At 36.6% G+C, this 72,089-nt stretch overlaps 2 protein-coding genes across 5 annotated transcripts; both read right to left on the bottom strand.

The window, feature by feature from the left end:
• Positions 1-22,532: 22,532 nt before the first annotated feature.
• LOC139686161 (high mobility group protein C-like) lies at positions 22,533-38,273 on the bottom strand. 2 transcript variants are annotated; one of them, XM_071583344.1, is made up of 5 exons: positions 37,967-38,261; positions 37,707-37,876; positions 37,421-37,626; positions 25,054-25,149; positions 22,533-22,997 (listed from the first exon to the last, which is right to left on the bottom strand). In XM_071583344.1, exons 1-5 carry the CDS (start codon positions 38,035-38,037, stop codon positions 22,764-22,766), a joined length of 777 nt encoding a protein of 258 aa, XP_071439445.1. In that variant the 5' UTR covers positions 38,038-38,261; the 3' UTR covers positions 22,533-22,763. The 2 variants fall into 2 exon arrangements, with proteins under 2 accessions (XP_071439445.1, XP_071439446.1); XM_071583345.1 differs by lacking the exon at positions 22,533-22,997 and adding an exon at positions 29,688-29,764 and having other exon boundaries at positions 37,967-38,273.
• Positions 38,274-42,430: 4,157 nt separating this feature from the next.
• Positions 42,431-69,583, bottom strand: LOC139686092 (venom carboxylesterase-6-like). Of its 3 annotated transcripts, XM_071583253.1 has the most exons (12): positions 60,688-60,928; positions 59,914-60,430; positions 57,386-57,595; positions 54,964-55,113; positions 50,772-50,922; positions 48,412-48,597; positions 48,154-48,347; positions 45,631-45,802; positions 44,106-44,290; positions 43,599-43,743; positions 42,894-43,017; positions 42,431-42,811 (listed from the first exon to the last, which is right to left on the bottom strand). In XM_071583253.1, the coding sequence occupies exons 2-12, from the start codon at positions 60,100-60,102 to the stop codon at positions 42,622-42,624; spliced, it is 1,896 nt and encodes a 631-aa protein (XP_071439354.1). In that variant the 5' UTR covers positions 60,103-60,430; positions 60,688-60,928; the 3' UTR covers positions 42,431-42,621. The 3 variants fall into 3 exon arrangements, with proteins under 3 accessions (XP_071439354.1, XP_071439356.1, XP_071439355.1); XM_071583255.1 differs by lacking the exons at positions 59,914-60,430; positions 60,688-60,928 and adding an exon at positions 69,410-69,583; XM_071583254.1 differs by lacking the exon at positions 59,914-60,430 and having other exon boundaries at positions 60,688-60,927.
• Positions 69,584-72,089: the final 2,506 nt, after the last annotated feature.

Raw genomic sequence — 72,089 nt, 5'->3', positions numbered from 1 at the left:
ACTCGTTCTTTTCGGGGTCGTCTGGAAACAGATTTTTTTACTCTCAGAATATTGAAGAACCCGCAGGAGTGGAATCATTACTGTGTCTGTAAACTTTATTTTTAAATATATCATTCTCTATTTTTTGAAATGGTTAATCGCGAGTGCAATCATCAATAAAGGTATAGAACTAAACAGGAAGGAAGACCATCGCCCATGAGCTTCTTGATAATTCACTCCTTCACTTGGTGCTCACTCGGAAAACTAATACATATCGGAGGGAATGATTTCTCTACTTCCTGGAAGAGAAGTCTGTTTACAGGTTCTAAATAAATGCAAGCTACACCAAGCGTATCATCGCTGCACTGCATGATACGCATTATATGCCGTCACACACACACACACATGTATCTGCATTGGGTCTTGTCAGAATACGTATATTTAATAATATTTTCATTCCCGTATTGCACGAAGGCGAAGACATATTCTCAATGAAAACGAATTAGGAAATGGATGGGTAACATACAAAGAATATATGTATATGCATATGCAGGTATATTTATTCATTTATGTAAAAACATTTTGCGGAAAATGTGTATGTGAGGGTGTGTGTACATCAGTGCATACCCTATTTTGAGGAATTCAATGCATTCATACACCGCATATTTTAGGGCAGACAATAACGGGAAATATTAATTCTTTATAATAAAATCTAAGGCTATATTATTTATACATAGAATAATAATTCTATTCCATAGTCAACTCATGGTGGAGAGTATTAATAAGCTAATTGCAAGAATATACATAACGTTTAATGGCCTTGTCAGCCATTACATATATTATAATATCCGCTTTGTGGCAAACTACCCTTTTGTGAAATTTTTAATGCGTTAATATATTAATATTTTACCAAATCCCATATCCTGAACGATTAAATTCCTAGCGATTCCGATAAACGGGGAGTAGGAAACTTCATTTGAAGCCCTCCTTCAGGATCACAACCCACTGCCTCTTCTCCGCCATCTACTGTGAAAAGTTGAAATTAAATTGATATAAAGACAGCTGAGCACCTATATCTTGAAATCATCGTTATTTGAACTTTGCTAGCAGAAATGGTATGGTTGCGGTAACAGCATAGACCTATAATTCATAGAGACAGAGGGTGACGTCACTCTTTAGAGGCAAACATGAGAAACGGGGTGGTCACGTGATATTGGGAGAACTGCGGGTACTACCATGGTTATCGTGCACTTAAGGACAAAAAGAAATATTTTTTAAGGTTAGTGCTTTATCCTTTCACAGGTTAGTTATGACATCATGTAGGCATTAAAATAATACTTCAGCGATCGTTGATAACTCAGGTAATGCAATGCGCAACGATATGGTAAAGTGAATGTGAACAGGCTCCTGCATATGCCTTGCATTTACTGCAATATATAATGGCTCTAATTAAAATTTTCTGCCATATTTCGCACCATATTAAGATTAATAGCTTTAATTTAAATAAAGAAGAGAACGAAAAGGGATACACGCGATGATAAGGAATTCTTTCGCGTCAACATCGTATTCAAAACTTTGTTAGAAGTATATTTTTCATAGGGAGAAGTTCATGGCAGTTGGCTATGGTCAGACGATGTTCCGTCAAATTTCCCACGTTCGTTGCCTGCCGGCCGTTACAGTGAGCGAATTGCTGTTAGCCTGGACCCCTGTCCGAAGGCCGCGTCACGAATCACGATTCTACGTTCCATACACAAACGATACGCAATACAATTTTATTTAAGCTCGGAATATCGGGTTCGGAGAAAATGCCTGTGGTAAATGATGCTTACAGAGATGAAGAAATGTTCCAAGGAATAGTTTTCCGCTGGCAAAAGATGTTCCGAGGGGGTAGAGAGGACGTTGATCATGAGGTTCGTCCATCAACAACACAGTGCGCCGAAAATGTGCGAAAAAAGAGAGACATCCTTATTTCAGATTGACGCCTTAGTGTCAGATTTGTCAGAGTGCAATATTCCGTAAACCACAGTGAACGCATTCTTAAGGAAGATTTAGCATTGAGAAAGGTGTGTGCCAAGATGGTCTTTAAGGTGCTGTCGGAAGAAAAGGGGTCTGCTCTTGTGACAATCTCGCGTTATCTCTTGGATCGCGGAGATGGTGGCCCGCATAGCATGGTAACGGGTGACATTTGCGCCTAAGATTAATAAGAAGCTTAAAAGACAACCATTCTGGAACGCTAAATAATGTCAAAGAGGCCGTGACGAGGTACCTGAAGGAGGTTCCCGTTGATACCTTTCAGGAAGCGTACCGCGACTGGCAGAAATAATGGCATCGGTGTGTCGAAGCACATTAGTACTATTTTGAAGAATTTTAGTAATTTGTACTTAGATAGTAATAATTTTTTCTCCGTATTTATTCCACTTTTTTATCGACATACTCATTACACGAAAATCCACGCAGAATATGTACTATAATTAACGCAAATAGAAAATGTAAAGGAAATAGAATTAATGATTAAAAACTATGATGGCATACTGATTCGTGGTTAATGTGTTAAGTACCGTCTTAGAAAAAAAAATATATAGAAAATTATAAAATATAAAATTGAAAAATTGAAAATATAAAATAGAAGTAGTATAGTACTTTAAATAAACCAAGGAGAAAAATTTATAAGAAAGCGTTGCAAAATCAAAAATAACTCCGAAAAAAGAAGAATAAAATGCTGTTCCTCGAAACAAGAGTGGCCAATAGGAAAAGTAGAAATAAATATTTTGACTAAATATTGTAGAAAAATAGTACTATGATCGGGTTATTGACAAATAGACTAAAAGTTACGCACGGAAAGCTCAATTTGCTAGTTTCCGGTAATAAAATAACAAAATAATAAATAGTAATAAAAAAGTGTTCATTGATGACCAAAAGATAGAAAATGACTCGCAGTTTGTGGATGAAATGAAAAAATGTATAATAGAGAGCGTGGAAGACATTTGGAAGAGCACATTAACTAAGGAGAATTATTATGATTTTGGCTAATATAAACTTTCTATTGAAAATAAAATCCAATTTCGTGATTTTATGCCATGAAAGGAAATGTTTTAAGAAAAGTGGACTTTTAATTTAATAATAACAAGGCTTACCCAGATAACATAAAAGCCAAATATTTTTAAAGAAACATTTGTAGAATACTGCAATTTATTGGTCGAAATCATAAATGGCGCAGCAGTCATCAGGTTCATTCCAAGTAAATTTACTAAAGATAACGCCGAAACTAGGTGGTACAAAGCGAATGATGTAAAATCATTACGACGCCAAAGGCTACGTCACGCCAAGATGAAAATTATGAGGAATGATACTTCTAGCGACAAAAGTAATGAATCACTTATACAAGGCGCATTCCGAAAGTAATGCAATCATTTTTCAAAAGTAATTTATTGAGCAGATTTGCACAAACACTTAAAATTCTTCAAAGTACTGTCCTTGGGCCTCTTACAGATTTTTCCAGCGACTCTGCCATGACCGGTATGCGCCCTGGAAGGCGTCTTTGAGGACCTCTCGCAAGGTCTTCGTCATGGCTGATTGGATCTCTTCCATGGACTAAAAACGGGCTCCTTTCAGGGCTGTCTTAATACGAGGGAACAAAAAGAAGTCTGCTGGGGCGACATCAGGACTTAAGGGGGGTGGGGGCAGCCTTGGCACCTGGTGTTTGTCCAGGAACTCGCGGACTCGTAGTGCGTTGTCGTGATGGAGTTTCCGGGTAGCGGAGATTAAAATCTTTCCTTTTTGGCTATGCTCCGAGTTCTTAAATTTCCCCGATAGAGGGTGATTCAGTCACTGTCAAAATCCTGTATTTTTACCAGCAGCATGTTCTCTACTTTTCATCATAATAATTACTTAAAAAATGACGGAAACTCGCATGACAACTAAGTTTTTAAAAACTAATGCGCATTCTGAACGCAGAAACCTACCATTTCTGAATGGTTACCATGATGAGTTTACCTAAGTTGATCGATACAATTGATACAATTGATGAGGTTGTTTTTACTTCTACAGAAGTAGGAGACGACATACAACAATTTGAACCTTGCGGACCTAAAATTATGCCAAATTTAATAATGTTTAAGCACTTTGGAAATATTCCCTCCAGATGTCTCTGAATCGGCATCCATCCTGTAAAGTATTGCTTTTCTTATTTTTTAATGCATTCATTCCTTTGCCCTTTCCACAAATTTTCATATCATCTTCCTATTTCCTACGGAATAATTATGCATTCTACAGCGTCCTGCTGTGCCGGCACATTGAAGGAATTAATAATTGTGCTGCACGTCCAATGATATGCAAGGCATATTCCTTTCAGAAGAGGTACTATGAGTAGATCGCTAATGATACTGAAAACGAGTCAGGTGTATTACCGGGCTTTGGTTTTGCTTGAGGTATGAGTGCACATCCATATTATCTATGTTTATTCATGACTAGTGGCATGCTGGCGAAAATGCGCCAAAGCCAACCGGTAGAGTGCGATGCGATGTCACTGGCGATAATGTTGAAAATGCATCTTTGGCACCATCGTACGTATCATGGCAGGAGAAATCAAAAAAAATTAGAGAAATCAATAATAGCACCGAGGGGTGAAAGATGTCGTTTTTTCTGCGAAAGATAAGGCACCAGAATAATTAGAAACAACCGTTTATTTTAGTAAAGTTAGCAAGTAATTATTTTTTTTAATTATAAGTAGCCTATTATGTTGTCATCATTTTATATTTCTGTACTTTAACTGTTATTTGTGGTAATCGCAACTCTTCACCCATGCGTAGAGAAGTATTTTACACCCAGATGCCTGATTATATGTATTTGTATTCAGCATTAATTGCATCATTTGTAATATGTAACATATTCATACGTAACTAACAATTAAGTAAAACTTAACTCTGATGCTGCATGCCCGATGTGTAATCACATCTTGCCACAAACCCTAGTGGTGGTACCCACATGGTACCGTGCATGAGTAGAAAAATTGGAGGCTAAGCACTCTTGCCGGAAACATGGAATGCCTACCTTGGCGCAAAGCTGGTAACTTCATTTTTTCTGGTAACAACAATAGAAAATACCAGATTTATAAATACATATTCAGCTGAATAAATATATATTCTTCCTACGAAAAATAGGCGAAGCATGTCAAGGCAGGACAGAACTCAAAAAGCAGTACACTCGTATACATAAGCCTTTCTGAAGGCAACAGGATTGATCCCCGGTTATGGGATTAGGAAATAATAACTTGATTTACAAGTGTTTTCGAAAGCAAAAAAAATGAAAAGAACACCGAATCAGTTATAACCGCTAGTCGGGGGTCTTGATAAAATCTGCTAATACCGGAAATAGTAATATCACTGGTCAATAGGAATGAGATACCATTAAAATAAATGCTGTAAAAATCACTATGTTTGTTCAGGCATAACATATTTTCAATTTTTAAAAGTCGTCTAAAAAAAGAATATCTCTAGCGGTCCGTATTTAAAAAAAGCCAGCGATGGTCGTTTTTCTTCTTTGCTTAGGCAATTCTCATGTAGAATCATTTTTCAACCACATAGACATAAGCGTCCAATGACTCGTATAGTCTTGCGTTTTACAAAGCCGTGACTCTTCACGATAAAATTTGGGCGCCTAATTTCGTCGTCCATTTCGAACACAACTTTAATTTACGTCATCTCTGTCGCCCATTAATATTCGGATAAATGCTGCGTTAAGGAAAGTACGGTGAGTGAGGATCTCATTTGACATGGTGTGCGTTTTTAAAATCAGAAAAGTCACTCCTCCACGTTTTGATCACTTCCAGTTAATAAAACATGGCGTTGAATTATTTAATTATTTTTTCTAACATTAAGTTTGCCAAGTGCGGCGCAAAAGGTATAAGGAATCAAGTAAATAAAATACATCTATTCATTACATCAGTATTGATTATTCATTTTTCTCAGCTATTCAGTGCTACCTATGTTGACTGAGAGTGTTTCTTTTAATTTAAATATTTCTTCAACCCGAAAATGATCTCCCTTTCATAGCACAGAAGAATACAATCAATGCAAGGGATTTCCCTAGAAAAATGGTATGTTGTCATCGCCAATGGACAGATCCTTGTCACACAAAGAAACAGTAGTTTTGCTGCATAATCTTTTGCCCTTACACATGGTTGGTAAACCATTTCCTAGTGTTAAAACATTATTTCGTTTTATGAGGAAGATTTGGATCAATATACACAGGATAGAAAAGGAATGGGAACTGTGAAAGTCTGAAAAAATTAGAACTGCGTCATAAATATCAGCGTTAGCAATCTGTGACAAAAATTTCGTCCCTAGCATTCACAAGCAAATAACTATTTCACTTACATTTACTTCAGCACCATGGAGGGCATTTTCAACTTCAATAAAACTGTGAGGGCCTAATTGAAAGCATAACCTTTGCTTTAATGTCCAAGCGACATAGAAGTAAGTAATGATAGTAACTGACCGATTCATAAACTTTAACTAAATCTAAAAAGTTTATCATTAAATTTCGAATGCGATTGCCAATTATTGTTTATTTCAACTGATGAAGATACAATTAAGCAACTATTAAAAATATAAGCCACGCAAGTATACAAAACGCGTAAATTATAACGCGTATTTTGTACGATAAATCCATATAATTTGTAAAACTGAAATAATATTAAAATAGTGTTTGAGGTACACAAATTTATCTATTCCTCTAATATAAGAATAGGAATATAAGCATTTAAGTACGAATGAATGACAGCCATTTTTTTATTTTCTTTATGTGCATGTATTCATTCCTAATTTATTTAATAACTTTCAGATACACAATTTTCGTTTCCATAGCTAACAGTTTTGCATTAAGAAATACAGCAAATCTCATTGATACATTCACACTTTTCCAATCTGCATAATAGATTTTTTTACCAATTAAAATAATACAAGTTAATTGGTGACAATATTTTTGAGACTGAATATCTGAATTTGGTTACTAGGGAAATGTTATATGTATACTTATTTATTTGCAAATTATTGTGTATATGATATACGGATTTTTTATGCATAGAATAAAGTAAGCCTATTTGCAATGAGTCTCTTTGCAATTTGCGATTTTCAATAGCTAAGATTTTGGCAGTAAAGTTTAGGTAATCTCGCATTTGAAGTTAAAAATGGCTTGATTACGTTTGTTTTGCTTGAAATCTTGGAAAACCGTTCCAGGGGCCCTCCTTGGGTACTCTTTTCTGAGACGTATTAATACCAAAATCCTAGTATGTGGAAGGGAGAAGGGGAATGTAGTAGTCACACTGAAAGGAAAAAAAAGTAGAGCAAGTGGATACCTTCACCTATATCGGAAGTACCATCACATGCGACGGAAGAAGTATTACAGACATGGCGCGAAGAATATCTCAAGCTAAGAAATTGAACGGACCTTTTCATTCACAAAGAAAAGACAACTGCTATGTTCAAAGAAGTTAGAACTACAGACAAGGAAACAATGCGTTAAAACATTTGTATGGAGGGTGGCACTCAATGGATCAGAAGTATGGACCATCGGAAAAGTAGACCAGAAAAGACTAGAAGCCTTCGAAACCTGGTGGTAGAGGAGGATACTTAAGATCAAGCGGACGGATAAAATGAGAAATGAAGAAGTATACAGAAGAATAGACGAAGAACGGACCTAATGGAAACCCAGAGAGAAAAGAAGAACCAGATGGATTGGCCACACCCTGAAGCACAATGAATTCGTGAAGAATATAATAGAAGAAAAAAAGGGAAAAGTCCCAAGAGGAAGACCAAGAGGTAAATAGATGGGACAAATAAAGACGAAAGTACATTGCACAAAAATACCAGGAAGAGCAATTAGCATTAAATAGGGTAGGATGGAGGGCTAAAATCAACCAATCTTAGGATTGAATGACCAATGATTCATTATATCAGGAAAAAGCCATTCTACCGACAAAATAAAATCTTGGAGACGCCCATGATCCACATTGACAAACCTAAAGGCAGGTTTGGTGGGTGAAGGCAGAGCTCACCCCGAGCTAAAGGGGTGCAAAATTCACCTTTCAGAGAAAATGAGCTAGTGCCTTTCCCTGTGTCACACTTCGGTCTCCCACGAGGTTCTAATCACCATAAAGTCATCAACTTGCATAAAAAACGTAAATTTTTGCACAAAAAATATAGCATTATTCAAAACTTTTGGTACAACTCAGGTATACAAACAAAATTAACAAAGGCGAGTAATGAGTATCTTGCATTCCATCATTTCACCAGCTGTACCATCGAGGCCTTCAGGTTTATCTTTCTTCAAAATTCTCACTACTATTGCAACCTCATATTTAGCTTTATTAACGACCATGTATTCAATTTAATGCATTTGTTTCACGTTCATAATCCAAATCAAAATTATTCCAATTCTAAAAATCCTTCATTTAATAGTATTTAACTTCGCTGTCATCGCACATTATTGCCACTCTTATTCTTTCATACACGCTGTTACATATGAATACAATACACAGCACTGTATTCATATGTAAATAACATCAGCGTTAAACTTATCCATTTGCCTTCTCCCTGCTTTGGCCTTTTTACCTTCTCACAAAATAGTTTCTTATTTTCTTCAAAATAATTCCGACGTGTTTGTGCTTTGGTCATTCGTACCGCCTGACTTTCTTTCGCGATCTTTTTATACGCATATTCTCTTCGTGAAGATCAGACAATATCTTCCGACATTCTTCTCCTAAGGCTAAAATAACCCTTGTAACATGTTACCTCTTTCATTGTATTCTATAAATGTCAACTATTAATTTCACCTTTAATTTTCTCAAACACACATTTTCCCCACGCATCTTCAGCGTATTCAGCATTCACAGATTAATAACACTCCTGAGAAACATTCACACTTCCATTTGCTATATGCGTGTATGTTTCTCATTCTGCCCGAATCTAGTTCAGATTACCTTTGAGCGTGCATCGCTATATTTTCGTCCTGTGGGTTATCGAGTTTAATTCTTAACGGATTTTGCCCTCTTAACCTTCCTTGTCACTAACTTTCTTCTCAGATTCATTCTTAAAATGCCGAATAGCGGTCTGTTTCGACTGCAGCGTATTTCATTACCCTCGTGCATTTCACTAACGAACCCCTTCTCTCATGATATACAACAAAATCAATAATGCTCCAGGAATCGCCCCTTTTGCATGCATAGAAATGAATACGATATATTTTTCCTTGAACCGTGTAATCAAGAAACATTAACCTGTTTCTATGCGTACACCGGACAAAATTTCACCATTATCGCTCGTGCCGAGGGCCCCAACCATTTTTTCTAAGGTATGCATTTAAGCATTAATCATTCGTTCAAGCATTAGAGAACATCTAGGTCTCCTCTTTCACTAGGATCACACCCATTCAAAAGCTCTCACAATTCACTTCAGAACTAATTCTTTTTGGGGATCGAGATGGTGCGGGGGCTAACGTACTGGCTTCCCACCCTGAGGGCGTGGGTTCAAATCCCGGCGGTGTTGAATATTTTTCAGAGGTATCTCGATCCCTACTTGAGGTGCTTTGTGGAGGGCACTTTGAGTGAGTACGCCGTCCGTCGGATGGGACGTTAAGCCGCGGACCCCTTGGCGCCTTTCGTAAAGAGTAGGCTAATGCCGACGCCGGGTTTCTCTCCACCCTTCATCCTTTCCTGTCCTTCCCCTATGGCGCAAATGACCTTAGCTGTCGGTCGCCTCCCATCAAAACTACTACTACTACTAATTCTTTACGCTTTTTATCTTGCCATCCATCCCTTGCCAAGCTACATTATAATACCAATTTTTATGCGCACTCAAGAGGAACCCAACCTAACTCAGGAGACGGTAACTCGCATTCCCTTACACGTATATTAGCCCTCTAGAATCAAGCCTACGCACAGACAACCATGTAAACACGCTATAAACTCCTGGAAAAAATGCCAAACTGTCGTAATCAATTCCAAGATAAACACACCCCTTTCCCTCGCTTCAAATAGACAGGGAGCAGCCGCAGCCATTCGTCTAACAAATATTCCGTCCGGCAACTCATTTTCCTTTCCACGCAGACCCTTCTTATTCCAATTGCCTAGCTGTAGACATGTCTGTTACTTGAAGGGCCTATTACGACCTATTCCATCGTTATTCCTCAATAGGCTATGATTAACCATATTGGTGTTTAAGAGTAAAACAAAAACCTGCATCACCATGCCGGTGTAAGGCATCACTTTTGGAGACTTTATATTTTTTACGTTCGCAACATTTAAATAGCTGTTCTATTTTATCTTTTGAATTTGCGTTTATGAAGCAACAGTTGTAGGGGTGTGACTTTGTACATTTTACCCATTTTGATTGGTGAAACACTTCGTAAATTGTCCAAACTTATTTGTAGAAGTATTTACCAGTTTCGACGTCTTCACATCGTTGTCAAAAGTACAATGCTAACATCCGGTGGTGCCCAACTTCTATACCCGTGAGATGAGAAGTGGGGAGTGTTGAAAAAAAGGGAAGATGAGTTAGAATACTATACTTGGATAAAGCATTGGGTTAAATGAAGGTCAACGTTTAGTAATCATCTAACGCCTCCCGCTAAATAATTGCTGTAGAGTAAGTTTGAGAGGGAAGATGGGTATGAAAATGTGATGATGGGTTTGACGAAACAATGCCAATAAATATTTGTTTTTAAAAATTAATTCGTGGCTAAAATAGTGAAAAATACAGTTATCAGTCCAGTTGCCTACGAATGCCACAAATATGCGACGTTTCAGGGATAAAATCAGAATTATGCATGTATTCCAGGAAATGTTTTGCACTTACAGATTTATTGCTGCATTATACATTATCGATTCATTCTTCCGTCAATTGCATCCCTGCTGACGCAATGATCACACGGCGAACGGGATTTCTTACCTCACGTTCCATAAGAATAATGGGCAATTCAATAACCTTTCGCACCCGTGAACTTAGGCCAAACAGCTGTGTCATTTTTCCATGAATTTTGGAAATTCGATAAATATGATTTAATGTACATCTTTTAACGTAATTTTTAGACAGAAAAATTAATTTATGCAAGTTATGCTGCAATTTTACCTTCCGCTCCGATGGGTCAAAATTATGTATAAATCTTTGAGGCGACTTGATTAAAATGACCCCAGAGACCAAAATGACCTCAGTGATTAAAATGACCTTGAGCATTGAAATGGCCGTATGTATATTTTCCAGCAAAAGCAATCATTAATGTATAAATATTAAATGTATATTTATTCAATAATAATAATAATAATACTTTGTAAGCTCAGAGTAATATATCAGCATGGCCATGCCAAGTCATAAGGCGTTTCAGTAGGTGCCAATATTAATTCAAATGTAAAACTTTGCATCGAGAAATCTCATATTTACAGTAATTAATTGTAACACTTCAACTATGCTCAAAAATATAATGTATGATTCTACATCAGTATAATGTTCCTTTGGAAATATTTTGCAAAATATCAGGAAAATCTGCCAAATTAATCCCTAAAAGTCACCGGCAGATCATTACTTCACATCTATATAAGTTTCAAGCTCATTAGCAACAAATTAGATAATATGGGCAATTCATGAACAGCAAAAGCTGAAATATTTTTATCGATTAAACGAAGTATGAACAAGTATACAGGGTTCGTCCGGAAAATAAGTGTACTGAGCTCAGGAAAAAAAATTTATTACACTTTTACATATCTTAAGCTAATATTCCTCAAAATAGGACCCTTGTGAGTCGATACACTTGTTCCAGCGGCGTTCCCATTCCTGGAACGCTCCCGCGGGAGCGTTCCAGGAATGGGAACGCCGGGAACCTCTCGAAGACACGACGTCACGGCCTCTTTGACGGCGTCCCAAGTCCCGTATCGCGTTCCTTTCAAACTCCTCTTTATCTTCGGGAACAGAAAGAAGTCCGGTGGTGCCAAGTCCGGGCTGTAGGGCGGGTGCGGCAGCGTTGCCACGCCGTGCTTGGCCAAGAAGTCCGACACGACAAGCGCGGTGTGAGACGGCGCATTGTCGTGATGCAGCCGCCAGATGTTTTTGATCGCTCGCCAGATGTTTTTAATCTCGTACACTATTGTTTTTGGCACATCACACTGCTCTGCTATCATCCGAACACTAAGACGACGATCAGAGTTCAGTACATCGCGAACTTTTCGCACATTTTCGTCGGTGAGTGTCGTTGATGGGCGTCCAGGCCGTGGTTCGTCGTCGACCTCTTCTCTGTCCTCCACGAACATCTTGTGCCACCGAAAGATCATGTTTCTTGACATGGCTGACTCCCCGTAAGCCTGGTTTATCATACCGACAGTTTCGGTAGACGATTTCCCAAGCTTTACCGCAAATTTGATGGAATAACGCTGCTCCAAAAACTTCGGCATCGCGTTCCGTGACGTGGGTCGAGCGTGGAGGTTCGCGTTAACAGAGCTCCTCACTACACCACAGCTCAGAGCCGACTGCCTTTTTCAGCGTCGCTTGCCAACATACCCCCCTCCAATCGCAGCCCGTCAGAGCGGTGCTGGGCGCGCCTGGAGCGGCGGGAAAAAATCAGTACACTTATTTTCCGGACGAACCCTGTATATAAAGTAGGAAAGCTCATAGGCAACCATGACATGCACCAAGTTTGAGCAATTGGCATATCAAAAGTTTTTTTATTAAATTGTTGTCTTTGTACAAGTTCTGAGGATTAATATAAATGTTCCATTGGTATTTTATGTGAATTTAGAATTACGCTCTAATGTTAACCCAGAATAACATGGCAATACCATCAAGATTTAGCGTACTATAGTTTATTATGTACAGTGATTAATTAAAGTGAGTGTGATGCCTCCCGCGCCCTATTTGGCGAGGATGCATGAAGCTTTTGCAAGATTTGAGTTATGCTCGTATGTTAGTGGGTGTAATTTGGAGGATGGGGGAAAGGAAAAAAACCGGGCGAATAGAGATAAGAGAATTATGTACTGGCCGTGGAGGGATTAACAGCGCAGCGTGAATTGAATTGAAACACATCGAACTATCTAGAAAATACTCGCATTTAAAATTGTGATGGTCGAGCTTAAGAGGCACTCGCTGAGTATGCCATGACTTGGCATCAAATCATTGAGCTTCTAGCCGATGATGCTCCGCCACGAAAAGGAATAAGGTAACCGTTTCGTAATACAGCAAATTTTCTGATTAATACAGAAAATGGAAATCCTTATTAGCGAAAGGATCAGTGCGTAGAAACACAACATTTTTACGAAACAAATCGTGGTTATTTCTGACTTTCATCTTGATGTGCTTTATATAAAAATTCTATTCAAGTTGATAGTATTTCTACTTAACCTATATCTCAAAATTGTTCTGCTTCAATGATTTTGTTTGTTTCATATACTATTCGAATGCTTAATTTTCATGTATCATACAAGAACATGCAACTTCTGCATTTACTGTAGAAGAAATATTTCTGAAAAGAAACCAAATAGCTATGAAATTTGACATTATTGATTTATATCAATACAAAAAATTCTTAAATTTTAATGAGTATCAATTTATTCGCCCAAGGAAAATTGAAATAGCCATTGTTCAAAGTTAAACCCTTCTTAAATAAAATTTCATTGTAAAAAAATGCGCAGTCAAAAAGGAAAATATTAATACAGTTGATAAGCTTAAAAATTCCTTCCGCCAAAGGAATTCCAATACTATTTAACGATGCGGGCTACCGCCTGAAATAGCTTCGCCTTGACTGCAGTGACTGGTGGGGGCTCAGCGGTCTTATTGGCAGAACTATTAATCTCAAAAGAGACATGAGTTCACATCGGCAATCCTCCTTTCGGGTAACTTAATATTGGAATAACTTCTGCCTAACGGTCTTTACATCGAAAATGTACAAATGAGATTTTAATAACATGTACACATTCTTTTTTCCCAAGAAAAAAAATAAGTTTGAGAAGTCAACATTTTGGAACGCTGGATAACGCGAGTCAAAGGCCATGACGAGGTACCTGCACGAGGTTTCTGCTGATACCTTTCAGGAAGCGTGCCGTGACTGGCAGAGATGGTGGCATCGACGTGTCGGTGCACATGAGTACTTTTTTGAAGAATTTTAGTAATTGTATTTTCTCCATACTTATTCTACTTATTTTTGGGAAAGACACTGTTCTCCATGATTTACCGTACTCGTATTACCATCTTGTGCATGAGAATTTTAACCATGCGTTGTCTTTTACTTGTTCGAGTTGAGTGAAACTCTTTTGTTTGATATGCATCATTTCTTTCTTCAGTTCTTCGCACCTTCTACCTGCCTTCATAGCGTCTAAAAATACTATTATCTTCTTTCTTTTTCGTTGACCATAGCTTCTTTATTCTATTTCGGCCTTCAGCGTCCCGCTATCTCTCAATATTTCCTTCGTTTCCGCTCTTTGGATTTCACCTAGGAAGTTCATTTTTCGTCCCACTGCACTTAGACCTTCGTTCTTAATCTCCCTCTCCGTCCAACTTACTTGATCTATTCTAATTCATACTACCATGTCGTCTCTAATATAGACTCATTCTCTAATCTCTAAGACTAGTTTTACAGCATATCTATAACCAATTTCATTCTTTTAAGTGATTTATTCGATAGCACATTCTTCTTCTATTTTCTCTACCACTGCTTTTGCCGTTTTTATCCAAAATTCTGCCTAAATACAAAATCTGCTCCTCGTACAAAATTTACTGTGTGATTAAGCTCACCAAGTACTCAAGAATATAATAACTTTCATTTTCTTGGGGTTGATCATGCCATTTTTATCGCGTTGATCCTGTAAAACACTCAACAATAACTACAACGAATCGTCTGTTTGACAAACTATGCGTGGTCATCTGCAAACCTGACGTAATCGCCTCGCAACCCACTTTTATACCCATCCTTAACCTTTCCCATAAAACCAGTAATATTCATCCAGCATATTTGTTAAAAAGCATGGCGATACTGGACAACCCTTTCTTACTATCCTACATATCACTGCCCATCTTGATTTTCCCTCTGCTACCTTTACCCGTGCTGTCTAATTCATGTACAAATTCAGATCAAATCGTCTAGCCCTCAGTCTACTCTAATATCCCGCAACACTTCCATCAAATTGATCTAGTCTACGTCCTCGGACGAACTCCTCCTCAAAGTCCACGAAATCTTCAAAGACATACTAATTACAATACATATTCATTTCTACACCGGTTCTCATTACCGCAATGCTACCAATTTGTTCATCTCCACCCTCTAAACACAAACCGAACCTCGCATAAATGGATGTTTGGACTATGACGTAGTCTACTGTCTATCTATGACACCTGGGTAGTTTTTGCGCTACGATTACTCGATCGCAAAACTGCTTTTACTGAATGTGAAATTTAACGTCCTGTTGTCCTCACGTACTGTTCATTTTGGAGATGGAAATCAAAATTGACATATTAAGTCTTACAGCCAACAGTACGGTGTAGCACAGAAACCTTTATAATATGGTAAATGCTGAAGATTACATAAACAGATAAAGTGAGGAATGAGGAATAAAGAAGAGCAAAAGAGGATAGGATCGTATGGAGAATTCTACGGTAAATGAGAAGTAGATGGCTAGGTGATCTTGAGGCACAATGGGTTAGCTATAAATGTAATAAAAGGAAACTTTGAAGGAAAGGTCCCACGGAGAAGGTCAAGAGACAAGCACATAAGGCAAATGAAGACGCGTGTAAAACAGTGAAGCTATCAGGGGGTGATGAAATACAGAAGAATGGAGGGCTGCTGTACATCAATCTTAGGACAGAAATACTGTGATGGATAGTCCAGAGCGAAAATAAGAAACAACGGGTTGACCGATAAATATAAAATTAATTAAGTTAATTATTACTTTAGAGCTTAATTATAACTTATTATAACTTGAGAGCAAACCGACTTTTGAGAAAACTGGACTTTCGTTTCAGGGTCAAAGCCCATGACTCATCTCCAGTTATGACCTTTTTTTAGAAAACCTCGCTCATTGTTTGTGGCTTGAGGCAAGCCTTCTGCAACTGCAGCACGGAATACTGGACGTTGGTGAGCTGAAGCAGATGACGACGAGACAGCTGATGACAATTCCGAAGAAGGACCTTGCCGATTGTTTTGAAAAGTGGAAGAGACGCTGGGATAAGTGTCTGAGGTCCTATGGGGAGAACTTCGAACGGGACTAAGGCCTCATTGCTGTAGGTAGGCTATTTTTCTCAAAATAGTGTATGGCTGGATCCTTTCCGGACAGATCTCTTTAATGCCCCCATCTTTCATCTGTTGTACCCGTCTCTCTCTCCTCACTGTTGTTTTTTTCTACTGCCGCCTGGTTGTCATTCTTTTTGGTTCATGTAAAAGCTTCTACATTCCATTTTCTCGTGCATCTTCTTTGTTTTATTTTTTTTAATCGGACGTTACATTTCATTATCAATAAATTACGATCAGAATAACCTCCCAGGAAAATGTGCGAATAAATCATCCCGTTCCTAAATGTACGCCCAACTATAACCATGTATGTACAGCTGATATCGGGGTCCCCAGAAATTTTCCTCGTAAATACACCTATAATGGTGTCGAAACCAAGCGTTAGCTAATTAAGGCAAAATACATATGCTTACCATTACGATGCCGAGGTAAAGTGCTATGAACTAAACAACCCTGAAGACATTAATACCAATTCAAGGAAACGTAAAAGAGTTCTAATCACACCATAAAAATGAATACCAAGTAGCATGCGTATTAATGTAATACTAGTGATGCCCTCATAGGTAAACCTAGTTGTATGTTTACTTTTATTTTCTCTATTTATATGCAATCATTACTAAGTTTTCTTTTTAATGTATGATTTTGAACTCAGGTGCCAATTGTTTTTTCTAAACAGAATGTCCTTAGTATTTAAGCCCTACCCCCTGCGGCACTTTATTGCTTTCTCTCCGAGGCCATTACCCTTCCCCAATCGCAGTCCGCTACCAGGCTACCATCTCTCCCTTCACCAATTGTCGCATTAAAATCCCCCATTATTATAATTTTTTCCTTCCAGGAACACCTGCAAGTATTTCTTCTAATTGATCGTATACCCTGTCTACAGTATTTCTTCCTCCCAGTGGTTAATCGTTGGCATGTAGACCTGAATAATAAAGTTCGTCGGTTCAGCTTTACTTCTAAAGATATCTTACACATTATTAAGCTACTCTATATTTACTAAGCCTATTCCAAGCTTTGTGTTCAATATTATTGCCACCACTCCCTGGCTATCTTCCCCTTCGGGATTCTTTTCTCGAACTCTCGCTTTATATTTTCTAAATTCCCTTAGCTCAGCATCGTTCAGACATTCCTATTCCCTATGCTAACGGGCACGGTCCTCTTCGAAGCTGCTGCTGTTGATTCCGCTTTTCAAGGATTTCGTTTGATGATGACAACGGAAGCCTCAGGGCTCAGTGTGCCTAGTCGCCAGGTCTAATATTTATAATTGTGCCCATAAAAGGTTAATATAAAAAGTATCATTAACAATTTTTTCCTGACGTTTGGGAGAAGTGCTAAATTCAGACCGTTAGTTAAGTGTACGCATTGATCGCAGATTTCATTGGCATTGATAAGATGACAGTGCACACCATTATCACTGAAAATTTGGCGATGCGAAAGATCTGCACTAAACTCGTCCCGAAGGGTTTGACGGACGACCAAGGGTAGATTCGAGTGCCTCCTTGCGAAGACCCGCAACGATATCGCGACGATTCCCCAACCCCCTTATAGTTCCGACTTGGCTCCAGCAGATTATATTCTATTCCATAAAGTGAAACCCTCAAAGGACGCCACCATGGGACCCTAAGTACCATCAAAGACGCTTGCACGCGTACCCTTAAGGACCTTCTAGAATTCGCCTACTAGGTAGCCTTTGAGTCGTGGAAAAACCGCTGGCAAAATGTATCGACGCTCAGGGGATGTGCTTTGAAGAATTTTGAGGCATTGAAACATTATCTGAAATAAATCTATTATTCCGAAACTTTTCCCGATACTTTTAATACAAACCATGAAAGCTCGTGGGATAAATATTTGAGGTCGTTTCCCTGTCTTACTCAAAAGTGTTTCAACATGACATCACCCAGTTGGCCGCCGCACATGGCTGACGCCTTCGCAGCTGCCTCACTAAGGAACAGACGCTGTGTGGACTCCCTTTCATCTGGGTCGTACCAATCGACCTTTCTGGTATGGGTGACCCTACCAGTTGCAATCACGTGCATTGCTCCCGCCAGCAGAGCTCTGGGTAATCCGAACTCACAAGCCCTTCCACCACGTCAAGACTGTAGTCAAAGGGAAAGGAGAGGACGATTTAAATAAATTAGTGGCGAGGCCGAAACTGTTTAACTTTGAAGGTTCTCTTTTCTAAATCTACATCCATAAAATACTCCGCAAGCCGTCGCCAAGTCGTATGGAAGCAATACTTCCACAAATACATGGCACCACGTGATCGTGAAAGGGGGCGACCCGACATCATTCATGCAACATATGTTACACACATATCAACTGTTATACTGTTAGTACACACTCCACTGGCTATACTAAGAACGTAAATAAGGAACCTCATTAAAAAGGGCGGGCTAATATACAACGCAGTAACTAAATATCGGGTAATATTCCACCCACACAGGACAGGCAATTCACAAATGAATCACATCTATAAATTTATTTATTTACACGGTATATGAATCCTGCTGGTGTACATTAGCATGTTTTTGTTTGTTTTTCACGTAGTCGCATTCTGTTTTATGATTGGTGTCCTTGAACCCCCATAACACGCCCTTGCGGGATATTGTGTAGGTGTACCACAATCTTGTAGATTTAATGTACCTGAGAATGTATGCAGTGAGTAAAATACACACATTTTTAAAACTACGAGAACGTTTGCCGCTAATATGCATTCATGGCCCATTATGAAAGCAATGTTCATGATTTTATTTAATTATCTGGGAAAAATAGAATTATTGATCGCACTTGTACAAATGATTAAAAATAAAACGTGTCTGCCACGCCTGGAAGGTACCCTGAAACTCTTCGACGGGAACGCCTCTCAGGAACGTTGTGACATGCATTTGGATGTTTTCCATGGTCTCCCAATGCTCTTCCTTTCAGCTCTCTCCTCAGTCGGGGAGGTAAAAACAGTCGTACGGAGCCAAGTCGGAACTGTAAAGGGGCCGGGGGACCATATATTGATATCATATGTCATTTAATCATGCAAAACTTATTTTTACCTACACTGAGGAAAATACATATCATCAGTATTTAAATCCTAGGATATGTTTACTGCCGCCCTCCATTCTACTCTATTCAATGTCAATTCCCTCAATCCTTGATACCTTCTCTGGTTTACGTCCTTTTTAACTTGTCCTATGTACATGTCTCTTGTTCTTACTCGTGGAATCTTCCCTTCAATTATATTCCTAATAAATCCATTGTGCCTCAATATGTGTCCAATCCATCTGGTTCTTCTTTGCCGTAGAGTTCTGCATATGGTCCTATCATCTTCTGCTCTTCTATATACTTCCTCGTTCCTTACTTTGTCTGTCAATTTAATCTGCAGCATTCTCTTCAAGCACCATGTTTCAAAGGCTTCTATTCTTCGCTGGTCCACTTTTCCAAGTCCCGGAACCATAGAGCGCCATTCTTCACACGAAAGTCTTGACGAATTGCTTCGTTGTTGTCAGCCTTAGGTTCTTTGAACATAGACATTGCCTCTTCTTCATGAATTCGTTCTTCGCTTGATGTCGGTCGAACTTCTTTCATCCCACGTTATGCTGTTGCCCAGGTAGATGAAGGCTTTCTCTAGTTTCACCCCTCGAATTGCGATATCTGCATTTAGCTTCTCTCTTCCACACACAAGGATTTTAGTTTTCTTCTTGTTGATGTTCATATTATATTCCCCCAGTACTTGGTCCATAGCAGTTAGAGTTGCTTGCAATCCTCTCGCGTTTCCCCCACTATTACTATGTCATCTGCAAACCGGAGCATGTTGATTTCTTCTCCATTTACCTTGACTTCTTTGATACCCAATTCTTGTTTCTTTTATTGCCTCTTCCAGATTTACGTTGAATATTAATGGTGAGAGTTTGCATCCTTGTCTTACTACTTTGTTTACTTTGGCTTCAATTTTTCGATTGCATTGTTGTAACCTAATTCTTGTAGAGGCTATGGATAATTCTTCTGCCGTTGTAGTTCAATCCAAGGACCTTCTAGTATCTTGAATATCTTGTTTCATTCGACGATGTCGAAGGCCTTCTCCAAGTCCACGAATGCCACGTACTGGCCTGTATAATGGCTTATTTACGTGTCTTATTTTTTTCGGCAGAACTCAGAATTGCCTCTCTTGCTCCTTGGTTTTTCCTGAACGCGAATTGGTTTGCCCTGAACATTGACCCTGGTGACTCCCTGAGTCACCAGGGTCAATGTTCGGTGTTCTTCACCTTTATCTGTTTTCGGTTTCTACGGTATTGCAATCAATATACTTTTCTCGAAATATTTTGTCAACTCCTGGTGCCTTGTTGCCTCCAAGGTCTACCACGGCTCTGTCGAATTCGCTTCTTAATATCTACGGACCCTGATCACATTTACCTACCATGTGTTCATCTTTAATTGAGCCATCATCTAAAGGTTTGGGAGTTTGATAGAGTACTTCAATGTATTTCTTCAATCTATTCCCAATGTCGTCATCATCTAGTAGTATTTTTCCATCAGCGGTTCGCATGCTTAGCGATTTTTTTCTTTCTCTGAATTGCCTCTTCACTAGTTTTAGCCATCTCGCTATTTCCCTTTTCCATGTTGACATTGATTTCCTCGCAGCAGCTTTCTATCCATTCTTCCTTTGCCTTCTTGCACTGTCGTAGTAGTAGTTTTAGAGGAGACGACCGACAGCTAAGGTGATTTGCGCCATTAGGAATGGATGGGAAAGGAAGGGTGGAGAGAAACCCGGCGTCGGCATTAGCCTGCTCTTTACGAAATGCGCCAAGGGGTTCGCAGTTTAACGTCCCATCCGGCGGACGTCGTACTCACTCAAAGTGCTCTCCACATAGCACCTCAAGTAGGGATCGGGATACCACTGAAAAAAAAATCTCCACCCTCCATCTCCACCCTCGGGTTTCGAACCCGAGCCCTCATACTAAGAAGCCTGTACGTTAAGCCACCGCACCATCCCGATCCCCTAGCACTCTCAAATGACTTCGTTTAGCCACTGTTTAGCGAGGTCTTCTTCACTTTCATTTCTGGGATTTTTGTATTTTCTTCTTTCACCTATGAGACGCCTTGTTTGAGCATTTTCCATGGCTTCTTAGAAATTTCCGCCTCACTCACAAGCAGTTCATCTGCAGCTTCGGTAATTATATTCTTTATTACTTTCCATCGACCCTCAGTGCTGGCATTTTTATTATTTCCTTCTAACAAGCCACTAATATACACAAGCATATACATTTACGAATGCACTAGATGTTTACTTAGCGTTTAATCTTGCTCTTTCTTTCAACAATATTGACCTCTATTTGTTACTACGTGTAGAATGATTTCTGATTGTTCGATAACGATATACTATACCTATACTGGACTCAATCACCTGTATCTTATATTTGTGGTCTATCCTGCCCAAATAATCTGGGGCCATAATAATATCCTTTGGTTCATAGTCAAACACGTATTCTTTGAACCTTGCTAAAAATCGAGGTCTCGCTTGTTCCCCTAGTGTTTCAAGCGGCTCCCAGCCTAATTCCTCTAGAAGACCTGTCACATTTGTCTTTTTATCGTAATATTTTTGTTGAATATCACGGATTATAATTGAAATTTATCTAATTCTTTTATCAATTATTTCTTTTGATTGCAGATCCGGTGTGAGAGGTATGGGATGAGAATTAATCATAAGAAAAAAAGGCAATGAGATTCTACAGAAATGGAAAGGCTAAGATAAACAAATTTGGGAGACAAACTAATACGAGGCAGAACAGCCTATTTGGGAAGTGTATTGAATTCTGGCTGGCAGAGTGGTGGACACATTAAAACAAGAATTAAAATAAAATAAAAAGTCCAGGGCTTGTGTGCTTTGTGGATTACATCACATCAGCTTGCCACCCCAAACCTATCACCCTGGCTACGCCAATGATTTAGCATTAGCCAGTGTTGTATGCAATATAGATAATACAATAAAATTATTAATTGATTTGAAAAATATGGGATTTCCCTGAGAGTTTCTTACCTTAAAATGTAAAGTTTGTGTACTCATTTGACAGGATCTCACAAAATGCATGAACATTACTTAATGGTATATTACGCTGGAACAATGAAACCTAATTTCATTCACTTTGAAAGATAGCCAAAGACTGAATACATTTGTAATGTCAGTTCACCCAGTAGAAAGCTATTGGGTTTGGCATGGGGGTATTAAAAACTTACCTCGTCTCTCTCTCAGTCTCATTTAAAAAATTAAATGGAAACTATACATAGAAAAATCCTCAACCAAACACAAATACTACAAATTACATTTGAAAATGTATTTTAAAAATGCTGCAGTATAATACAAGTTAATGCAATTTTTACTGATGAATTAGGATATTTGATTAGCAAATATAACTTCTGTCACTCCACTCCACATTTCCACATGATATCAAGATTCTTTCATTATTTCTAGTGAAGTTCATTTCAACTGACCCTTTTATTCATAAGAATAACACTTCCACAAATCCTGATGAATTTCTGGATCATTTATTTTTGCCAATAAGCCTGGTTCTAAGTACTTTTCTTGAGGCAGTCTTTGGCTCAATGAGAGCCTCACTTCGGACAACATCAATATGTCCCATTCGTATCATTCTTTCCTCCCACTCCTGAATTTGCCGACGATGATTTTCCACAGCAGTGGAGTATTCTTTTTGGTATGAAGCCTTTAGTTCAGGAGGCAAATTTGACCACTCCTTTCCCACATCTCTCACCCATTCCTAAATAAAAGGATTCACAATAGTTAATATAAAAATATTAAGAGGAACTTCAGTGATTTCAGGCAGTCACCAAAGTATTGCTCTTAGGGGAAGAAATTAAGAAATAACTTTAATAACCTTATTTTTATTTAAGAACCTCATTTTATATCATTTATCCATGATATCCACCCAATATATTCATAATAAGTGAAGACTGTCCACGCAAGATATTAATTTTAAGTCAAGACTGTCCACCCAATATATTCATAATAAGTCAAGACTGTGTGAGTTGCAACTTCAGGATGCCAGGTATATCTGATACACAGAAAATCAAGAATTTGAATTTTACAGAGTGCCACTGAGTTTATTGAGGCATAACCCAAATGCAAACCTTGGGTCCCTTTATAAAGTAGGCATACACTTGAATCATTAGTTATGCACAGTGCCAAAGTAACCAACTATTTAGATGCATAGTCACTATTAGAGCACATTACACACAGCGCTCAAATTTGTATAGCACACGGCCAAGTTCTACTCGCAACACAGGACTGAATACAACCTTAAAAAGCTGATAATACTGGAATTAAGCGATTAGTTGCTCCAGTAGACTATTCTATAATTATAATAAATACAAACAGACATTTTACAAATTACTCAGGAGCCAATCGATTTCAATCATAATTTGATTTTGAATTATACAATTATTATAAAATCCTATCAGCAATGAAATTGTTTTGAGTATTATAAATAATTGTTAACAAAAAAGTGACTCAATGCCAATAGGTTTTGTAATGGCTGCTAATGAAACAAAAAGAAATTTGAACTAGACAACTCACTTAAAAGAACTACACCAGACAGATTAGACCATTTGCAAATTGCAAAAATGTTCCCAAAAATCCGGTTTTATTACCATCGTCATGTTTGGCATATATGATATTACTTAGGCTTCCAGTCTTATTGAGATGTTTTGTGAAAAGGATTTGGCAGTCAATAGAAAAAAGCAACTCCTATGCTCATTCAATTACATTTAATATTTCCGACAAATCTGTCCACAATTGCTATATTAACAGTCAATGGAATTTAATAAATACATTGCAATGAAATAATTTACTTTGTAATTCCACACACAAAGGTGTGCGGAATTAAAAAGTACATTATTTTATTTCAACATGTTATGCAAATTCCATAAAGTTACGCCTGAGACAACAAATTATAAATCCACCCCAATTTTGTCATAATTACCTATTTGAAACATCTCTAAAATCAGAAGGTGATCTACAGATCATGCCTGATTACAAAAACATTAAAGTTTTCTCTTGGCATTCATAAAATCATTGTTCCTTCATCCCTATTCTTGTTCCCACAGACTCCCCAACACTATTCTTTATATTCAGCCCATTGCTGTCTCACAGCCAAGGGGCCTGCTTCAAAATTCCTTTTTTATATAAACAAGATTTTGATTTGATCAAAGATGAGCACTATGAACTACTGCTTAAGCATTGAAACTACTGTCTGCCAGTGTGCAGAATATTAATCGTAAACCTTTAACTAGGCAAGAAGCAATACCATTGGTACGTGAAAATGGATGTTGCTCCCACATTGTCATCTTTCCAGCAGAAAAGTATAACACAATATTATATCCCCATCATATTATGAGATCGATCATTATGTACTTATTTTCTTTCCTTTCCAGTATTACTCAGGACATTAAAATGAGGAAAATATTATCTATTGGATCATACAACCTGTATTCCGTATACATCAATATTCTTTACAGGTAATTTTCACATTATCCTCCCCTATTTATTGGGTGGATTCTAAAAACTTGGTAGTTTGCCCATTTATGAATCGTATTAAAAAGATAAGTTCATAAAAAAAAGATAGTTCTAATGTAATTACAGCAAATATCTTACTGGTGGAAAAAAAGAGTTCACCCCACTATCTGCTTTGCTCTTTAATTTCCAAAGGTGTCCAATGTTTTCTGGTCTTAAATGACTCAACTCCCTCATGTTTCCTGGTTTTCCAACTCTTTGATTTCATTTAAGTACAAAATTTTCACGGGCTAAAAACATATTACCTTGTATGGAATTTCTCCTCTTGAATTCATTTTCGAATTGAAAAAAATCAGAAAAGGTGTGGCAGGCTTCTTGGGTTTTCCCAACTCTCTCATTTTCTGAAAAATAAGTAACAGGCAAAGAACATTCTTGTCTGAATATTTTGAATTAATGTTCGAAAGATATATTATTAGCTGATTCATCTTCAGCAAAAACAACTAAAAATTACTTTGGTTATTCTACCTCAGTTTAAAAATTTTGGTGCCAAATTTCACATTACTTTACTTGGCTTAAAAATCAATCATGGGAAGACATTCACCAAACATGAGACAACTTAGAACTCTTTTGAGAATGAAATATATCACAGTGATTTTTGGAGTAGTTTCCAAATGGGAACAGATGTCGGGTCAAGTTGATCAATATCCATTACTGATTACTGATGATTGCTTTGATTTTCCTTGAGGAAGAGAATAATGTATTTGATTGGATTTGAAAAATGTCTTCACATGAAAATAGAAAAGAACTACCTGAGGTACAACTCGATGGATATACTTGTATCTTCATCTACCTACATTGTATCATGCAAGCCACCACTAGTGGCAGAGAGTGATTCAATACTATACATGTAACATCAAAAATTAAATTTTAATAATCTCCCTGCATTTCATGGTATGATAACATGCAGGGAGAAATCAATGGACCATCTATTCACAAGCTGGAAAGAAAAACATGAAAACAGTAGTCAAAAGATAAATGCCCTTTCATCATTGATCCATAGAATTACCAGTACGAGGCCTGCATCTGCCATCAATCCTTTGGCAGTAGACCAAAAGATGGCTAAGAAGGTCAAGTTGTTAATGAGAATTATCAGTAAAACTTAATCGTTTCCACACATGCATTATTTCATTTTAATTATGCTTTAACATTAGTATTATAATTGACATGCTTCAATGTTTCATATACAAAGTTTTTCATTGAATTATAGACAATTTGTCAATAAATGTATTTGTGCCACATTACCTAAGGATAAATAAATTGTCTCCAGCCATTTATGTTTGTTTTTAATTGCTATTTATGTTATCTCCTAGAGGATTTTCTTTCCAATGCATGGAAATACAAAAAATGAGAATATCCAGGATATTTTTTCATATGCATAGTTACTAAATCAAGTCAATATTGAACACTGGTAAATATACTGGTAGCTTCATATTTTTTATTTAACTAATAGTTACGTAATTTAGAAGTATATAAGAACAAAATCTATACATGAAAAGTCTGCAATTATTAGTTCTCAATGCCATCTCCTTTGACTACCAGTGCCTGCCTTGAAAATGTTTACACTAGCCAATGATGAAGGTTTATAATAAGGAAAGAGGACCCATTCTGGTGCCCTGTGGTGGGCAAGCAAGGCCTCACTGATCTTCATACTATATCCTTGAATATAAGACCTAGAAGAGGACTGCAACAGTTAGGATAGGTACTTAAAATGTTAGGATAAATGATGTGGTCAGGAAAGTTAGAAAACAGAAATAGGGGAAATGGAAGGAGGATTACAAATGGTTTGTATGATGTGAGATGGAGGGAGAATGGGGATTACTGGAGTGATAGTAGCAGAGTATTTTATATTTTACAGGAGTAAAGTCAATGTGGAGTGGCTGTAATACTGAATACGACACTGGGGATGTGAATATAGAGCAGGTGAGTGAGAGGTATAGAGAAAAGCTGATCGAACCAATCTAGTGGTAATCCAGGTGCATATACTGACAAGTAGCAGCCACTGAAGGAAGATGTGGATAGTTAATACAATTCATTAGAAATAAACATTGAGAATGTGCCAAGAAGAAAATACTTAATAATAACGGAGATTCAAACAAAGTGGCAAGCAAAGGGTTGCATGGAAAGGAGGTATAAGAGCGCTGTTTAGGAATGAGAAATAGTCATGGAAAAAAAAGCAATCCAGTTCTGCAGAAGATTGGGTTTTATAATAACTAACATCTGATCCAAACATCATCACAAACATATGTGAACATGAAAAAAGCCAAGAGAGACAACTATGTACAATTTAGATTATAATACGATGACATAGATTTAGAAACAACATCATCAAATCACACAGCTTCTTGGATAAGAATGCAGATTTTGATTTTAGTTTAGTTGTAATGTCTTTCAATTTAAAAATCAAAAGAATTAGGAGAGGTAGGGTTGCGCAAAAGTGGAATCTTTAAGGTTTAACAGGAGTAAAATGGAAAGAGGACCAATAAAAAATAAATACTAAAATGATGAAAGGGGAATGAAGAAAGTAGGGAAAAGGTGGATGGAGCTGAAAAATGAGGGAGTGAGAACAGCTAAGGAAATGATAGAAATGATAGGGAAGAGAATGAAGAAGTCATGGAACATGGGAGAGAAGTTTAAGGGAATGGATGAAAGCAGAAAATGGACCACTGTAAACATAGAACTGGGGTGAAGTGTATACAGAAAGCTTTAACTCACACAAGAAGAGTAATATGGTCAAGGAAATGTAGTGGCAAGATCACTGCAAGGAGATGGAGAAATTTCAAATATAAGGATAAATAAAAGTACTATATAAGATTGTGAAGATATTTGTCTTCACAATCTTATAGAGTTGAAGTAGGGAAAAGGGATAAAACAGGGAAATTATTAATAGAGCTAGAAGATTCCAGAATGGCAGAAAGAATATGTAGAGGAGCTTAATGGTACAGAGATTAGGCTGACCAATTAAAAACACAGTAAATGTAACATAAATGAGAATAGTTTGGGTCCAAAAATAATAAATAACAAGACAGAAAAAGCAATAAGGGATATGAATTTAAAAAAGGCAGTAGAAATAGATAATATTTATCAACAGAATTACTGGATTTAGTGGCACATGGAAAGAAGAGATTCTTTGAAATTAAACACAGTATTTATGAAAAAGGAATATGGCCAAAAGATTTCCTTAGGTCAATTTCGATCATGATCCCAAAAAAGTGCCAAGATACAGCTGCTTTAAGCCTTTTTGTGATGAATAATTTAGTCAGGTTTGCAGATAATTAAACAATAGTGAGTCAAAGTCTAGGCATTTCAATTATTATTGCATCCTTAACAGGAACAACGCGAATGGTATGGATTGGGGATTAACCACAAAAAACAAAAGTAATGAGATCCTCGAGAAGTAGGATAGCTAAATTAAATATTAAAGATAGATAGATAGATAGGGGTCTTTATTTGGGCGAAATTGAGTAAATATAAAGTAGGAAAGAATAAAGAGAGCAGGTGAAAGAGTTAATGTATTTTGGCAGTATTTTAGAGGAAAAGTATAGCATTGGGGACAATACCAGAAGAACTACATCAGTGAGAGACATTTGCAAGAAGATGAGAACTTATGATCGATACATTGAATAAAGATAAAAAGAAAAGTTTAGTAAAGACTTTTATATCAATCATAGTACCTAATGGATGTGAGACCTGGTCTTTGAGACAAGAGGATGAGCATAAATTGGAGGCTTCTAAAATGTGGATGTGATGGGGGTAGGAGAGGAAGAAAAGCACTGTGGTTTTAAATAGGGTGGGAAAAGAGATAAGGTTGCTAGGGGAAATCAGAAAAAAAGCAGAGAAAATGGATGGAGGGAACATTGAAGGATAGTGGGATGTTGACAGCCATGATAGAAGAGATAATGTTGGGTAAACTGCGTAGAGGAAGAAAGAGAAGCTTTCTACACAGCATGAAAGTAAGAAGTATTAAAAAATAGGGAAAGAAATAATGCAGGTCAATGAAAGAAGAAGTTTTTGCCACAATACTTCTTTTGAAGTAAGTAGTCATCAGAGGCTGTTAGAATAATACCTTTGCCTAGGTAGAATATGTCAAGTGAATGAATGAGAGCAAAAAAGGATAATTTTTACGAACTTTAAAGAAATTTCATGTAATTTTACAGATAAATGCACTGGCTAGAAAATTTAATATTTGAAACTTTCAGAGATGAGACCATTTGAGTACATTCTTCGTATTGATTGAGGAAGGATTAGGAATGCACACCACCAATGTAACAAGTGAGCTGGGGCACTCATTATTATTATATCAGAAGTATACTTTGAAGATAGACCTGTTGAAAAGCTCTTAAGGCTTCAAAACCAAGAGTACACTGTAAAAATGTACACTGAACAAATGAGAAATATCAAAGAAAATCTAACCAAGAGCTCGTCCCCATGGCTCCACTTTTAGACTTTAAAGGAACTTGCACATTTATATGGCAAGACAGTATTCAAGGCCAGAGTTCATCAGTCATGCAATAATTTACCCTCTTTGCAATCTATTATTTTCTTAATGCCAAGATAAAATACTTACCCATTAATTAATCAATCCTCAGTTACATCATCTCAGATGCTCATTAAACAACCAGTGAAGTGCATTAAAATCATCCAAATGAAGCAATGCTTAGCTAAATTGAATGCACAAATTAGTTAAATACATATATTACAAAAACATGCACTAAATATTTTCAAAGATACAAATCAGAAGCCAACCACCGCCTAATTCTAATATGCCATGCTCAGTGGTCTGCCATCAACTGGTTAAGAAAGCACCTACAAAAAACCGACTGAAGCAGCAGCAACTATGCATAAACTATGTTTCTGAGTGTAAAGTCTAACAGTAGGTTACCTAAATGATGCAGCTACTGGAAGCAGGACTTTCTGGAGCGGCCATGAGCAGGATGAGTGGACACTTGCGTGAACTGCCTTGCATAAAGACATTAAGCTGAAGTTAATTTTTTTCTTCAGGCTAAATTCAGGGACTATTACATAAAGAGCTTTCTGAAGTTTTTGGGGTTCATTTATAAAATTTAAGTACTGTAACTTCAGAGAAATAATGGCACATAATATTTTTCAGATTAGCAGAAAATATTGCGGGGAATACTGTTTTACAGAGAATCATACAATGCTTTGGTTTGCCATACCATTGTTAACATGGGTTATCAACCTGGAGATTGATTTGTAGTAGCTCCTCGCAGAACTATCCTACTCCTTCTCAATCCTTAATCGTTCCTTGTCCTTATATAAGTCATCTTAAGCTGCCTTCCACTGAAACTCTTCCTCTCCATTTCCTTCAATTATGATATAAGCTACTGTGCATCAGGATGTTTCCATTTAGGTTCTTTCTATTCCTTGTAAGTGTCCTCCACAGGCTTCTCCCTTCAAATTACTTCTTAATTTATAAATGTGAATGCTATGATCATTCTTGATTTCCATCACTTCTCTGGTGCTACTCATATTGTCCAGGTCTCTTGATTAGCTGAAGAGAAAGAATAAATTCTCTAGTTCCTTTACATTCTTCTCTTCTAGTCTCATTTCTGGAATTTTTTAGTAGATCTGAAAGTATTTTGATGATACTTAGTGATCTGCTTGCCTGTAAATCCTTCATTGCAGCCCTGTAAATGTACTCTTCTCTCTTATCACTATCTTCTAACTCCTCCCCTTCCATTATTCTAAGATGTATATCTTTTCTATCATTAAGTTCCTCCAAATACTCTTGCCATTGTTTGTTCTTCCAAAAAATTCAAAAAGAATTTCATTATTTCTGTCCAGAATGGTTTCAACCTTTGTTCTGCGCACATTAAAGTTGACTCATGGTTCTGTTTGCTGCTCCAACTTAACCTTTGGTAAGTTTATGCTGCACTTCATCCATTCTTCCATGGTTTTTCTTGCCTTTTAGCTGACTTCATTCCCCAACTAAAATACTTTTTACCATTCCTCATTTTTAGAATTTTTGTATTTGCTCCTCTCTTTCATTTCTATTGCTTTGTCTGAGACCTATGGATTCCATTGCCCTACAGTTTCTGGCATGACTTCCAATAGCCCCTTCATCATATCTTGCCTTCTTTCTTTGATCAATTCTGTGCTGGCATGATTCTCCATTGCTCTCACTATTGTTCTTTGGAACGTCACCCTTGCCTTGGTTTCTTCCAATCATTTTAACTGTGATTCATTCTTCATTGTCTTCTTTAGCTGTTTGAACATGCCACTTTATTTGTACTAATTGTTCACTGACAATATCCACCCTTGGATAACTTCTACTGTCCCCTATTTGATTTCTAAATCTTTGCTTCACAAGGGTGTAGTCAAATTGGTATACTCTATAAAGGATCTTGGCATCTTATTGTGAGTGGTTTTGAAATTGCACGCTAAATTCTTATGTACAATCAAAATATTTAATTAAGAATAAGTTCACTTCAAGTTTAATTATCATTAATCATATATAATTGTAGGTGAAATTATTGAAACAAATAATTCTTAATATTTTTTTCAACACTATTTTCATCCCTATGGTACAACCAGTTTTGACAGTTCACTGTTATCATCAAGGCCATGACAATTAACTTTCTAAACCAGTTGTACCACAATTAAAGTTTGGAAAATATCCTAAGAGTTATTTGCTCTTTTAATAGGCAATATTGTTTCAAAATCAAGATAAATTCTTTTTATTTTATAAATATGAGATGCATTATTTAACAACCAAATGAATGCTGTGCTATATATGTTGAAAACAAAAATGTTATATCTTGGTTTAGTCTTAAGGTGTTATTTCACTTTGGATGACATGTTTACAGTCACTGTATACCGGCCTCATGTACAGTAGGCTAAGGACCTTGCCTGCTAATTCAGAGGCTCCGATTTGATATTTCTGCCGGAGTTGTGTTTTCCTCACTAAGGAGCTCAGTTGCTTGTGGTTATCCTTTCCATTTCTAGTTTGAAATGTAAAGGCCATTTTTTTCTGATAAGTAGTTAAATAGAAGTTACACATGCACTAAGGCTGATTGGCAATGAATGGGTGATCAGATTAGATAAAAGACTTTTTCTGATGAAGGTTTTCGTGGTCTTCAGATGAATTATTAAGAGATAGAAGACTGCTCACCACTTCATTTGTAACATTGCCAGGCTCTCTTCCTTAACACAATTGCTGATTATTTTTCCAGTGATGTCACAACAAAAAATATTTTATAAGTTGAACCTTATCACCACCTCTTTTAGTAGTAGTACATGGTGGTCTTGATCATGAAAATCATGGAAAAAGTCAGAAATGTTTGTCAACATTTAATCATTTAAACATTTCACTTACTAAATTTTGTAGCAGGCTGAGTTTGATTTTCAGTTATTTTTATTGAAAAACAAAACAAATGGGGTGCAGTGAGGTATATGCTCTTTAAAAATGCATGAAAGAGAGATATTTAGCCCCTGGCAGATTTATTAGAAAGCACTATTAACAATACAAATAGGCATTGCACCTAAAAATTTGAGGCGTTGTCAAGTAAGTGTTTTGTTAATAGACTAATTGGATTAGAGCTGTTAGTAATTTCACAAGTCACAACATTTATAAAAAATTAGTAACATTCAATGCAATTCAAATAACATGCATAGTAATGTTATTATTTGACACTATGCAATGGCTTTACTCAAATGAAAAGAACATGAAATGAGTTAATAATGAATGCATATATTAATATAATGGATATATTGAAATTTAAATAAACATTCTGATGCCCACTGCTGAATAGACTAGAAATAAACAAAATAGATAATGAAATAACTATCTAACAAGTACATGTTCAAAATTGCTTTTAATACATACATAAAAATTTCATTTCACATAGCATTCAAAAATCAATCCTCAACACTTCTTTAAATCAGATTAAAACCTCATCCGGTGATTCCTTTAATTTGAAAAAATATCATGGACCTCTTGAGGCATGGCTCTCACTGCATGGAATTTCTGTTTGACAGTATCCAACATACTTACTTAAGGGTAGGATCTCTGCAGTCTTTATCAAAAAATTAGTTAAAATTGAGCTTACAAGCCTTCTTAGCATTATTGTCATGGTATTTTCTCAAGTACTTGTTCCCTGACTCTTATGCTACCATTAAGTCTCACTCATTGGAACAATTCAACACCTAACTCTAACCATTAAATTTTTCTATATGCAAATGAAAATTTTCTGAATGCTTGTTCAACAATTTTTATAAATTTTACATATTTCATTTTTTCAAGAAATATTGGAGGTCATACTATACCTATTTGTCTCCCCTTTAATAGCTCCTCTAGATATTTTATTGACTTTGTTTGCACATTTACACGTTGCCCTTCCATTCTCCTGATTTTTTAATGAAGTTGCACTAATAGACTGCCAATGATGCCATTTTTAAGCAGTTTAAAATATCAAGTGTATTAACACAGAATGGGATGAAATTTTTACTAAATGAAAACTTGGCAAAAGGGACATTTTGAAAAATTCAGCAGTCAGCTAGGAACTTAACATTCAATCTGCTCTGCACATAAAGATGGAGCAAAAATAACAGCAAGAACCAACCTTCACAAATTTTTTTGAGTGACAAGGAAAATGCACTGATTTTTATAATTTGTACTTTGATCTGCAATGTATTTTTTCCTTGGACTTATTCTACTTATTTTTGGTACCGACCCTGGATACACATCTCATGTGCAATTTTTCTGTTACGACCATGTGGGTGGTTTTCAATATTTCTGTTAGTTTTCTTATCATTCTGTGACAGTCTTATCTCTTAATGATTATAACAGTGTTCATGTTTACCTCCCTAAGGGCAGTGAATGCACAATTTCCCAGATTCACCTTACTTTGAAATTGTCTCCCCTCATTAAACATTTTTAACCATCTTCTAGTGGTGGTATGGGAATGAACAGTTTCTCTATAAGCTTCCTGTAGCATTACACTGGCCTCAGCTGAGGCTCAGCATCTAACTGCTTTTCAATTCTGTATACTTTCTAACCCCCTTCATTCTGTCCAACATGTCTATGCTTCCCTTGCCCCACCAAACATTCTCCTCTCTATTACAGTCCTCAACATTCCATCTCAATTAAAATGCTCTTCATCCACCTTTCCAGTCTCCTTTAGATTTCTTGCAACAATCCTTAAGCCTATCTCACCATGACTCCTAGTACATACTTGTTTGATTTTCTTTCTGTCCATTTTACCTTTTTGATCCTCCTCCACACCTATACCAATTTTCTAATGTGGTCAACAATACTTGTAACCCCTTGGCTGACTGGCAAACTAAAGCTTGACCATGAGCAAACTTGACTGATTTTATTAATCCCCACACACACTCATCCCTATATCCAATTCTTTCCATGCTGTTTTCATTTCCTTCAAATATACATGGAAAAGCATGGGTGATGGTGGATATCCCTCTCCTTTGCCAGGGACGGCCCATTCCGACTCATCATCTAACCATCGCACCTAATAAGTCTAAGACATGCACAGCTTGTCGGCAAGTCACCTATACCTTCAATATTCAATCTTCTGAATAGATTCCTTAATTTTTCCTAATTTACCATGATAGACAAAATTGTAAAATATTCTAGAGATGATGATCCTGCTTAAAAGAAAAGAATATTGAACATTCCTTGGTATTGATGTTATTTTTCATATTGAATATATAAGTATGAGCACAATTATGCCAACTTTATATTTGAACTACATTGTACTGATCATGTTTTGGGAATCACAGAGATGTACCATCCTTTGAACCTTTTATAAACTTGCATGCTCTGAATTATTGGAAAGTGCATTCAGTAGGGCAAGTTGATTCAAATATGAGAGCAGAGATCATTCCATCTACAGGGTGCGGCACTTAAATCTGGACAAATTTCAATTTAAATTTTCCACCATAACATAGCTCCACTGGAAGTCACGATTAGTGTTCTTGAAAGCTATAGGCATCTAGTATACAGTCATAACCTCAAAATGGCCGAGATGTTACGTACAAGTGCAGAGTACAATTGAAGAGCCGCTATTATTGAAAGTGTTCGCGCAATTTATTTTGCAATAGTTTGATTCTTCTGGTAACCCAGATCAACTTTTTACAATATTGTGGCTAAGTATAATGCTTTGGACAAGTCTGGGGAAGCTTTCCCTAACCTGGCAGGGAAATCTCATTTGAGGAAACACGTGCTTGTCCGGATTAAAGCCCCACACCCTGTACACCACATCTATCTCCAATCAGATGCATGAATAACTTATGGACTCAAGCTTAACAAGCAAATATTGTGGAAACTCCCTTAACGAGCATCTCAGATAGTGAGTAATTTGCATAACAAGCAAAAATACTTCAGCAAAAAATGAGTTGCTTAATGAATCAATTTTTGCATAATTATTGATGAGGAGATTCCAGGGGATTCCTGGAATAATTGCATGCTGGCCACTTCAGTTTGGATTTATCACTCATTCCCCTAGCATCTTAGTGCCTCTAATGATCATGTTTATCACTCATTCCCCTAGCATCTTAGTGCCTCTAATGATCATGCATTTTTCCAAACTTGTGTTCAGACACATTATTTAGGATTTTTTCTGCAAAGTATAATAATATTTTATGCATAGTGTTAAATGGCCTTGAAGAAGAAGCCGTAAGAAGAAAACCACAAGAGAATGAAAATAACCGTAGAAATAAAAAGCAAAATCATTGAAAAGCAAGCACAAGGTGTGAAGATTGCTGATCTAGCACACACATACAATAAAATCGGTCTACATCAGTGATTAACACTATCCGCAAGAATATAGACAAGATTAAGAAAATGGATAATTCAAAGGGAATGATAAGAATATCATCATGATGGTTACACACTCTCAATGATGTTGAAAAGTTGCTTCTCCTAAGGATAACAGAAAAGCAATTACAAGGCAATGCTATTAACAACACTGTTTGTGAGAAGGCAAAAGTGATTTTTGCTGACCTCATTAAGAAGATGCCAGGATCATCAATGGCTAGAAAAGAAGTATTTAAGGGAAGCTGTGAGTTCAGACTCAAAGGCAGAAAGGAACTTCATTGGAGGCTTAAAGAAGCTTGCAGATTCTGAGGGTTACCTGCTACAACAGGATTTTAATTACGATGTAACGGATCTCTGGTTGAATAAGATGCCAAAGCGAACCTATTTAACAGCAGAGGACAAAGCACCGCTTGGCCAAAAGTCAATGAAAGAAATCTTATTTTGTATTCTGTTTAATCCAATCCTATTTTGTATCAATCTTGTTTGTATTGTGTAATATAGTCTCCTAGTTGCTCTTTACCTGTGTCCAGATTCTCCCAGAAGTTGGGCCCTTTTGAGTGTGTGTTTCTTGAGTGCTTGTGTGAGTGATTGGTCTGTACCAGTCACAAAGCGTGTGCTTGAGAATATCCTGGAATCTTGAACGGGGTCTACTCTACAGCCTCGTGAAGGATTCCATCTCCATCTGAAATTCTTTTACAGGGTCTCACAGCCTCGTGAAGGATTTCAGTCAGGATAGTGTGCGTGTGGCTGTGTGTTGGTCCCTGACGCGGATTAATTTCCCGTAAACCACCACAGAGGGTATAGAGGTTGTGGTTGGTCCCTGACCTGATTCCCGTCACACCAACACAACAATTGGTCTGACGAGAGATTGGCAACTAATTTTTACAGCCATTGGAGTTTTCTTCCCCTTTCTTATTTAATTGAGAGGCCGTAGAGCTCATTATTTCTTACCAATGGAAAGTAATTCTCTTTTCTTCATGACTGAAAGGTAACTGCTTCCCTTGTGTACATCACTTCTACTTGACATACGAAATTCCTTTTTCTGAAACAACCATCATAACCTTTAATCAAACAACCATGAGTTACAGCTACTAAGTGAGGAGAAAAGAAGACTTTTCACATTGCTTGATCAATGATATGGATGGGAAAATAGAGGAAAGCTAAGATAAATTCAGATGATATATTATTAACTAGATTACACAATAACTGCAGGAATAAGGTAATTAGATCTCAATACGTTGAAGATAAATATTGCTAATTTGAATGTCTATGCTGATTTTTAGCTCTTACTACCACAGCAAAAGCTTTAACCACCCAATCACCTAGCTATAATCTTCTCTATACTGAAATGGGCAATTTGGAAATCTGTCACAATGCTGTTACTTAACAAGCATTAGACTTGTTGGTGATTCAACAAATATCCTCCTCAGGTACACACAAACCATGATTTCCTGCTCTTCTAAACTTATAGAAATGTTCTATGTGATAACATCTACATTTTACGAAATGTGTTAAAATTTTTTCCTACTGCGACAAGCTAGTCTCTTTCCTCGCATTTCTCAAGTTTATCTCAATGACATACCGTACAATATCCATTCCAATAATATTCTCTCTATTTTCTCTCACACAACAATTAACATTTCAAACCCTCCCCACAAACTAAGGGGCTTCAACACGAAACTACTTTTCTTCCTTTCCACACACAGTAAAAAAATTAAGTTTAGCTACCGAATTATTATGTGACCATTGATAACTGTCGAAATCATTACTTAACTACAAGAACAAATATACAATTAGTAATTCACTGTAAACAAACCAACCTTTTTTAATTTACGATTTTCCTTCGCGATTTCAGTTTCTTCTTTTGCTTTTTTCATCAATTCCTTCTGTTCATCTGTTAACTGCTCTTCATATCTCAGTCTCGCATTTGAATACGCCACTAAGTCTTTCTTATAATCCTCCATGTATTTTTGTTTTGACTCCATGGAAGTCTTTTCCCATTTGTCAGCAATCAACTTCACAATATCTAGAAATATCGAGAGAAAAATTGGGTCAACATAGGAGCAGGGCTCACTTTCTTGCAATCAAAGCAAATACAATAGCAACCTGTCACTTTGCAATCTGGATTCTCTTTCTTATATTCTGGTCTCATTTCTGCCATGAATCTAAAATACGGAGACAAAGGCTTTTTAGGTTTTTCTGGTAAACCCCGTAAATCATCGGCGCTCACTCTAATGCCAGCATAATTTACGGAGGGATTGAGAGCAAAAGGCAACCTGAAAATAACCGCTGAAATTAGTAATTAAATATTGAAACAAGGTTTTTGGAGATTCTTTTCGACATATATTATCACATAAAACAATTACCTCCGCGGAAAAAGATGTTTGCTATTCAGTAATCGGATGGTAAATTTCCCCAAATACTCAAATAAAGACATTATTTCTTGCTTCAAAACTAGTTAATAGTATAATACAGACTAAGACCCTCATTCGCTTTATCTACTCGTGCGCAACTTCTAGCATGGAAAGCTAGGGAGGAATTTATAAATTCATTAACTTTGGCTCGTACTTCGTAAAATAAAGTGTTTTAGACTTTAATTCGCTAATATGAATGGTATTTTTTGCGACAAAACAATTTAATGACATAAATAGTCGCTAAATAACAAGTTTAATGTATTTTTATATAATGCTGTAAATGGAAACAAAACGAACACGATATTAGGCACGCGTATTTTTAATTTAAAAAGATAGCCGCGAAAAATTAGGGGTAAAACGAAGCTATTATCAATATCAAGGATTGTATTGACTTGTAATGAGAAAGTGAGAATCGTATTTACATTAGATTTTCATTCATTTATGGTTGGACTATGTTATTATCATTTTTTATTTTAGCTGGTATCAATTTTGAGTATTGTTATATATCTAAAATATCACCGATTGTTGAGCAAATTTAGGTACTAGTCTATCAATATAATTTGTGATATCATTTCGCGGAAAATTTCCGTTGAAATTATAGTGTAATAAATAATAATATATTATTAATGATGCCTAAAAATCTCATGCGGTTCTTCTGCCAATAAAATAGCAAATATTGTGCATTAAAATTGCCATGATTTATACTTGTATCGCCATCTTATATAGAACAGTGACTTGATTTTGTTCGCCTGCACGTTTTATTATTTAATTTCATTCTCCGGTTGACGAGCGTCTTCTTGGGATACCATATGTTGCCTGTTATCACTGCTCAACGAAGTACATATGGTGATATATTCTGGTAAGCATTCGGATGTACACACCTGCAGAATATCCTTTAAATGTGTTTATTGACTTCTCAGAGTGAAAGATTGAAGAAAGCAATTGGGTCTGTTCATCCTTTTCTTCTTATTATAATGAATAGAACATAATGGTCATGATTAAAGGTACTCATACTAATTAGTTGCTTGTTGCCATAGTTGGTTTTATCAGTTACTTTTCTGAATCATGAATTCGGAGAAATGTGTGTTAATAGTCTCAGTTTTAAGTCTTTTTGTGGGACTTTAACCATTCTCATACCAGTTTTATATTGTAATCTACTCCATGCTATATCTAGTTATGGCTGGTCGTATACTTTAAAACCCCATCCTTTTCTTATCTCATTATCAAGCTTGTGTGTCATACACTCGATTCTTGTTTTCAGCTGTATTGTTCACCTGCGCTTTTGTGTCATCATTGCCTTTATTTTTGTGAAAAATCTACTTTTAAGCGTTACAATGACTGCTACCATTAACAACTCTTATTCGAATAGGTACTTTGCATTAATATATTTGGAAGTTTGGAAAAAGGTGATATACCATGCATCTTCTCTTGTGAATTTATCATACTGACATCATTGAATGGTCTTGGCATTGTATGGGGAATGCCTCAGGTAGCACAAAAATCTTTCAAAACTTTTCCTCACAAAAATATTTCAATTTTGGAAAAAACTGTCATTCCGTTCAAAAGAAAATTAAAAACAAATAGTTTTTAAATTGAATCCAGAGACAAAAAAACTAAAACACATTAAACAGAAAAGTTAGGATCTTAACTGCAATAGTTTAAATGTAAACGAAAGTCTTCAGTACCAGATTGTAGTAAAAAGGAGAATGATATCATATAATACAGTGAGTGATATCAAAAAATATTCTGTCTGGGTGGCCAGTAGTAGGGCCTGTTCACCAAATTGATACTCTTTAGACTGCGTAATTGCTTAAATTTCTCCCATGGTGATTTCACAAAATTTGATTCTGGCTATGTCTATCTTGTTAATATCTATACAGGTTCCTCAACCTGTATCTCCATGTTCCACATAATGTTCCCTGAATATTGAAACATTATAACCTCTTCATTAGTATAGTATTAGTGTTAGAAGGTTGGACATTCCTACCAAACTGAAATTTAGGGAACATTTTCAGAGTAATCAGAGAATACTCATTAAAATATTCAGGGAAAATTCTCAAAACACTTAGGGAACACATCAAAACATTCCGGGAACGCTCACTCAAAACACTTGGAGAATGTTCTTAAAATTTATGAGGGTAAGTCAATAAATAAGTTGCAAACATCAGCAAGACAACTGTAGGGGCTGTTACGAACAATTCAATAGGAACTCTTGGAAGATCCACTGTACATTCCCAACTTAGCCCCCAGTAATTTCCATCTGTTCAGGCCCCTAAAAAATCATTTGGGTGGCCAATGTTTTGATAACGATGCCATAGGCTGTAGAAGTTACTTATTGGCTGTGACAGAAAACAAAAGACTTCTCTGCTGCCGGCTATCAAGGGCTTGTAAAGAGATGGGATATGTGTCAAAATATAAAGGGCGAATAAGTAGAAAAAGTAAAATAAATTCCAGGAAGTTACATTGTTATAGTGCCCTTATCCAGTTTGTGATTTATTCATTGACTTACTCCTGTATAAAGAATAAAGCTGGGCAGTACTCTACCACCACATACCCAGCCTATGCAGTGCAAGTATATATTAAAAACCTGGTTGGAGGATAGTGTACCAGGCTGATGCCCAACATTCAGAGATGTGCATCATCTGTATTGACATCAGTGATTATTTTTATCCATATCTAGTTAACAGAATGCTCACTTCCTCAATATTCAGAAGGGAAACAGGGTTTCGGTGGGATGCATATGTTGAGCAACTGTAAGAATTGCACATCAAACAGAAATAATCAATATTCAAGAGTTGCAAGAGCAATTGGAAGATTAAAATAACATTTTCTTTTATCACTCTCAAATATATTCTTTTCCCAATAAAATGTGTTCTAACTCAGCAAATGGTAACTATATAGTATTTGTGGTAGGTTTCACAATTATAAGGCAAGGACATTTTAGAGGCAGCTTGAATGACATATATGGTATCAGTGATGAAGGTTTGTCAACAATTTAGCAACACTATTTTCCTTAACCTCTCCCAGACAGAATTCCTGCATCACGTACAAAAATAATTGCCCAAAATTCACCTGTGGAAGACATGTAAAATTCTAAAATTGGCCTATCATCAGTAACTGTTGGAAAATAATGACATGAATATTGGCCCATTATTGAGTCTACATCAGTGTATAAATTTTGCCATTATTCAACTGATGTTCAAGGCTAACAAATACCCATTGCTGGGTCAACATCAGAGTAGATTTACTTTATATATTCATCACCATTTTTCAGTCAATATTCATATCTATATTTTCATAGTAAAAAATTACAAATTCTTTATCCAAGTGGCCATTTACTAGGCAAATGAAAACTTGGGAGTATATTTTCCCAATAATTATCAAGGCTTTCTCAATACTATAAATGCCAGCAGCAAGTCTTGCCATTAATGAAGTGGATATCAATATGATTCTCAGGATTCTTTTCAGTCAAATACATAAAAGAACTGAGGAGTGATTACCCAAATGAAACAAGGATACCTAATTAAAGAAATAAAATGTTGTCATTGTAATCTATATTCTCTCCTTTGCAAAATTTATGCAAAGCTGGCTGAAGCTCAAGTGTTTTTTGACTGAGACTTAAACAAACAAAAAAGTTGTGTTTTGGGACACTACCAATCCATAACATTAAATGGTTGCTCACACAACTCCTAAATGCCTTCATTTCTGCTATTCTCCCTGACCTACATTTTTCCCTCCACCTCCATCCTGCTATCCCAGTTTCTGTGGTATCTGCCATTTGAACATAATGGAGGCTGTCACAGTGAAAAAGTATAGATGCAATATCATATAGTTCTTCAGCTCACACGATCCAATCTGGAATCATTTTTTCAAGCAACCACCGCAGTATTATCTCTTGGAGTTGTATGGTATGGGAAGGCAGGTAGTATTATGAGATAGTGGGAAACTTTTCCTTCTTTTCTCTTCAAAGATCTTGTTTCTTTCAAGAGCAAACGCAATTGGTCTACGTACATTTCACCCCTCAAGTTGGTAGCTTTCTACCACCTACTTCAGCTATCTTGGCATATCACTGCGTAGAATAGACCCTTCTACAAGTGCACCCTGATTGGGTTTCCTCTTCCCCTCTCCCAATGCCAATCAGCTTGTCTCTGACTCCTGCCTACCCCTCCACAAGTCTAATCCTAACTTCTCACACCCATGACCTCTTCTGTGCATCCTCATTCCCCCTTCTAAAATATCCCACTCTCCTCAATTTTTTCTTTAAAAAAACCCTTCACATCAACATTTGCCATCTCCGTAATTGAAATGAAGAATTCATAAAGTTGTAATAGATAATTTCTTCTAATTAAGGTGTAATAGGTTTCAGGCTCAGCACCAGAAAATATTGATGTTTTAGGTGAAAAGAAGGCTAGTAACTGGATGAAAGCATCATTCATATTTTATAGTTAACTATGAATCTTATAATCTTTGGAAACATGGATAAAAATTTAATGGGTGAGGAACATATAAATGATATACCAACAAAGATTTTGGTTTAATTGTATAGGAATAATTTCTGAAATGTCTATTAATTTTATTGCATTATATTTATCTCTTTAATGAACATTTCACAATTCATCATGACCACTCTTCAAATGATGAAGTTCTCTGAGTTTTAATGAATCCCAAAATTTTTCATTTCCAAAGTCCCTAGAAGAAACCATTTTCACATTATTTGCGGATGGTATGACTAGGTAGTCAACAGAATCATGTTCAGGGTTGACTTGTTTCCAGGATACTCCATTACTTTCAGGTATCCTGTAAGTATAATGTTAAAGACAGATTTATAAAGTAAAAGTATTTATTGTAAAATAAGATTTGAATTCGATTGCTGGCTTACCCTTTCTGCATAAAAGATGTGAATAAATTAAGAAGGAGATCTGATACAGGCTCATCTTTTTTTTCAAATGGCTTCACATATACCAGGGATACAAAATATACCATATCATCTCCATGACAAACCCCTATGTACAAGTAAAAATAATATTTTTTTAAATTCATTACTAAAATTTTTAGATAATTATTGAAATATATACCGGCTTCAAACAAAGGATTGGCTTCAAGAGGATACCAATTAACTCTCAGATCAAAATAAAAGAATTTGAATTTGGATACATCCTGAAGCCAATCACCATGTAGCTCACTGCAAAATGACCCTAACACACTCACTTGATAGATTAATTGAACTTATTCATTCATTGTCACTGACCCATCCAAACCCTGCCCCTTTGAATCAGACTTTTGCCACTCCCAACTAACCAATCAGTGAGTAGAAACCAGGTATGCTGGCCTATATAAAAGGTCCCCAAAACCTGAGTCCCATACCTTAAGGTATGATACTCACCAAAATACCGATGAAACTGTTGTTTCGAAAAGCTAATGCACATGGTGAGAACCCATAAGAAATGCAGAGATCAAGTATGAAATATGGAAGGCCATTAGAATATGATTATATTATCCATTTATCATTACTGTGATATAGTTAAATAATGTTTCAAAAAAATCCTATGGTTTCCATTATAGTAAAAGAAAAATATTGACTTACCTAAATCTTCGTCAGTTCCAGCCATTGCTTGTGATACACTGTAAGTGCCTCTGTATGCAAATTGATATTTGTATGCCGGGGCAAACTTTGAATGAAGCTTTGCAGCCTTAGATGATGCATAAAGAAATAGCCTATCTGAGCACATCTGCAACATAGAAAACTCATTTGTCATAATTAGTGATATTGTGTGACTTTTTCTTTCAAATAACCTTTGTAGCAGCAGCTGACAAATATATGTGATGAATTCTTTTATAAAGTTGCTTAAGTTGAAGTGGTTAAGTTACATATTTTGCATTAAACAACTTTGAATTTGGTGACCAAAGACTGATACCATGTGGTAGGCTGAAGGGGTTAACTGTTCAATTGAGTATCCAAATATTGTTGATAAGATTTTAGATATGAACAGCAGTTGTGCCAATGATTGTTTTAGTGAACCACGTAAAAAGTAGAAAAATGCATAGTTATAATTATGAAGTATTTAATTTGCATGTGCATAAGGAAAATTACCTTGGTCATTTCTTCCTTTTGATTCAGCCCAATTTCATTATTTCCAAAGTAAAAGCTGCGAATTTTTTGTGAAGTTTCTTTGAAAGCACTTGTTGTAACGGTGTCATTGTAGTGAAGGATATGAGGAACCACCTCTTCAAAATGCTCCTTCAAATATCTTATATTATCCTCATTTGCTACCCAGTCTAGAAAGGTATTATAATTTATTAAAATTTTGCATCAACAAATATATGGGTGTAGATCCTTGTAAGAATGTTAGGTGCTAAATATACAATTGAGCAACTGTAAGCATTTCATATATTTGAAAAAATAATAAAGTAGTTAAATAGGAGCAATATCTTCAAAGAAAAGTACTAAGGGACAATTTTTATTCTATGAGGTTGCTTAGTACAGGCATACCTTGTTGAGCACTAGTTCATTAAATTGGCAATTCAAAATCACCTCCAATGTTCACATTAATGACATCATATTTTGGTATAGTGAGAAGTTAAAATTAGGTAATCCTTCAAATCATGTAACAGAACATGTCAAGCAATATTTTAATTTTATATGATGAGTATTTCAATAATATTTCAGAAAATTTGAGCATTGCGTTGATAACATTCTGAACGTTAATTGAAATGATATGAACATTTAAAGGTGCATCACTATAGCCTAATACTTTAGCAGGCCATTTACAAGGTCTCATACTGACTGAATGGTGGAGTCAGCACATAATGTACTTGCATCAGTTGTCTGACATTTTAATGCAACTGCTTTGTGAGTAAATCCATTTTTGCTACCATAGAGCACTGGTAATGCAGGCCTACATTGTATGAGAAGTTGTAATGGATACTGTGGCTACAATTCAATCCCAGTTACATGATATGGGAGACCTATCAATGGATAGTAGACAGAGGATAGGAATTGCAATCTTTACTTTTTAAATATTCCTTATGACAACACTGTGCACATCATAGCATTCCAACCTCAACCATGCTAAGCAAATCAGTAAATCTTCAGTGCTTACAATAATTTTGGTAAACTTGCTTAGGTCCATGAGAAATTTTATTAAATTGCAATTTTGTACAAAAGAAACAGAATGGCAAACTTCATTGTGTTCACAGTTAGAGTCATAGTCTTGCTTGCTTTTTGCCTCTGTGTTTTATGTAATGCTATCAATGCTCTAGATGTATAGCTATGTAGTCTCACAAAACGCAATGTGAAGATCTATGTTATTCATTTAAAAATGTATTTCTAGTGACTAGTACTAAATCCATTCATTATATGCAATGCTGATTCTGTGCTTGCCATCAAACAGTAATTAATGTCATGAGATATCATGACGTATATGCATTGAAATCCATATCAAAGTGGTCACTTTCAATGATTACATCAATTATATTATAATATAAGTAAAATAATTACTCATATAACAACAATTCACTTCATGATGCATTTTTAAGGGATCAAACCCCATTGTACAGTAAGGCCTCATAGATTACTGTTTAATAACTAGAACAAACCCATTGGTGATGAAGCTTACCTGCAGCTGGATAGAGTCCTTCATGTGTAGTTACACCAGTTATCCATGGCTGATGAAGAAATTCACCATTTGATAATAAAGTGAATGGATCATCTGGCAAGAATGGTTCACTCAAAATGCCTTTTGGTTCAACTACTGGCCCAAATGGTGAAAATGGATTATATAGCCAGACCTATGAACATAATTGAAGTAATATTTTTCATGAAATTTACACTTTGAAAAAAACAAAAAGTGAATAAAAATGAATAAATGAAGAGTTGGGGCTATAAAATTAGGGATTGACATTTAACACTGATGTCTGTGGCGATAAACCTTTAGGAGCAAAGGGGCAGTATATTTTTCAGGAAAAGAGTCAAAATATCGAGAGAAGAAGAAGGAGCCCTGTAATATGTTAACTGTGCACTTACTTGGAGTAGGAGATCATATCCTACCCAATGATAGTGAACCTCTGAAACTCAAATATTAAAATACAGAATCAACATTTCAACAGTTTGGGCTTTGTTCATCAATAATTCTAATTTGATTTGGAAAGTTTTACCGACTCCTATGAACAGTTATTTCTAGGTCTTATGATGACCAGAAACCCATTTTCAATATTAGGAATCAATTTATAAATCATTGCATTTAGATTTCTCATAGTGGTCCATTTAATTAAAATTATTGTATTAAAATAGCTATTATTTGTCTACATTTCACTGTATATGATTTAGAATGCTTTCTTTTATTAAGCCTGTTTTAGAGAACTTGGAAATTAACTTACTGATTAGAGAAACAGGTCTTAAGATTGATAGTGTGGTAGAAACACAGGATGGCAGCATATTACCACCATTTACACTTTTTATGTTCATTGAATATTAAACTTATTTAACGACTCTTTTCAAAATACTTGACTGCTTATTACAAAAGATGGTGGAGTTCAATTACTGGGTCATTTTCAACATAAACCACCTAGCCCTAGCACGAGGAATCTTCCATAAACCAAAAAATAAAAAAAATAATTTTCCAAAATGATTTATTGTGTCAGAAAATAAATCACGTTTCATTGCCAATTCATCATCATTAGGAACAAAATACAGTTTTTGTCTCATTTTTGCCTTAATAAATTTCACTTTGGACTAAAAAAAACCTACATTTTGTGTTAATGATGCACTAGCATTAAAGCACATTATATGTAATAAATCACCATGGAAAATTAGAATTTTTATCATTAACACTATGTTCAATTTTCACAAATTAGAGAATGCCTCAATGATTTATGTAGGGAACACCACTTCAAACTAAATATACATCCTGGGATGAAGGTGAAGCTGCTGACAGGCAAAGCCGGTAAATACAGTTAGTGCATACTCGTATCAGAAGAAACGAATCATTCCATGCCAATTTTCTACAATAGCTTATAAACTAAATATAAATTACTGATGCTTAAATGTAAATTTACTAGTCACTATGTCAGGTTACTGTGTAGGTCACTATGTCAGGATAAGTTAATATTTTTTGCCATAGTGAACAGACTTTGGAAATGATGAGGGTAGAGAAAGAAACTTTGCACTTCCATACAAAGATTTATTACTTCACACGACCATGGTTTCAATGCCTTGCATCATCCTGATGTGCAGCATGGTTTTGATGCTGCGCAACATCATCAGGTTGATGTGCAGCATCAAAACCATGGTCGTGTCAAGCAATAAATCTTTATGTGTAAGTGCAAAGTTTATTTCTCTACCTTCATCATGAAGGGATTCAAAAAAGTTTAGCCAGAAACTATTAGATTTTTTAAAGTAGGGGCCAAAATTCTGTCTTCCAGAGCTTTTTAGTCTCTGCAACAGATTCTAAGTTACTACTGTGTTTGTTTACATGTATCATGTGAGTTTATGTGAACATAATAAATGCTTCACCATCCTCAATGAAATTGAAAGTTTTTAATCAAAACTGTTGATAATGATACCATAAACCCAGTAACCAACCCAAAGGTCGGTTTGGTAGGTGATGATAGAGCCCACCCAGTGATAAGCCCGACGGCGTGCAAAATTCACACATCAGGGTAGGGGGGTCGGTTCCTTTCCATGTGCCGGTTATGGTTTACCAGAAAGACCTGGTACCCGAAAAATCACATAGCTTGGGTGGAGCTGCAGGTGCCCAGAGAGCCTTGTCCGGGAATTGAACCGGGGCCCTTTAGCCAGTAGTCCAATGCTCTACCCTTGGACTACTGCGACCCACGATTATAATATAACATGATGTAATCGTTTGAACTATCTTAAAATAAAGTTTATCACAAAATTGCTATTCATGTATTCATATCAAACCATATTGTCAAAGTGAAAAGTTGTTCAGGGAAATAAATATTTTTTTCAGGCATATTGCTATGGTAACTCATGGAGGTTCTTTATCACCCTGGGTATAGTAAGGGCGTGGGGACAGAAGAAAGCAGTTGGCTCATGAAACTCAGTGGAGACTCAGGAAAAATAAGAATGAACATTGTTCAGGAAATCCTGCAAGTGGTATCATTTTAGAAAATTCCATTACCTGGAAATGAGACATAGCAGAAACTAGGTCAGTGGCTGGTCGCTGACGAAGACAGTTCAAAATGGCTGCTGAATCTCCTTTGGTGGGACAGCCAACAAGTGCAGCCAGTTTTAAGGCTTTTTCTCTTGGTTTTTCAACCAAAGCCCATGGACATAATGCTGTACCACTTAAAGATATACCTCTGCGAAAAAGACCTATACAAATAATTAGTGTGGTGAGAGCTAACTTAGTCAATGGTATGTTTAAATTGTACCTTACCTCTTGAAAGAGGAGAAAGATAGTGATAATGAACGCTTGCTCCACCAGCAGAAAGGCCAACCAAATAAACTGATTCAGGATTACCCCCAAAATTTGCAATGTTTTTATTCACCCATTTCATAGCAGCTACTTGGTCTCTCATGCCATTATTTCCTGGAGCAACTTCATCTTCCAGACTTAAAAATCCTGGAATAAAATTAAAATAGAAAGTAATTTTTAACTAACTCTTGGAATTCTCCTTTTGTCTTCAAGTTCTAAGAGTCTTCAAGCTCCTTAAGTATATATCTGACATATTACATTATGGACAATTCTATCAAGAAATATATCACCAGAAAGTAGAATCACATATTAAGTTGACTCAATTTTGATCAGACCTGACTTGACTAAAATTGTAATTAGATACGAAAGAAGCAGGGGCTAATACCACTCCCTACAGTTGTACATAAATATCTAGATACTTATCCTAGGAATTAGTTCTGATCTTATAATTCAAATACTAATTTGCCCCATTATCATGAAAATAATATTATTAAGTATTTTGTCCCATCAAATTCAGGAACCTTCAGCTCAAAACTCTATCCAATCCAGTTCCTGGATTTCTTGACCTATGCATTATCCTGTGTAGATATATTTAGTTGATACCTTTTCTTCTCTCTTTATATCCTCTTTTATCATCCCTGATTTCCAGCACAAAATTTCATTTTTTTTTATAAATTATTAATATTGATGATGACTCTCTCTTTCCTCTATAAGACTTTGGCTATCTCCAGAGAAGAGCATATTTTTTGGAATCAGAACATTCCTTCATGACGATCATTTTAATTGACTGTTATTATTCATAATTCTATAAACATGAAAAAAACAATTGTAAAAGGTAAACAAAGAAATTAGGAAGCTAAATGAGTTACTAACTTAGATGATTATTCCACATAGTTATAAAAGGCTATCCACCTATGAAAGGTAGGTTTATGATGGCCCTTAACAACTATCATGTACTAGGTCTTGCATGCACTTCCCCTAGTTTCATTATTTCCTCCCCACTCATTTTAATTGTTTACTTCCTCATTCTCACTATGAAAGAAATCCACTGGGACAAGTCGTGAGCAACAGATTGTAGGTAAACCAAAAATCAAGAAAGAGAAGTAGACTTATAGGGACCAAATATTCTGGTTGCCACATCAAAATAGCATAAGTGCCAATGTGACAGCCATAGTTTGATGAATCTGATTGTGAAAATAGATTGTCTGGTACCTCCACCAAAACACTAGAATGCTGCTTTTCTAAAATTCATCATCCCAATATGTATGTACCAGAGAGGTTGTGAACTAATAAGGTCTTAGAGAGGTTTTTTATTAAAAACCTTGATAATGTTTTGAAATTTTCATTGATAATTTTTTGGTACCCACTAGCAATTGATTTGAAATGACAAGTGATCAAATAAATTCCATTGAAAAAAACATTGGTAAGATTAGGACTTGAATCCAGAACTAATGGCCAGTTACATGCTCTACCCACCAACAAGAAAAGAATATTTCCAGTTGATATCCTGATTAAGGGTCTCCAATCATTGTGTGGAAGTTTGATTTAAGAAAGTTTTACTGTTCAGCTGAAATTTCAACTTGTCACATGCCTTTCTACTATATTGTTTTGTGATAGGGTGAGCCATGCCACCTTATCCATAAACCCTGAATTTTATGGATCTACAAAATAGCCACCCTTGCAAACACATATCCCCTTCTTCTTCAAAATGATGCTCATGATAGCTTCATCACCCAAGAAACTGTATTGAAAAGGCGAATTTAACTCATCCATACATACCTAATTTTCAACTACCCAAACATTTTCATCTTGATATTGTTACATGAAAGGAATAATTTGAAAAATGTGTTCAATTTCCACACACTAAATGTGCCTCACTATAAAACTAAAATGATAATATGTTTTGGTCAAACAAACCCAAGGATTCAGGGGAAAAATCGACTGAATCATTCATCAGATACAAGATAGCTCCTGATTGTTTCAAAGTAGAGAAAAGAAAAATTGTGTGACTTAGGCACATTAGATGTGCCCAAGATACTTCACTCTTTTCCCGCATACTCCTAGAGGTCCTTATTATTCATGCCTAATAATAATAATGCCTAATCGGCTTTGTTAATATTTTCTGTTACTTTAATTTACAAGTTTACAGATAAAATTATTCATTTTACTACTGGAATTAATATGAAAAATAGTAATAATTAGAAAATATACGTCTAAGTTGAACTTTTAATGAATTTAAATACTTGCACTGTAAATTCTGAACATGTTGGTATGCTTATTGCATGAGTCAAATACTATGAATAATATATAGGGATACATACCCAGAGGGCCAAGTCTGTAGTTAATGGTCACCAATATCATATTTCTATCTAAAACATAATTTGGACCATAGAACTGCCCAGTTCCAAACATAAAAGCTCCTCCATGGATGACAATGAGGACATCCAAAGAACTTCTCTTGTTGGATGTCACCTGTTATAGTATATGATAAAAAAGACATTTATCAGTTCATAGGATACACCAGAGAACAATAATTCAGTTCATTAAACAGAAATTTGTTTAATATTCGTTCAATTTTGTTTAAACACATTTCAGAAATCCAGTTGATACTAAAATGTCAGAAAGTCTTTTAAACACTTTGGGTGCCTTATATTGACCAGAATGATTCCAACAAGTTTCATTTTAGGTATGTAATTAATGCAAATATTCCTATTTTATGTATTATTTTGTTAAAAATGCCAACCAATGTGAAAGTTTTTCATTTTTTCTTTCCAAGATAATTAACCATTATCATCATCATAGGAAAAATGCTAATTAGAGGTAGGTTCAGGATGGTTCCTGAAAACCGTTACCTATCATTATACTTTTCTAAAAGCTCTTTCTCCCAAGGTATATTCAGTGTGCCCTATATTTTGTTCCTCCTGGCTCTTCATAATACCAGTCTCTTCATGCCATTCAAAATTGTTATTTGCCTTCATCTCTACCCTGTTCAACATTCTACTTTTTATAATATCTTCAGCATCCCACTCTCTCATTTTCTCCTCCACCAAAATTTGCTAACTTTCTACAGTCATCTAAATATTCACATCATAAAAGTCTCCTATATGTTTGTTAGTAAAGTGATTTAGTTCATTATATTTTTGTTACTGTGATCAAGGAACCTTATGGTTTTGGCACTTGTACATTGTTGTGTTTGCTTTCTTTCATTAGAGTACTGTAGGGATCTTAAATGAGAGCATTGATTGGGAAGGGGGCTTTGTTTTCCCATAATTAGAGAAGACTTGGTACATGCTTCAGGGTTTAGAGTTGATTAGAAATAATTTAGCAGAGGTAGTAAACACAACAGTTGAATAATAGCTCTCTTACCATAGAATTGAGATGTAGGACATCAGAAGAGCTCAGAGTATCAGTGAAGTGGATTTATAATATCTTGACATTGGAACTATTTTGCTTGTATTCCAGATGAAAAGAGGACAAAGTGTGAGGCTAAAAGCAAGATGTATCTTTTCATGGTGCATTTTGAGAATTTGAAGACCTATAGACTTGTAGATTCCCAAACCCCAAACCCCAAATAGCTTTGCTTTGATTGCCAGGGATGTGGTATATTTTGATGAGATAGTGAATCAGAAAAGAGAACAAAGTGTGTAAAGTGGGGAGACCAATGTTCAAATTCATTTGTTGTCAGATGGCAGAGGTTGGCATCAAGAGAAGGCTTTTTCAGAAACTTCAGATGTCAGATACAACAGTGTGAGCAGTGCAGCATCTTATGAAGGCGAACAATCTATTTAAGATAAAGAAGATGATGTGCACAAGCATTTGCTGAGAGGAAAAGCATCTAAATGGTGGGTTGATGATGTGGTTTTTTATAATGTAACAAGGGACAAGATTATTGATCCAATAACTTTGCAGGAAATATTGGAATGGCCAAAAAAGGAGTCATGGAAAGCACCTATGTAAGATAAGAATCAGCCACCAATCATTAATGAAATATGGGTTCTAGTTGGTAGGCCAAAGGACAAAGCAAGTTAAAATATGTGAGTTTTCTATGTGAAAATACATAGATGCAAAAGAAGAAGTGTGTAGGCATTGGTTAAGGTTAATTGCCAGGGACTACACTCAAAGATCTGGAGTAAATTGTGAAGAGAAGTTCAATTCTCTGTTCAGGGGCTCCTCCCTCAGGTTATTATTCTTATTGGCAGTAGAAAAGGGTTTGATGCCATAACAGGTTTCCTCCGCAGTGATTTAATAGGAGAGGCCCTAATGGAGCAGTCTGCAGGTTTTTGAGCGTGGGAGAAGAAAAGAATGGCTTCTTAAAAAGGTCATTTATGGCTAGTTTCAAGAAGTAGGGACTAGTCTTCGTACAACTCTTTTGGAGGTGGGTCTGGTACAGACCAAGATGAAGCTCTGTATTTTCTAAAGGATGAACAATGAATGCAGGATGATTGTTACTATTTATGTGGGTTTTTCTTTTTTGTAAAATGACAAATCAGAAAAAGAAGCACCTCAAGGAGAGTCTCCTTAAGAGATTTGAAATTAGGGGTCTTGAGAAGCTACCCTGGACTGCATGCCCGCATAGACAGAAGATTCAAACATTGATATTATGCAGCAGCAGTGTGTGGAGGACCCACATCAGTGATAAGTGATGGAAGAAGTTGAACCAATTACAACCCAAATGCACCCAAGTTGTAGCTGAGGAAAGCTGGGCAAGAAGAGACTCAATGTGATGCTGCTCATATCAACAGATGATTGGATCCCTTACGTAAATAGATGGTGTGACATTGTCATTGTCTGCAGCCAGTTGAGTCAGTTTAATGGTAATGTTGATGAAAACTATTGGAAGACTGGCAAACTATGCTCAGTTATCTACAGGGAACTAGTGATTTAGTGTTTGTCATTCCCAAGAACTGAGAAAATTGATTGATTACATGGAGTCAAATTGGGGCAATGGTAAGGAGGATACCAGGCCCTCCACAGGTTTTTGCTTTTAAATTAAAAGGAGGAACCGCATGATTGGAATCCAAATAGCAGAGTACTGCTGCTCTATCAAGTGTTGAAGCAGATTGCACGGTTTAAACAGAGGATTGTAAAGAAGCCACCAACTTGAAGAACAAGATTCACTAGTTGTTTGGTGCAAGGGACAGTGTGACTTTGTGCAGTGATAATCAGGAAGCTGACTTGCATTAAATCCAGTGGTTAACTATAGGTCAAAACAATATTCCAGATGATACCATTTTCTCAGTAACAAGGTGGAAAATTCAAACAAGTTAGTAGCAAGGTTAGGCATTAGCAAGCAAATGTGTCACCCATCTGACTAATCTGGCTGGCTCAGATTACTTTCATTTTTCAACCTTTTCTTATACCTCCCTTGCCATTTCCTCAATATACGAGGGTCATCCGGAAAGTAGTACCCGTTAGTGCCGCATGAAGTGCTGACGACGCGAGTAGCCGCTGGACGAGGGCAGATAGCTTCAGTGGCTTGTCTGCCTTCTCTGAGCCAAGTTGCGTGACGCTAGCATTGCCTGTGTTGTTTCTGTGATTGTTTACAATGTTTAAAAAAATTGAGAACGCCGCCAGTTGTGAAGTGAGGGCAGTGATTAAATTCCTCAATGCAAGAAACGTTCGCCCATGTGATATTCATCGCCAATTAAAGGAGGTGTATGGAGACAATGTAATGGACGAGTCGTCTGTTCGGCGGTGGTGTCGCAACTTCAACATGGGGAGGGGGAACACACACGACGATGAGCGTTCGGGGAGACCGTCTGTCATTACAGACCAACTGGTGAGCTCAGTTGACGAATTCGTGAGGAACGATCGGCGCGTCACAATTGATGACATCTGTGAGCATTTTCCCAATGTTTCTCGAACAATTGTTCATGAAATTGTTAAACACCATCTGCATTATGCAAAAATTTGTGCAAGATGGGTCCCTCGCGTATCTCAATGAGCTGGCGGCGAAGGACTATGCAGCAGGAATACAGAAACTTGTCACACGTTATGACAAATGCCTTAATTTGCTTGGAGATTATGTTGAGAAGTAGTTTAAAGTATCCTCTTTCAAATAAAATTTTTTATGTTTGTTAATATTTACTTTTGTGTCTTTATTTCACGAACGGGTACTACTTTCCGGATGACCCTCGTATAATTTAAAAAGTAGCAGTTGTAAAAGATTCATTAAGTCCATAATCACTGTTCTCATAGTTTTTTAAGATTAATACATTTAATGTTTACATAAGTAAAATACACAGAGGTATCATTTAAAATTCCTCTAGAACTTCATCATATAATTACTTTTAAAGCCCAATTGTTTCTTATGATTTTAAAGGAAAAGACTCTTATGGAGGAGTCAAGCTCTCTTTGTGCTTTTGCATGTTTTGCTGTGCTAATTCAAACAAATTAAAAAGTGATGCCCCATTTCCTCCTTCAAAGAATATATTGGTAATTTGTGGGAATAGATAATTAAAAAATTATTATTAATAAAACAATACCTTAATCAAATTTGGGTCATTTACTAACCTTTGGTGTATAGACATTGAGGTATAAGCAGTCCTCTTGTCCTGCAACTTGTTCATGACCAGAAGGATATAAATGCCTATGCTGAATGCACTGTGATCTGAAATGTGTGCTATCCCAAATTCCATGGAATGGTTCTGGAGGTTGAGGTTCCTGAATAAAACACAAAAATAAAATTAGAGCTCTACCAACTCCTTTCAAATCTATGTGCATTTCCAACACTACGAAATTTAAATTCATTTATAGTAACAAAAAATTTATGGAGTTATTCTCTGCTTCACCATCACCATCTACCTTAATTTTATCTTTAGAATTAATTCTTCCATTGTGCCATTTGAACTTTCAGCCCATGCCACAAAAAAACCCACAATCCTTCTCTTCAGACAGGTCATCTTAGGAATGCAGAACACAAACAATACTTCTTTAAAGGTATTGCATATCATATCACATTTCCTCATTTCTTTTTCTTAATTTTAAAACTTGGATAGCCAACCTTCTTTGTACCCATGAAATACATCTATGGAACATCCCTTATGATTTGATCTTAACTTTCACTTAACAAATTCATGTCTTAATGCACCTCCACCAATGATGTTATTGTGCAGTTATTTTTATCAGTTATAGCTTAATGCTGCCTAGTTTAATTTTTCTCTTTTAATATAATATATCATTGGTAAAATAATGTAGATCTTGTGATTAATCCTTCGTCTATTGGGGTAAATTAGGTTGGAGTGGAGGAAATATAGGCATCAATGGAAGGTGACAAGTAAAATGCTTTGCATTAACCTTGAAGAAAAACATGAGTAATGACAGTGAATTAATAATCACTTGTTCAAACATTTAACTACAGGTAAAATATATTCATGGTCATAAAATATGAAAAATATTTTCGTCTATCAAGGGTGGATTATATTCACAAGCATCTGAATCACCAATCAGAATATAAACCATTGAGAAAAATTTATTCTTAAGAAAATAAAATGATAATTTTTAAGATAAAAATTTTTGCGCATTACTTTCTAACCTAGAACATTGGGATGGAAACCCTATTTATCTCAAGGGTCCATTACACCTTTGTGATTTCTAAAAAAATGAGCTTCACTGCTCTTGAAGGACATTAAAAACAAACATCTTATCCATGGTGACTTACTGATAATTCACTTATCTGGGTTTATTTCTGTGTCTCTAGTAATGAAATTTTAGCCTAGCTAATTTCTAATGAAAAAATACAGGTTAATGTTACCATGAAATATAACCTCAGCATGCTGTAAAAATTGATTCTTGGATATTCAGCCAACTAAGACACTTACATATACTATGAAGTTTCATGCTAAAATTTGAAATATTAACCCATTATCATGACTTTAATTTCAATTTCAAGGATATACATAGTCCCTAAGCTGGGATTGACTGACTTAATTGGAGAAAAAAATCTACTGCAATTCACACTTGCATCAATGGAAAATAATTTAAAATAAAGGGATAGGAATAGTGGTAATGATATGGTTCATTTATATGAAATTGAAATGGATATTGTAAAACTAATATGGACAATGAAGTTTTCTTGGGTCTTCCACTGGGTAAGGGGTTCCATATTGGCCGACGTTTCGATGCCCGACTTTTGCATCATCCTCAGGGTAGATGCACAAGCCGGGCATGGAAACATTGACCAATATGGAACCCCTTACCTGGTGGAACACCCGAGAAAACTTCATGAGGCCATTATGCCGGGAAAGCACCAGATCTTAATATGGACCATGGTAAAATAGTACTTTTTCAAGGAAAAACAGCAGGATCATGACATTAAACTCTGATCTATAGTAATTGGTTTGGAAGTCCTAAACTGAAGAAACATTATATTTCTTTGTAATATATTGATGCAAATGTTCTAAACTTAAAACAAATAATTTTGAAAAATCTTATCAACTCCCAGATAATGCAATTATCATATCAATTCACATTGTCTTCCAATGATTGTTTGAGTAAATATTCCTTTTTAAATAAAAATTTTCAGAAAATTAAAAAAGAAAAATAAAAGATTTCTTCTTTCTTACCTACTCATAATGGAAAGATGGTAAATTCCAACTGTTTCTATTTTTAAGCTGTAATTGGATTTTACCATGTAGTGGCTGAAGCTATTAATGATATATACATCTAATAAACTTACTCATGAGACTATCAAGGATTTTATAGAGGTGCTTACATATAGGAAAGCATGAAGCATGGCATACAAGGCATAAGATGCCATTAGCTGGCATTGTAAACCCAAAAAAATATCAAATAATTTATTTTAAAGTTTCAATGACTTTACAGGATCTGTAAAACTCTTTACAGATATTCCTTATGCTCTTGAGGAAAATGATAGCTCATGAAAGGTGGCACACAGGGAGGAGAAAGAAATCACATTTGGTATCATTTATTTTACCTTAAATCTCAAGTCACCAATTGGAGGCTTTGCATATGGAATTCCCAAAAATCCATGAACTGAGTTACCAAAGTAGGAAGTCAATATTTTGCCTTGAAACCATCCTTGCCCTGGAACTTCAACTAAAGGTCCATTTGATTCTGAAGATAATGCCCTCCCTTGTAAAAGCACCAACAATGTCAAGAACAGCGGGAGCAGATGTAAATCCATCTAGAATGAAAAATGCCCTGATAGCATTTAATAAAAATGGAAAACAAATAATGGAAGTGGAAGTAGACCACTTTAGCTTAAGAGAATGAATTGTATTAGGACTTTGGAAAAAATCCCTCCCTTGTAAAAGCACCAACAATGTCAAGAACAGTGGGAGCAGATGTAAATCCATCCAGAATGAAAAATGCCCTGATAGCATTTAATAAACATGGAAAACAAATAATTGAAGTGGAAGTAGACCACTTTAGCTTAAGAGAATAAACTGTATTAGGACTTTGGAAAAAATCAGAATCAATCTAATCCCTGCTGCTTTCTGCCAACCCACAGAAACTTAGGTGAAGATGTTAATGTTTGAAGGGAATATTTGAGGGGATATGAAGCACTTGTGAGTAGCTGACCTTTTGACAGATGTTGACACGGATACATCCCAGAGAGTATTAACACAGATATGCCCCAGGGGGCATATCTGCATCAAGCATAAGACAAATCTAAAGCCACATTTTCATTCTCTCTAGAGGAGCTCTGAAAACTAATACTAGTTCTGTCTCGCAGGCAGAATGATATGAAAATTTACATGCGCTTTATGAATTCAGGAGACCAATATGGATAATACAAGGCCTGGAATTTGAATTGCAAAGGTTTCTTTAACATAAAAATACTTATAGCAAAGGAACTAGGTTACTTTACATATGCTGAAAATATTTCATGGTGAATCCAATATTATTAATTTAATAAATATTTTAATTATAATAATATAAATGAATGATAAAAGGTTATGATTGAATGGGAGACTCTCTCTGGCATCATCTGTAATACTCATTTTTTTAATAGATATTCCATTTGGGTGAAGGGAGAGCCATTACTCATTATCTTAGGTCTTCCAAACAGGTACCTAAGTTCCATTCTTGGCACTTCTGGAGATGACTAATTCTTAAGCAGTTATGCTGTGTCTGACTTGTCACTCCATGATATAAAAAGTAGTTATTCTGAGTCGTTGGGAAAATATAAAATCTCTTACATTGAAAATGTACCGATATATCAGCACTATTTTGACAAATAATAGCTCAAAATTCTCTCTATAATGGGTCTACTATCCTTTGGAAAAAGATCTTTCCCTAAAACAGCCCTGATAATAAAATTTGAGAACCCTGGAAACAAAGCTTATTGATTGCGGCAATAGCAAATGCCAACATGAGGTGGCAGGCTTGAAAACATTCCATTCATCTTCTAACCTGTGAGGCTACATAATATGGTGGTGTTTTACCTAGGTCGTTTTATACTCTCTACTTTTACCATAATTCTCTAAACTTATATAAAGGGTATAGAATGACATACACAGAGAGTAAAGCATTGTTTAATGCCTTGGAATGGTATAAAAAGTAATTATTGTTTGATAGCATTAATTAAAAAGTAGCATCATTATGAATATCCTTCAACTCTTTCATGAGGTAATGAAGAATATCACAATTAATTTAGGCTTGTGGTGGCTAAATAATTATTTCAAGCAAAGTGGAACGTGATTGAAAATTATTGAATGTGGTATCTGATGCCCATTTTATTCATGCAATTATACTTGATTTAGATATCAATCTACTCTAACGTTCATTGTCATGGGAATAAAACAGCTTTTATTCCAAAGAGAATAATCAGGGGTACCTACTTCCTGTTCTTCCATATTCCTTAGTGCTGAAGGAAGTGATATAATTTCCACCTGTGCAAGTTTACACATAAGGAGCGTTATCCTGAATTTACTCAAAGTTTGCTGTCCAATCATCTTCATCAAAATTCATGGAGTGATCACAAGAGCAGTCCTCTAGTAAGTATCTACTTTAGTAAGTAACTAATCCATAATGCACCATTATCAATTTCTGATTTTCATCAGAGCTATTATTTGACATTAATTTTTCCTTTAATTGAACATATAGAATTAATTATAGCCGTTGTTTGACAGCATCCAACAATGGCAAACTGGAAAATATTTAAGACTATAAATATATAATTATTAGCAAAGCCTATAGATTTGGTAAATATTTTGCTAAACTTTTTAAACTTAAGCTTTTTAAAACATCGTTATAACCAATATATCAATTGAATTGCGTCAAAGGAAGGAATGTTATACTAAGCATATCATGATCGACCAAATGTGGAGAATAGTGAAATATTCTAATAATTGGTGATACTGATTGCGTTAAAAGAAGCCACAAGATGAAGAAAGGTTGTTCATCCCTTAATTTAAACTATCTACCTGCTGATATTCTAAGACATATGGGTACATATTAAAGTAAGTATATAAATAGAAGTGTACAATTTTTCCGCACCTCTTTTACTGCACGAAGTTCCATAGTTACTGCGAATGTCTCTCGGAGTTGAGTAAGTGGAAGCATTTGAAGCGTAGGTGGCAGTCCTTGGGACGGGGAATTTATTATGACCTTTCCATACAGTAGTTTCCGTATTACTTCCGTCGCAATATCCTCCGCGCATATTACCCAAGTATCGCACTGAAGCATGTCGATTTTCTTAATAATTTCAACAAACCTATATATTTACATTGGATATGCTGGAGGAAGCGAGTCCTCTCCAGTGAGCGGCTCGCACTGATCACTGAATTCACCGTCCGGTGAAGTGGAAAATATATAAATATAGTCCAGTTCTGTGGATAGTATCATTTTATACTATCCAAGTACATCTTTTTTAGCACTTGGATCTAAATAGGATTCGTAGGGAGGATACGCCGAAGGAGCGGAAAACAGAAGCTTGATTATCACTTAGGCCAATTCCGCCGTTGATCATCTTCCAGAGTCAAGATGAAATGTTGCCGATTGAATACATAGCAAACTGCGAAGAGATGCCATATTAATACTTTTTCCCGTGTGAAAAAGGTCACTGTATAAAATTGGCACCGTTAGAATAGCACAAAAACCCTAGTTAGATGAATTTCTGTGCTTATGCATCAGTGTCGTTAATTGGAGGAGAAAATTTATGCAGGCAAACGATCCCATCCTATGTACTTAACTCAGCTTTAGGACAAACTCAAACGAAATTAAGGCAAGTAAAGTCACTCGTTGTTTCTTTGCGAAGCCCGGCTTTCTTACCTTCCGTCGGCGAGGTTTTCTTCGACAGCTCCGTTCAACGCCGGCTCCCCGCGAACGATCACTCCGCTGCTCAACGAATCGTGGGTTTCTCTTAGAGGGGGGATTGTATTAATTGATTTTTTAGTTCCGTTGTAGGTATATATACGTGAGCTCTCTGGCCGTTTCCTTGGGATCAACGGGGTCCTTGTAGGTCTATCGAGAGATCATTGCCCGTTATCGAGGGAATAACAACGATTAAGTGCATTAGCTCTCATTTCATCATGCAAGGGGGAGGGAGATGAGATGCAAGGGCATCTCTTTCAGTTACGGAGCAATACTCATTCAGTCGACTAACAGATCATAGTGCCCCCTTTCCGTTATCATTTCCGACCTCTGGTTTTATTTAAACCAGGGGGAAGAGGTATGATCCATAATAATAGCTCTAGTCACGTGATTTACTAGCGGTGCCTATAATGACATATTTATAACTCTAGCAGTAACGTTAGAAGTGTTGGTTTTATTAATTATATTATTTTGACACTAATTTTTAGTTTTTTATGTAAAATACAGGGTTTAGAACATTTGAGACCATTTTATTTCTTATAGGGTCGGAATATGTAACGAAAATCATTATTTTAAAGTAAAATGACGTCCTATAATATTAAGAATTGTCTCAGGAGAAAATTTCCCGGTAAAAGTGTTTGTATGATTTAACGGTAGCATTTTTAAGGATTTATTTTTATTTGCTTGTGGACAATATGGCTTCACAGTTCACAAAATGCAGGGAAGTCTGAATACGTGGGGTTCTTCCTGACGAATCGTAGAGTGAGGGAAAATAACGAGTTACTTACGCTGAACCTAGTATTATGGTCTCATATACCTAAATTTGTAGGAAAATTCTTACGATGTTTTAGGAATAAAACTAAGTTAATTAACGTATACAGTGATGTTGAAGGGACCAGAGATTCAATTTGGTAGACAGGTTCCAAGTAGGGGTTAGTATTGGCACGCCATTCATGGCTTGGATTGCTCTCGTTTGCATGGGGAGCAATTTTAAGGATACAAAATAACTACTCGAGAAATAAACATATATATATATATATATATATATATATAGAATATATGCATCTCTGTATATATGTGTGTGTATGTAATATGCGAATTCTCTCAGTTTATATTTGATCTAATAAATCATGTTATGTTGATAAGTCAGCCGTCAGATGATAGATATATTTTGAGCAGTACTATAAGTGGAAGCAGTACTTGGGTTCTTATGGTGCCCTTGGATCTAAGGCCAATAAGGAAAGCTTCAGCTCAACTAAAAAGAGGAAAATTGTTTTGAAATGCGGCTGAATTGGAGTCCGCGTCCTTGGGGGTAGCTGGAGAGCGTATTACTCTTCTGAGGGTTGGCGCGGTGCTTGCGGGATGTTAAATCTTATTCAAGTGCCGTGGTTGACCGTTTTTTAGCGTAGAAGCGTAGAACTTTACTTTTAAACGTAACGGTTTAATCATAATTTTGAAGATACAGAAAGTACTTAAAATAATCAACGTTTGTCATTTCTAAGTTTACGCGAAAAATTGCAAATTTTCAAGCCGCGAAAAATTACCCGATTACTAGTGCATTACGCTAATAGTGTTTAAGTTCACTCAAATGATAATTCCAGTGATAGCATGGGGAACATACTAAGCTTATAATTTAAAATGGTACACTGTGCTTTAAAATGGTGCCCTATGCTTGAAAATGGTGCTTCGACAGCAACGAAAAACCTAAGCAAGCGCTAACAAATACAACATTATACGAAAATGCCATTAACTCTGGCCTATGCTAGTATAAGGTTTTAGGGTAGGCGACTGACAGCCAAGGTCATTAGTACCATGAAGAATAGGTGGGTAATTTGGTAGAGGTAGGATTTTTCGCAGAATGGGGGAAGGGTGGAGAGAACTCGGTGTCGGAATCAGCCTAATCTTAACGAAAGGCGCACAGGGTCGACGATTTCCGACGGACGGCATAATCCACTTGAAATTCTCTCCACATGGCAGTAGGAGTTGGGATACCACTGAACAATTCTGCCACCACAGGGATACGAATCAGAACCCTCAGGCTGGGTTATAAATGTATAAGCCACCACTCCATCCCAATTCTCAATTTTTATTACTATTATATTGAATGGAAGAATATTTCATATTTAGAAAAATCAGAATACTACCAGTATAGTAGCCATCTCACCAACCCTAGCTCATTCGTAACTTTCCAATGTTCAAGCGCACTTAATATAGGAAGGGGTAGTGGAGAAAGGAAAAACGTTGGATTTCTTAGTGATATGGATGTCCAAGAGGAAGAACACATGCTAGGTCCATAAAGATCCGGAGTTCAAGGCCGAATGCGACCCGCAAAGAGTTGAAAATTGACCCGCTGATGGATTTATAGTACAACGCTGCTTTTGCAACCCTGGTAAGCTAAGGTACGTGGCCCGCCAAACACTGAAGTTAACAAAGACAATATATTTTTCAATTTATTGCATACCTATGTTGGTTGAATTTACTATTGATTTAGGTAATAACGATATCGAATACTACGCGAAACATAGGAGAGAAACTATGTGGTATAAAAGGTGGTAACATTCCATAAATTCCGCACTACCAAGGAAATTTCCAGCCTACCTTGGTCAATGCGCCGCAACATTTTGTAGCCATTTATGTTCTTGTAGGCTGGTGGTTAATTCACCAATTCAAAATTGCGCTCGTTTATACGTGAATTGCAATTTTTCGCTCGTATGCATGAAAACATTATCGCAATCTAGGCACCAATGCAAAGGAGAATGAATCATATTTCGGCGCAAGATTCCGAACACTAAACTCCTGTTAATTAATCACCGAATCATAACTTTCTTGGTTAGAAATGCGAGACGTAATTCAGGGTGTGTCAGCGTTACTTGACGGTTTTGCTTCGATTAGTGGTAAAAATGTCAGATAAAGCTGGCTCACACTGTATATGTATAATATAGCACAATTGTTAATACTCTCCAAAACCTACTTCAAATAGTAGATTAATAATGAATATGGTTGGAAATGTGTTGATCCTTCCATTATTCACACGAAGGATTTGTCGAGAAGAGATTGGAGAATTAATGAAAGATAAAAATAATTCCTCATGCAAAGCTTTTTATTCACGACTAAGGTTTCATAACAACGGAATATCATCAGGTGTTTATGCACTTGATGCACATAACGTTGTAAAGAAAGTTAAATCGTGAATAAATTACCTTGCACGTGATCTTGACTTTTCGCTATCCTTTATTAAACCTTCATTACTTCAATTCTTTGAACATTGGCGTCGGAAAGTTTTATTTAGATTCTACGGCGTCCAACATATTGTTGGTGAATGTATGTTTCGCGCTGATGCATTCCTACGCATCAGCACGGAAATATGAAGAAAAGGCATGATCAATGAAACTATGTGCTCGCGCATAATTCTCTCAGGCGCCCTCGGGCACTAAAAATCGAAGAACGAAAGTGGTACTATAATACTAGTAGCAAAATCCTTTGTATAAGAGTGGTATGTTAAATACTAAATTGCCGCTCAGTATAATGTTCAAAGTGACCATCACCATCCTTAAACCACAGAAAAAATGTGCAACAGTTTTGTACCGTATATTTTCTAGAATATCAGCGCTAATTTCGGAACCGTGATACTTAATACCTTTGAAAAGGGTGATAATTTTAATAAAACTTATCATACTAACTCGATTATAATACTATGCTGTATTGTAAACCGTAATACTACTAACTTTAAATGAAATTTATAAAATTTAACTTGCAAATGATGCATTAGAGGAAAAATATAATCTATTCGACTCATGAATCGAAAGTCCTCATTTCCTCACAAATGTTTAATTGAAGGGTATCATTACCATTCATCCACCAATGTTCTCTCTCATAGTCAGGAGCAGAGAATAGTAGCACTCATAAAAATATGAGAACGAACCTTGTAAGGGTAATTTTTGTCACAGCCTTTTTCGTCGAATTCAGATGGGCCTCCGCATTTCATTTCACATAGGCTCTCTTATTTCATTCGGCCCCGTGGGATTAATAGAATAGTTTCAAAACTTATATATTCATGTGGCGGTAATTGTACTAGCCTAGTGCGACTTCGCAGCGAACTAACACTCCCGGCTAAACTTCCCTGTGCAATTCTGATCAGATTCAATTGATCGTAATTCGCATTTCTCAGCCGCGAAGTAGTTTGAATGCTATTTTCCGATGCTCACGAGTTGCGTCTGGTCCGAGAGTTTCATTTTATGTCATTTTTCAGATTTTTGATAGGTTATTTTACAGCGAGCTGTACCCCTTAGACAATTTATCCCAGTAGAAATTTGACACTAGTAACTGCATGCTAGAGTTTTGAAAACAACTCCGGCTTCTTTACTGCAGGAGTTCTAACTATACACCAATGATTCTGGGAAATATCTTCTTTCTGTTTTTGCCTGAAATAGTACTTTTAGTAATATTTAGTTAAACTTGATAATTTCCGGTTCTTTTAATAAACCACAATAATCAACCCCAAGGCTTAGGTTGATAGAGCTCACCTCGTAATTATGCACAAGGCGTTTGCAATTTGATTCATCACGATAGTAAGGCCTTTCCCTGTCAATACCCGCAGACAATTTCCAAACTTCCGGGAACTAGTATTTTTCCTGATTAAAACTGAGATCTATGAAGCGGGTGCCGAGTCCTATATGTTAGCACGCTTTATATGGGTTCTTCCGGTTTGTTCGAACTATAAACCATAAACACAGTAATCAACCTGAAGGTCGGTTTGGTAGCTGATGGTAGAGTTCACCCAGTACTAATCCCGATGATGTGTTCAATTCACACATCCGGGTAGGGGGGCAGTTCCTTTCTTGGTTAGTTGATCGTACTGCTTCCAGCTTATTCACGCGCTTGAGTAATAAATTATTGCTCGTAGCATAGCAAGTCCGAGTTAAATGTTTTCTCGTGCCGGAAAAAATCTTAAAGGTGGCATTGAATCAGCGCCAAGGAAAGTGGAACATCTTTTAGAATGTCATGCTAGAAGGAACGAAGGATACAACGCGGATTATTGCGTTTATAAAACCGTTACCTACATTTCACTCAAGGCCATATGATTCAGCCTTGTTCAAATAATTGATTTGTGACAATAGAGTGAGTATCGAAGTAAAAAATACGATAGTCATAATTTATGTGATGTGCTTCAACAACCCTTCTATATCCTTTCATTAGAGTGAGATCATTATCTTTCGGGGGCAATGCACGCTAGAGTGAAAATGCTTTGATAAGCGACCAACAGCAAACGATGGTAATTGCCAATGGGAATTCCGAATACTCCGCTAATAATTCCAAGCACTATACTTTAGTCTGGTGTGAAACCCGCCTCGGGGTATGCAATTTTCTTCTACGCCAAGTTCATCATAATAAATAATTTGCGCTCCACCCTTCCAAACATATATGAGGAAAGTATGAATTTTAGCATCAATTGCATGGCTTTTTAGCTCAAAGAAAATTATAAAATAACTATTGTCGGTACGTTATTGATTGTTTCCGTTAAGTCTTCTGATAGCCGTGGGCTATTTAAAAAAGCGAAAATGTATACTTAATGTGGACTTCACTCGTTACTAATTTTCATTTTTACTATATAAAAAATGACTTCAAATACAAAAAAATTGAAGAAATAAGGAATATTTTAATGAAGATGCAAATAAAAATTTCATATAGCATTAATAATTGAGTATCAAACTGATATTAAAATGCAAGGCCAAAAGTTAATAGATAACAGATGCATTTGAATATACATTATATTGGGGAGTAGTCCCAAATATGGAATGTGCTTACAGCCCTACGGTTAGTTTAATAGTTGAGTAGCTGACCTCATTAGGAGACATAGCCATTTGCGGTGTAAAATTCACATATCAAGGTGAGGGAGCCAGTCTCTTTACCTGTACCATCTGCGGTTTCCCAGGAAGATATATTTCTTTTAATTTAACTACCATTGGGTATTCAAAGATTTATTTCGCTTCTTGAACTAGAAACTGCACCTAATTAGTGTACAATTGTGGCCAATGCTGATAGCTGCCTCCGGGTACTTTTATAGTACGTATTTAATTTATAAATCTCTGCTTCACAAGGAAGAATCCGTCGTCGGTTTGATATGAAATGTATAATTTATGAATATGAATTTTTTGACCATTTTCCCCAAGGATGGACTCCCAATTCATCCAATGATCGCATATATTATCCGCGACGGCTTATTTTTCGAGTTCACTCGCGTATTTCGAGTAAATTTCTATTTCCAGAGGTCGACTGTCTGCAACCCGGTTGACGCGCCATATGGCTTGAAGCTCATTCACGACCTTTGCGGTTGACAGGGAGTCTGTTTCTTTAGATAACCTAAAGGATTTTTCACTCTGTCTACCCTGGAAAAAATTCTGACATGGGTATGTTTGGAAGCAATAACTATGTCGACTTTTACCCCCAAAGCATTGCACACCACGAATGTCGTGCTTGGAAAACTACCATAGGTAAATCTCTAAACGAACAAAAAGGAAGGAAAGTGAAATATTTTTGTTCCTATCCCGCTGATAGCTATTATGTCCCACTTAGCTGATATAATTGCTAAAATAACGCATATTGAAGGTAACACGTTTATGCAATCGCTCCTTCCGATCCATCGCCAAAACGACAAGCAACCCACTAGAGCACGCCAAGGTAAATAATCGATCGCCCTCACGATACATGCTTCCGACTAGTGGTTTCGGTAAGGGGGGTCGACAAAGCTCCAAGCAAAGGAGGGATGCAGAATCCATCAGAATCCATTCCGTCATTGCCACGGACAGGTATCCGGGTCCCAGATCACACGTCAGTAATACAGGTAGCTGTATTTTATAGGATGAAGCTAGTGGCTATTATACAAATGCTTCGGGAAAACGTTTTCCTGACAAATGATTATATTTGATCAAAAGTTTCCAAAAGTAAAAAAATTTGTTTTTTTGGAGTGTGTTATTAAAGTCAAAGATAAAATGTATCCATTTCGTTGGGCGAAGTCGGAGGAACATTTCGACGATATTTCGAAGATTTGTTTTGATTTTTAGGGGAGGAATATCGAATCGGTTAACCCATGTAGATATATACCAATTCAACTTATTGAAAGCCTCTCCTTATATTGGGTAACAGTTTTAAGGCCGTCCTGAAATTTTGTAAGTCCACTTTCGGATTTTTCTTAATCCTCTTGTGTTAGTCTGTATAAGATACGAACTCCATCCCCGTAATTATCAACGCTGTAATTAATAGCAGAAGGGGACTTGAAATAAAACAAAGCGAATTTATGTCCGACGAAAGAATTTTTCACAACGAATGCTGCTCTGCCACATCACGTATCGGTGCTACCTTGAAGAACAACTTGTAAAGTTATTTATTTAGTGGCATGAGAAACATACATCGAAAAGAAACTTTAAATATGTTAAATAATTCTGCAACGTGATGATATGACAATGCTTTATTTGGTGGCGAAGCACCATTACAATTTTTTCTTCATTAACAATGGCTATAATAATTCAATTTTAAACCTTACGCAAGATCCCTCCTGAGCCCCTCCCCCACTTCCCTTAAAAGCATAATGGAATAACAGGCGCTCCCTCTTCTCCAAAAGCTTTAAGTAATTAAAGAACATCCCTTTGAGATAATGGGCCCCCTCTCGGGAAAATGTCCCACCATGTCTCTCCTTCCGACCAAATGAGCTATTGCTATTATACTAAATTCTCCTCCATATGGGCAACGGCCTAGCTACATGTACACACAGGTCCCGTTGAATCATTGTGAGTAAGAAATGTTGGGTCTGGACGGACGTTGGGTGAGTGACTTCTTTATCTCTACCGTGGCACTCTTTTCGCCAGCCTGAATGTATAGTTGTAGATTTTAGGGGAGGCCACCGAGAGCTAAGATCTTTTGCGCCATCGGGGATGAATAGGAAAGGATGAAGGGTAGAGAGAAACCCGGCGTCGGCATTAGCCTACTCTTTAACGAAAGGCGCCAAGGGGTCCGCAGCTTAACGTCCCATCCGACGGACGGCGTACTAACTCAAAGTGCCCTCCACTATAGCACCTCAAGTAGGGCTCGGGACACCACTGGAAAATATCTGCCGCAGCCGGGCCCTCAGGGTGGGAAGCCGGTACGTTAGCCACCGCACCATCCCGATCCCCGCCTGAATTTGGCAGGTAGATTAAATACGAATAGGCCGCCACGATGGACCAAGAAGTCTCAGTACCCGAGGCTACTGTCGAAGCCCCTAAAATCAAATATCAACCCATCATTACTTTCAGGATTCACAGCAGCGATAGGGGAATGGGTCGTATGGGTCTCATAAACTTGACCATAGGGCCCTTAGGGTTTTAGAAAGAAATATGAATTATAATTGAAAATATGCTGAAGCAGACGAAAGGAAATTATATTTTAATTGGTTTGAATAGTATAAAGAGGGTGACATAATTCCTATATATTCCTACCTACTCATCCTATTAATTATGTGTCCTTTTTCAATGTACGAGAATAATTTTCAAAACTGAATTAACCACTTTCGCGCGAAAGTAACTAAGTACGTAGATGCTATGGCGAAGCGCCAACACAAAGCAATGAATCAAAGTTGGAGCCTAAGGTACAAGCAGCACTAAAAGGCAGGGTGAGTGGTTTAACGACACCCAGTATTAGTATTTACCTTATCTATCAATAATGCCGTCGATAAATCCAATGTCTGACGTGCTGCCCGACGACAAAATTTGAAGTGAGCTACACACCACACTTCTGTGGAAATATCACTGTAAAATATCGCCGAATCCCTGGGATGAAACCAGACCCTCGGCGAGGAAAACCGGCGCAGTAAATTCTTCGCTCAATCTTCCGTGTAATCGATTTATTCACAATTGGACAGTGCAGACAATTCGCGTCAGCTACGGTTTAGACTCCCTTCCACGAAGTGACCTTCGTGGAGATTGAGCGATCTCCCCGCTTGATTTTCCCTTCGTCTCCGCTTCGGACCAATATTAAAGCTCCCTCAACTCGATTGTCGTCTCCCTGGAGCACTAAGGTCGTCACTTCCTCCTAGCCTTTATGCAGCATCCTCCCGAAACTTTCACTTGACCTTAGTAGTATTTGATAAACATAATCTATCTCTACCTCATCTATTTTAAACGGTCTCTCGGGATTCCCCTCAAGATATGTCAAATACCCCATTGGCTGAAATTGGTTTTGGTGTCATTCTTTGGGTGTGCATACGATTTGTAAACATAAATTGCATCAAATGGTTTTAAAATGATCTCACTGCAGTGGGAAAAACAGTCAATCGCAACAGTCCGTAAATAAATATATGAATTGAAGTAACTTGAAAATTATTCTCTCTCTTACTCTGTCCTCTAAGCGCGAGTTAGTGAAATCAAATAGACACATCTATACATGTCGCAAATCGTGAAAAATTGAATGTCGTTTAAATGGGGCCCGATACTTCCTACGCAAGATACTCGTTTTAAGTTAATGGGTGACCAATTTTTTTGTGATGAAACGCATGATGAATAGATTGTCCAGCTTGGCGAGGAGTTTAGGTCCAGCGACAGAGTACAGTACAAATGATGACCTCAATGCAAAATTCTCTCAGGCCGTCTGTCCTAGAAATAAGGATAATACTGAAGTTGGTGATTATTTATCGGCATATACTACACATTCCTAAATTACGAGGGTAATTTGAAAAAAGTTCTCGGAACGAAATAGAAATAAACGACTTACCCCTGTGAAGTTCTTTGTTTTTTAATGTAGTCTTCCTGTACACTAATTCACTTGGTCCAGCGATGTTCCTATGTCTGGAACCTATCTCGAAAATTAGATTCCTCCAGGCCTGCAAAATACCCGTCTATTTCGGCTGTTAGTCATTTGTTTGAAGAGAATCTTTGTCCACCGAGGAAAATTATGAGCTTGGGGAAGTGATGGAAATCTGACAGAGCCAAATCAGGCGATGAGGCGGGTGTGGCGACAAATTGTATCTTAGTTCACGTATTTTTGCCATGGCAACGACACTTACATGTTGGATTGTATTGTCTAGATGAGAGATGACTTTATTTCTTGCCAAACCTGGCCTTCTTTCGGGTATCTTTTGCTGTAGTTGGTCCAGGAGGTCAGCGTAGTATTTTCCAGTGATTGTTTGACCAGTGGGAAGATAATCTATCAGCAGAATCCCTTTCGCATTCCAGAAAACTGAATCCATCATCTTTACAGCCGACAGCATTGCCTTTTCTATCTTTGGTGGTGATGAATCAACATGTTTCCACTGCTTTGACTGTTGTTTTGTCTCTGGGGTACAGTGGTCGACCCAAGATTCATCTGTGGTCACAAACTGGGGCAGAAAATCTTGTTGGTTGCTCTTAGAACGGGTCAAACATTGTTCGGAAATTTCCATTCTGATGCGTTTGTGATCCTGCGTCAAGAGTTGTGACATCCGTATAGCAGATATTTTTCTCATATCCAATTCCAATGGCAAAATTTGATACACCCGGTCAGATGACGTTCCTACCGCTTCAGCAATTTCTCGCACTTTCAATAGGTGATCCTCCATGACCATTTTATTCAGTTTTGCAATTATATCTGGGGAAGTGGAACATTTTGGCCGGTCACTACGTGGATCATTATCTATGCTGTCCTGACCAAACTAATACTCATTTATCCACTTGACATTAGTTGAATATCAAGGAGCAGAATCCCCCAGAGTGTTCTAAAAGTCAGCATGAATTTCCATTGCTTCCATGCCTTTCTTTACAAAGTATTTAATCACTGCCCGAATCTCAATTTTTTCCATCTTAACGAATCACTACACGGGAAAAACGACAGAAGGGCGTCCGCACCACAGATCTATTTCCAGAGCACTGACGCTCGTATCATAGCTACCCTGTGTTGTTACCGAAATGGGAAGGTTGCCGAAGAAAATAAACGGTCCAGATTGAGGATGCCGTCACTCGTTTGAAATCGGTTCATTCATTGATGGCTAATCTACGTAACTATTTAAATTGGATTTTGGTCGGTCCAGAACAAATATAACGTTTGACGTAGCGACAGAACTTGCCATAATTTGCTCTATATTATTTCCTTCTCGAGTTCTTCGTACTTTATACCTTCATGCGATGGAGAAAGCCTACTTTTTCCTTCATCTGCCTCATTTACTTTAAATTTTCACGGCCTTTAACATTCTACTACATCATTTTTTTCCCCACCAAATTTCTCTGCCTTTTTCGGATTTCACGTAGTAAATCCCTTTCTTCGCCCAACTTATTTATAACTGCGTCGTTAGTCTTCCTCCATGCACAACTTATTTTTATCTATTCTCCTCCATGCCCACATCGAGAAATCCTATAATC

The sequence above is a fragment of the Hetaerina americana genome, unplaced genomic scaffold (genome assembly GCF_022747635.1).
Source record: "Hetaerina americana unplaced genomic scaffold, ioHetAmer1.1.p SCAF_13, whole genome shotgun sequence".
Taxonomy (NCBI): Eukaryota; Metazoa; Arthropoda; class Insecta; order Odonata; family Calopterygidae; genus Hetaerina; species Hetaerina americana.
The sequence above is the reverse complement of the archived record's forward strand: the minus strand, read 5'-3'. Positions and strand labels throughout refer to the sequence as shown.

Bases quoted from the DNA above. Each gene is read 5' to 3' on its own strand.
- LOC139686161 (XM_071583344.1), bottom strand. From the start codon at position 38,037: ATGTCTTTATTTGAGTATTTGGGGAAATTTACCATCCGATTACTGAAT. The intron at 37,877-37,966 runs GTAATTGTTTTA...GGTTATTTTCAG, and splicing joins AAACATCTTTTTCCGCGGAG to GTTGCCTTTTGCTCTCAATC. The intron at 25,150-37,420 runs GTTGGTTTGTTT...CTTATTTTTCAG, and splicing joins AAAATCGTAAATTAAAAAAG to AAAATGAGAGAGTTGGGAAA.
- LOC139686092 (XM_071583253.1), bottom strand. From the start codon at position 60,102: ATGCTTCAGTGCGATACTTGGGTAATATGCGCGGAGGATATTGCGACG. The intron at 50,923-54,963 runs GTTAGTAAATGA...ATACTATAACAG, and splicing joins TCAATGTCTATACACCAAAG to GTGACATCCAACAAGAGAAG. The intron at 48,598-50,771 runs GTATGTATCCCT...ATTTTATTCCAG, and splicing joins CTACAGACTTGGCCCTCTGG to GATTTTTAAGTCTGGAAGAT.